The 72,089-nt window shown below is 45.9% G+C and overlaps 1 protein-coding gene and 7 pseudogenes across 1 annotated transcript; 4 read left to right on the forward strand and 4 right to left on the reverse strand.

Moving 5' to 3' along the window:
* Positions 1-4,364: 4,364 nt before the first annotated feature.
* On the reverse strand, positions 4,365-6,975 carry LOC136542615 (small ribosomal subunit protein uS2-like; annotated as a pseudogene).
* Positions 6,976-7,187: 212 nt separating this feature from the next.
* Positions 7,188-9,125, forward strand: LOC136547221 (uncharacterized). Its single transcript, XM_066539185.1, has 3 exons — positions 7,188-7,432; positions 8,083-8,339; positions 8,476-9,125. The coding sequence occupies exons 2-3, from the start codon at positions 8,090-8,092 to the stop codon at positions 8,508-8,510; spliced, it is 285 nt and encodes a 94-aa protein (XP_066395282.1). The 5' UTR covers positions 7,188-7,432; positions 8,083-8,089; the 3' UTR covers positions 8,511-9,125.
* Positions 9,126-14,015: 4,890 nt separating this feature from the next.
* LOC136542616 (uncharacterized) lies at positions 14,016-16,640 on the forward strand (annotated as a pseudogene).
* A 1,290-nt stretch (positions 16,641-17,930) lies between these two features.
* On the reverse strand, positions 17,931-19,833 carry LOC136547222 (ethylene-responsive transcription factor 1-like; annotated as a pseudogene).
* Positions 19,834-23,196: 3,363 nt separating this feature from the next.
* Positions 23,197-27,970, reverse strand: LOC136542617 (uncharacterized; annotated as a pseudogene).
* A 1,381-nt stretch (positions 27,971-29,351) lies between these two features.
* Positions 29,352-31,175, forward strand: LOC136544555 (uncharacterized; annotated as a pseudogene).
* Positions 31,176-31,353: 178 nt separating this feature from the next.
* Positions 31,354-32,166, forward strand: LOC136544556 (uncharacterized; annotated as a pseudogene).
* Positions 32,167-40,380: 8,214 nt separating this feature from the next.
* On the reverse strand, positions 40,381-63,621 carry LOC136544557 (exocyst complex component EXO70I-like; annotated as a pseudogene).
* Between the last annotated feature and the right edge of the window lie 8,468 nt (positions 63,622-72,089).

The following is a 72,089-nucleotide window of genomic DNA, read 5'->3' on the forward strand; positions in this document are numbered from 1 at the left end:
TAACGATTAAATCGATAGATAGGAATAAAGAAACAACTTGGGTTTATATAACTAAACTAATTGTTGGGAAATAACGTCTTATCCGACAACGTGTATATATAGCCTAAGTATGGTCGTCCTTAGAACTAGCCCATTAGCTCGAGAGGCGTACGTCGTATGTTACGAGTCACGATTGCAGTCAATTGATCATACCCTTGCAATTCATTACATTGCATATCATGATAGTCAATGGATCACAGAGTCATCGGGAGTTACTGGAGAAATGGTGCTTTTGGAGATCATGTCGCCATGATGAAAAGCTAACTTCTGATTATATTTTACCTAGGCAAGCCCCAGTGCATAACCTCTACTTTCTACAGTTTAAATTATATTTGTGCATTAAGTTTTAATGAGTTGAATAAAACCCACTTGCATATATATATCTTTATCCTATGAGTTACTAGTATGACAGGATTGTGTAGATTGCTATGCTGCAGGACTCCGTTAGAAGTCGAGTGATTGCCTGTCACTCGCGAGATATAGGAAATATGTTAATATATGATTATCACTTGGAATATATAAAATGGTGGAAAGGAAAATGGTGACCGGGCAGGGATATGGTTTGGGTATTGATGGGTGTAAGAGGTTGTGTCGCCGTGGACGCGGGGCATAGCTTGGTTACACTGCTTTTCTTGTCTGGTCGGTTAATGACCGATCGTTGCATAAGATTCTAGGCAAGTCACAGACTTATTATTCCGAGCACATACTTGTGTATGGGCACTTGGAAGACTTGTTGCTTTCTTGTCGTAGATCCGGTTCTTTCCGGACCGACTGTTAGGGTTTTATTTTGGTGGAGGAGGTCCTTGCACCGCACTGAGTCCGGGACTCAGGGGCGGGGGCTTGGAGTCCTAGTTTGGACGGGGACCTAGACACCCGAGACAGGAGAGTGATGGGTTGGTCCTGCTTGTACCTGGGGTACAAGCGGGGCGTGTGTTTGTGGGGTACCCAGCTGGGGGCATTGATTCGCGAATCGTCGGGCGATCCGGTACGGCTTGTCTACGATTTAGCATCGTAGTAAGAACTGAAAGATAAAAGATGGACAAAGAAAATCTGATTGCTTACCACCTGCTTGAAAGTAGCACATGTGCTTACATAGAATGGTTAGTTAATAAACCAATGCGGCTATTAATAAAAACCAAATATAAGGACGCACGCTTAGTAATGCTTCCTGTAAATGCAACACACAAGCCAGATAGCCTTGCATATTCTTGGAGTCTTTTTTTTCTCCTGTCGGGTAAGTCTTGCTGAGTACAATTGAGTACTCAGGGTTTTATTCCCCCTGTTACAGGTGACAGGTGGATGCTAGAGCTGACCCTTGTGTGTGGACTCCTCCTGGTGGGCTCAACGAGGATTCCTTTACGCTGCGATCGTAGTTGTTATTTATAACTCTCATCAAATACTTTTATAAATGAAAGTTTAATAATCTGTTGTCATAGTTTATATATCAATACTTCATCATGTCGTTAATAGATGTTTATTTTCGCTGTAACTCTGATCACATGCTTATATTTTGCTGTTTAATTAAATTGTTTATAACTCTGATAATATGATTACATTCCGCTATTATAATAATAAATGTTATACTCTGATGCACATGTAAAGTGATGTAAGAACTGGTTAAGAATGATGTAAGCTTTATTCTCTCATTTGTGATCCTGAGGGAAAAATGTGGATTTTCGGGTTTTCCCCTGGGGTGTGTCCGACGGAACCGAGTAATTTAGTGTTCTCCTTCGAGTGCTTAGTGTCTAATGGAGGACGGGCACTCCTATGAGGCATTAGATTAGGCGGTTCTGCCACATATCTTTTCTCACATAGTTTCTTTTCAGAGCAAGGTGGTGAACAATGAGAGCTTGTAGCATATGGTTTCGCGCAGACCTAGCATAACATACCCTATGGTATGTGTGAAAATTAAGTTTTCAAATTTAATAATTGGCAAATCACATGAATTTGATAAATTTGGACGTATAAGTCCCAATGGACTTCATATTCTGAATCCAAATATAAATCGCAATATACATTGTGTATACTTAAGCATGATTGTATATATTGATTATTTTAATATCATCATGATACAAAAATAATTAAGCAATCATTTTAGATACAATTTCCATCATGTGGAATTGACCTTCGAGATGGAGGATTTGGATAAGACCCAACCTATATCCAGAAAATATTGGAGAAATTCAATATAGACAAATCATATCCTAACTAAACCTTGATGGTTGTTCGTTCTTTAGAAATAGAGAAAGATCCATTTAGACTATGGGATATTAGAGAAAAGATATTTGGACCATTGGTTTCATATCTTAATGTCATTGGAACACTTATGTATCTTGCAAATTGCACCCGGCTAGATATCGCATTTGCAATAAACTTACTAGCTAGACATAGTGTAGATCCAACTCACCGTCATTGGACGGGAGAGAAGCATATCCTCAGATATCTTAATGGCACAAAGGATCTTGGTTTATTCTTTAAGAAAAAATCATGATCCCAATATGATTGGATACACGGATGTTGGTTACTTATCTGGTCCCCATAATGGCCAATCCCAAGCAGAATTTGTATCCTGACATGGAGGTATAACTATCTCATAGAAGACTTCTAAACAAATTCTGATGGCAACCTCTACTAATCATTTTAAAATTATTGCTCTATACAATGTATCATATGAATGTGTATGGCTTTGCAGAATGATTAACCACATACAATAGTCATATAGTATTGGTTCAATTGAATCACATACAATTACCTTTGAAGATAATTTCTCTTATGTTACATAGATACAAACAGGTTACATAAAGAGTAATGTCACTAAGCACATTGCCCCTAAGCTGTTTTATCCCCATAAATTACAAAAAAATGGGGGAATAAACATCTTGCAAATCAAGTCATGTGATAATTGTGCTGACCTATTTACTGAGTCCTTACCAAATTCTACGTTTCAAAAATTTGTACATGAAATTGGTATGCGACGACTTCGTAATTTACACGAATTATGGGGAGACATCTCCTAGATGCTGACCTGTATCAGTATCATATTATACTCTTATCTTTCACAATTTGTACTAACAAGATTTCTTGTTAAAGTTTTTAACGAAGTAATATTAATATAACCACGTGTCATATTTTCTATTTTTCCCATAGGAATTTTTTTAGAAAATATAAAAAGCACATATTGCCCTCACAACTCATCCATGGTTTTTCCCTAAAAAAATTTTTCATGTGAGTTATCCAAGAGGCAATACCAATAATATAGTCACATTTTCTCCTAGTTTTCTCACTGGCTTTTCATAGGAGTTTTAGCGACATATCACTTTATATTGCTCCTCATATTTTTTCGAAAGGTTTTTGGGGAGTTATTTTTAGGTCGTATCTCCAATATTTTTTCCTACCGAGTTTTTTAATGGGATACGATGACATATTGGTTTATTTAAATCACAAATAATTATGATATTTTCTCCTTATTTTTTAATAAGATTTAAAAGAGTTTTTATGGCATATCCATATATTCCTCAGATTTTTTTATAGGGTTTCCGAGGAATCTCAGTTTACAGTTGCATTGATCTCAATGAAGATTCGATCAAGGGGGAGTGTTGATCTCAATGAAAATTCGATCAAGGGGGAGTGTCGTGAAACGACACCATAAACAAACACCTGTTCACGGAGTGATCTCATCGATCAAATACAAGATTAGTGGATATGATTTGACAGTTAGTTTTACTCCCAAAGAGCATGTCCTTTAGGAGCAGTCGTGTCCTTTCGTAGATCAATTCTTCCAAATCTTTCATTTACATTCGCTTCTAACAATTATCTATGGTCACTGACTGAACTCTGACTCTGCTGTGGCGGCGTTGGACAGCCAGGAAGGCCGTGGAGGCTGGGGCGGCCGGCGTGATCGTGTCCAACCACGGCGCCCGGCAGCTGGACTACGCGCCGGCCACCATCTCGGTGCTCGAAGAGGTAACACACAGCACGTACGTTCGCAACTTCGCACATGCAACACACAGCGCATGAACGTTCGCAACGTGCGGCGATCCGTTGCGCGATGGTTCTGGTGGACGGCGGCGTCCGGCGGGGCACCGACGTGTTCAAGGCGCTGGCGCTCGGCGCTCGGCGCTCAGCGCCACCGCAGTCATGGTAAAGCGGTCACTGCCTGCTCCAGAGATGGAACCGTGGCAAATCCTTATCAGGATGAGCGCGTGCGTTTGCAGGTGGGGAGGTCGCTGTTCTTCGGGCTGGCGGCGCGCGGTGAGGCCGGGGCAAGGCACGTCATCGACAGGGGCGGATTCAAGGGGCCCCGTGGGCCAAAAATACAAGGAAGATGTCAGCCCAAAAGCCTAACAATTATTTACAAATCTTGGGTGCCACAAAAAGCAAGCAGGAGAGACAATTGCTGCAACGAAGACTACAGTTCACAAAATACGCTTAAAACAGAGCTATCTATTTGAGATGATAACAAAAAGGGGCCCGGTTCACTCGCTGTCTCAGCAGAGTCAATAACACAATTGATTCTCATCTAGTAGCACGTAAAAACTTCTAAGCTACTACTCAAGCAGTGTCTACCAACAAGTTCTGATGATGACTAGTATAAGCCATCAGCCATGCTGATTTACTCTTTACTACCAGTTAGGGGTAGGTGCCGCGACAGGGGCAGCGCCTTGTTCCCATCCGGTGGCTGCTGGAGGAGCCGCAGCTGCATCCCAGACACCATCGGCTGGAGGAGCTGAAATTCACATGCGTAATTGTAAGCGCCACAGGTGTACGAAACTAAACAAGCAGATAACCAGGTAATAGTAAAAATAAAAGAAACAAGCACATGTGATCAAACATTATTATGAGAAGAGTAAATCTATAAAGATTTAAAGTTTCAACACAGTTACACATTAAAACCTATAGGTCAAAGGGCTACTTGTGATAAAAAAAATCGTTTGCATTTTAAGCCACGCTAGAAAAACATATCAAAGATTCAGCTCAAATCACCATCTAGCTTAAAACACACAGCAAGCTACTTCTAGGCACACAAAAAGGTATAATAGAGCATCAACTATCAATCATTTAAACAGTGTACTCTAGACAAACTAAGCATGTGTAAACAGATTACTACTACAAAGATTAGAATGTCTTGTTTTTAAATGCAAATCATACTACTATGAGAAGAGAAACTGGACCTGGAGCAGCAGCCCAGTCTGCACCAGCAGCTGGGATGCCAGCAGGTGGAGCTGCAGCTTCACCAGCACCCCAATCAGCGCCCCAGTTGTCAGCCCCTGGAGCAGCATATTCTGCAACTGCGCCATAGTCAGGAGCAACCAGAGCCTCTTCTTCCTCCTGCTCCTTTGCTTCCTCTGGGTCTCTGTAGAAGAAAAGATCAACCTGCAAAAGAAAAACAACAAACAAGCATATGATTCGAAGCAACAAAAAGTTAAATGCTTTGTTTATACAGGTCAGAAATTGGTAGGAATGAAACTAGTTCAGATTATATCAGTTTACCATGATGTCCCACTTGTGTCCTGGAAGAATTGTACCACGCATCTGGAGGACCATTCTGGCAAGCAGCCAGAACAGACAACCAATGCTCTGTTTCCCCTTGTTATTGGCAGGAATGCCAATATCAACATAGCGCATAGGGGAGTCAGTGTCGCAGAAGGCAATGGTGGGAATGTTTCCAAGTGCAGACTCCTTAATGGGCTGTACAAAGTTTGATAAAGAAGATTTGTAAGTGCTCTGAATCAACAAAGTTTTTCCTTCAACAGATATAAGTTTTTTTACCTGATGATCAGTCCTGGGGTCAGTAAGGATAAGAAGGCGCGGCTCACTGAATGAGGTTTGCAACTGGTTGGTGAATGTACCAGGAGTGTGCCTGCCAGCAATGGCATGAGCACCAGTGTACTGCGCAAACTTGAGGACAGCCCTCTGGCCATAGGGCCTAGCAGACTGTACTATAATATCTTGAGGATTTTCAATTGCAACGATGACCCTCGCAGCCAACTGTAGCTTCTCCCAGGTCTTCCCAAGGTTAATAATGTAGATACCTGAAGGATAATATACAACAGCACTATTGTTAATTCACAGTTCACCATGGTCAAATGACAAAGGGGATTGATCGGCATAAGCAACTTGAGTTAACACTGAAGTACTAGACGTTCTCCACATTGATTTCAGTGAACAAACACAGCAACATAGACATAAGATATTCGATATAAGTCAATTGATCCTTTAATTTTGATAGAATCTAGTCTGAATCAATCCCACAGCTCATGTTTATGGTATGATATTGAGACGAATAGCACTTGTAATGTCGCAGCTAGACCTTACACGTATGTGTATCACACCCATTCCAGAAACCCTCCAAATCTTCATGCTAGACAAATCATCAAGACCACGCTGGAGAAATAATGCTAAAAGCAGACAACGCACATGTGTATCACACTGATAGCCAACAACTAGAAATTACATACATATATGGGTATCACGCTGATACCAGAAAACCTTAAATAGAAATTACATACGTATGAATCAATATCTGTCGACTGAAACTACGCGCCAATATTTCTCAATTGAACTACAGTCGCAGCCTAATATCTGCATGCGCATAGAAAGATCCCAACAGATCTATAACTAGATATCCAATACAAGACGCATTCGATGTAAACATTTGGTTGGTCTAGAGAGAATTGGACTTAATACCATCAGTGCGGCGCTTGTATACGTAGCGCTCCATCTGGAAGTCGCAGTTCTTGGTGCCGAGGTGGACGTCGGCGGCGAGCATCATCTGGATGTCCTGCTCCCACTGGGACAGCGCCCGCGCGCCGCCTCCTGCCGGTGCCGCCGCCATCGTCGCCGCAGAAGTTTAGGGTTTCTGACGGCTGCGCCGTGCGCTAGAGAGCTGGAACAGGGAGGTGGCGGCGCGAGAGGTCGCAAGGTGGCTGGTGCTCTGAGGTTTTATATGGGCTGGCTCGTCACGGATGAAAAACCTAGGTCGTAATGTCCTGCGGTTTTGCTTTACAGGCCTTCTGTCTGGGCCGTTTGGGGTGGGCGATGGACCTTGTAGAATGTAGGCCCACCACTCTTCTGGCCCATGTACGCGTGACACTCTCATCTCCGGTCTCCGTTCTGTACATCTCTGGTCGATTCCACAATCCCCCGTCGCTCAGCTGCCCGTCAGACGCCAAACCAATCGCACCGGAGGGAGGAGCACTCGCCGTCGGCCGTCGGCAGTCACCGACACCGGGCTATCAAGCCCAAGGCGACTCCGGACGAACCGCTTGCCGTACGATCAGCCCATCCGCCCGCCGTGCGGACTCGCGAGTTGCGGCCCTAATAGTTGACTGATTCTAGGCGTCATTTCAGTGCTCACCAACGCCGCCGCCGCCGCCGTCATCCAGTTCACCAGGTCAGGGGATTCACCGCACCTCTAATCCACAGCCAACCGCGCCACCTAATTGGCCTGGCCTCGCTTCTTCTCATAGTCGTGTAATCAGATGCGTGGACCTGCTTGTTCCAGCCGGATCAGGAATTGGTTTCTGTAGATCGGGTGTGTCACGGTCGACTAGTTTCGAGCTCCTCGTTTTTCACTTTTTGAAGAAAATTACAAAGGATTGGACCAACAGTGTGTTGTGTTGCCTCTGTATGCGCCTTCCTTTAACCTGGAATCGTGCCATTGTGATCTTCTTAAGATTGTCGATTTACTAACCTACCTAGTCATGCACTCTGAGTTGTGGAAACTGACAGGTTGTCAATTCCAGTTACGAACTTACAAATTTGTAGGTGATCAGTGAATGAATGCTTGAGGATTATGAAATGAGTTGTTTCTGAAGATGTTGTATCTGACATCATTGTTCCTATATCAGTATATCCTAGATCTATTATCTCTATCTGTCTGGTGGTAGCAAATCTGCAAATGTGCTATTAGTTGCAACAATATGCTCTGCTGACTGTCCCAATTATTCTAGGATATTATTAGATTGTAGTAGGATCCAATTTTGAGACAGATGATGTGTCCTTGCTGTCTTGCTGACTGTCATAACCTTTGTGCATACACAGCTTCCAAATGGCTAGTGTGGACTCAAAAGATATGCTGAAGAATGTGGACTGGAAGACTGTGGGCGGTGCAGTGACTACTGAATCTAGCCAACCAGTTGTCAAGAAGCGCCTTCCAAAGAAGATCAGACAAGTCCCTGAGTATTATTTTCTGCCTCGGCGATCTTTGCCTTCCGCACTGGCAATCTATGGTGCCGTGTGTGCTGCTGGAGTTGGTGCAGGAATGCTGATTGAGGTGTGGATAAACAAAAAGATCAAAGGTACATGCCAGGAGAAATCATCAAATCACTCACTCTATTTTCTTAATGATTTACATTACCATTGTGTCTGGAAAACTCGCATTGCATGTGTATTTTGCATAGACTCTAATTCTTAATAGCTACTTAATTCATGCAGAGGATAGTGCTATTATCTGGGAGATGGATAAATGATGTGCAGTTGTGCACCACACTTTGATATGGTGGAACCATTTTTGGCCCTACGATATTTGCTAGCTCTGAAGCTAAGAATTTCGTTTGTAGGATTCCTTCGTCCGTTTGTTTTATTTTGAGTGAGGTATTGCAAGGATGGATTCGAGAATGGTGTTCAGAACTATGCTTGTCCGCCTGCTTTTGAGTCTGTTCTGCCACAATTCCATGTTGAAACAAGGGCAGGGCAGGGCAGACCCAGTGCCGGAGGCTCCCACATGAGTAGGGTCTAGGGAAGGGATAAACCGAGACAAGCCTTTTCTCTGTAAAATCTGCGGAGAGGCTGCTTCGAACCCACGACCTAGTGACTCAGTGAGACAGCTCTCACCACTGCACCAGTCCTGGTGACTCCATGTTGAAACAAGAATGTATAGAAATAATATAGTTCTCTTTTCCGATTTAAATTGGCACATCCATGCCTGTGTATCCCTGGTTTCGTTGTGCACGTATAAATTATATGATGCTTGAAATCTAGAGTGGCCATTTTGTAGGCATAGTCACTACAGCACTTGTAAGAATCAATTCGAGTGTTTGCTTGGTGGTTGAGGTGGATGCATTCTTGCCATGAAATCTGATTGATGCATGAAAAAACATTTGCTGTCTTGATTAGCTACTCGTCTGTTGGATTTCAGTGTCTTATGTGTCGTACATTCGGTGCCTTTACTCATAACAGGAGTACAGGACCCCAATGAGCGGCATGTTCGTTTCGGCTGAAACAATCGTGGATTATTTACTGTTGGCTAGTTTGAAATGATCGTGGATTATTTATTATTGGCTAGTTTGGCTGGTTTGGTGTGAGAAAAAAATATTATTCCAGCTTATAATCCACGATCGTATAAGTCCAGCCTGTTCGGCTGGAGATTGCATCGGATGAGCCAGATCGCTGCTTCAATATCAAGCAGCATACGCTTTCCTTTGTAGTATTTGAGAACATCACTTGCTGCCATCCACCGTGGACTGTTTGTATCACCGGTCCTTTTAACATACCTTGAGTAAACACCGTTGACTGGCTGGTTTTGGCTGGCTAAAATCAACAAGCGAACAGGCTGAAAAGCTTTCCCTACTGGAAATGTAGCTCCACACAGCTCTATTCCTCCTGCTGAATCAAATACTGTACATTCCAGTCCTCAGATGACTTCCTCGGTCCCTCAGAATGGCAACATAAGTATAGCACTGGCTTGTTTCAAGAGTCTAAGACCCTTTGATTTTTTATTCTTTTGGTCTGGTCTTATAGCTCTTAGTGCCCTTTCTGATTGGTAATTTCCACATGTATGGTCCGTCGCATTTCTTCACACAGGACACAGCCGATGCCAATTGCCAAGTGTTTTTGTGTTGCAAATGGGAGGTACGACGAGTACGACTTTTCACCTATTTCGTGATGGATATGTGACCGTGCAGGCGTGAGTGGTTTGGGTTTTTTTTTTAACAGTCGTTTTTAGTGAAAGAATATTGTTTTTCTGTCACAACAAATCAGCATCAACAGTAGTAGCCAAATTCCAATTAAACCGAACAAGGCCAGTATATTGGAAAAGGGAGAGACTAGCGCTCGGACGTCTCGACGTGGCATTCATTCGGACACCCGCGCTTGCTGCCCACCTGTTTTCGATAATGATACACTCAAGGCATCCATAGATGTAGCTTCGTGCTCTGCTTCGTCTCATGCTCCGCGGTTGCTACCCGCCTATGGATGTAGCTTTGTGCATCACTTCGCCTCGTGCTCCACGCCTGCTACCCACCTATGGATGCACCTTCATGCTCCACGCATGGTGCCACACCCATGGATACAGCTTTGTGCTCCGCACCTGCTGTCGCCCGCGCCGCTTCCCGCGCGCACGCGGGGGCCACTGTGCCTGAGGGTTCCACCTCCGCCTGCGCCCCTTGCCGCGTCTGCTCATGGAACATTTGCAACATAAAAGCATTTGCTGCAACATATGTCTGCAACAGATGAAACATTTACAACATACGCTTGTAACATATGTGTATAGGCACTGCAACATATGCAACATCCAGATAAAACACTTGCAACGTATGTTTGAAACATTTGAAAGATACACTTGCAACATACGTGTATAGCCAGTGCAACATATGCAACATTCAGATAAACACACTAGCAACATATGCGTGAAAACATGTGCAACATCTAGATAAACACACTTGCAACATATGTCAGGAAAAAAGATGAAACATTGAGAACAGAAGCTTGCAACATACATGTACAACCATTGCAACATCCCGATCTACTTTTGCAACAGTCATCTAAAACAGTTACAACATACCTTTGAAACACTTAAAATGTACCCTTGCACATGCGTTTTTCGCCCTTCTTCCGTGCGACGCGGAACAGAACGGGGAACGGCCGGTTCTAGCCACCTATGGACGAGGATGGTGCGCGGCGGAGGACCGAGCACGGCATGGGTGGTGGGGACGAAAGCGCCGTTGTAGTCACCGAGCACGCGCATGGAGCTTGGAGGCTTGGAGGGCAAGGCGTCGACGACAGGGTTGAGCAACAGCTGCGGTCGGTGGGGAGGTTAGCAGCATACCTTGCGGAGGATTCCTCCTCTCTGCGAGGGATGGCGGCAGCAGTACGCCAGAGTGGGGTGGTGGATGGACGGACGGCGCGAGGCGGAATGGGGAATTTTGTTTTTTTATAAGAGAGACGGGCGGAGCGGAGTAGAATGCCGTGACGGACGTCCGCTTCTAAGCGTTTTCTGATTGGAAAATCCGTTCCCTTATTATAGGACGTTTAGCTGCCCAAATCTTCAAATATGGCAGCACGTACTCGAGGCCAATCACGTGCCACCGCGTCAGCGTCTGAGGTGGGCCCACCATAACTCGTCAGGGCTGAGGCCTGAGGCCGCGCGAGACGCCAGCTCGGACCCCTTTCTCGTTCCTCTCACGGTGGGAAAGGAAAACCCAAAGCCCCTGATAACTTATCCCCAAATTAACCGGTAGCGGAAAGCCGGTCGATAGCGTCCTCCGAATCCATCTTCTGCTTTCTTGTATTCTATCTTCCCCGCTGCCGTTGCCGGCGGAAGAAGCCAATCGACGCGATCCCCGCCTCCGACGCCGAGCCCAACCCCGCCACCCGGAGCTGCGTCCTCTCCTGTCCTTCCGGTACCACGACGAGACGATCTCATCGGCGCCCGCGCGGCCCCTCCGATCCAAGCACGCGTAAGCCTCGCTGCTCGTCTCTTGCGCTTCTCCTGTGTGAAGGGGCCCTAGCTAGCTCCCCGCTCCGTCCGATCGCTGATTCGCCGTCTCGGCGCCGCGCTGCGCTTGAATCGATCGCTGTTCTGTTGGCTCGGTTGTTTCGCCTAGCCGGGTGATCGGCCGGTCTGCTTGCTTGCCAATCTAGGGTTCCGCAGTTGCTGTCGCCTCAATTGCGTGCCTGTGTCTCGAGGTTAGGGTCCGCTGTCGACGCACGTTGGGGGAGCACGTCCGCACTCATCTGTTTGGGTAGCTATCTGGGTCATCGTTGATGCTGCTCGGTCGTGTCGTGCATCTGGGATTAGTATCAGCTGGTGTGGATGCTTTTGTTTTCCATGGCACATACATGTAGCGTTGGTAGTTCATGGGTTGGTTCTGATGCTTAGTTTGGACTCGAAATACTGTTGCACTTGTCAAAAGCGATTATTCTTGAATTGTGCACAATATACAATGTGACGGGGTAGGAGAAAAAAAGATTTGCAACTGTTAGTATATGTTCGCTGAAAAAAAATAGTTCATAGGCGCATGCATTCTTGGAAGCAAACGATCAAGCACTCAACAACAACAACAACAACAACGTAGCCTTTCAGTCCCAAGCAAGTTAGGGTAGGCTAGAGTTGAAACCCACCAAGAGCTCCAAGTCACGGTGCAGACACTTCAATAGCTACTTTTCAAGCACTCCTATTCAAACATAGATCTCTAGGTATATCCTAATCTTTCAAATCTCTTTTTATTGTCTCCCCCATCTCAATTTCGGTCTTTCTCTACCTCTCATATTATTAGCTTGGGTTAGGACTCCACAATGCACTAGTGCCTCTGGAGGTCTCCTTTGGACATGGCCAAACCACCTCAACCGATGTTGGACAAGCTTTTCTTCAATTGGTGCTACCCCTAGGCGATCACGTATATCATCGTTCTGAACTCGGTCTATTCTTGTGTGACCACAAATCCATCGCAACATACGCATTTCTGCAACACTCAGTTGTTGAACATGTCGAATCTTTGTAGGCCAACATTCTGCTCTATACAACATAGCCGGTCTAATCGCCGTTTTATAAAACTTACCTTTTAGCTTTTGTGGTACCCTCTTGTCACAGAGAATGCCAGAAGCTTGTCGCCACTTGATCCACCCCTGCTTTGATTCTATGGCTAACGTCTGCATCAATATCTCCATCCCTCTGTAGCATCGATCCCAGATACTGAAAGGTATCCTTCTTAGGCACTACTTGACCTTCCAAACTCACATCTCCCTCCTGTGCAGCTCCGCCTAAAGTCGCATCTCATGTGTTCGGTTTTAGTTCTGCTCAATCTAGAACCTTTAGACTCAAGGGTTTGCCGCCATAACTCTAGTTTCCTATGTACTCCCGCCTGGCTTTCGTCCACTAACACTACATCATCAACGAACAACATACACCAAGTTCTTGGTAACCTCATCCATTGCCAAGGCAAAGAGATACGTGCTTAAGGTTGACCTTTGATGAAGTCCAATTTTAATCGGGAAGTAACTTGTGTTACCATAGTTTGTTCGAACACTAGTCACAACATTGTTGTACATGTCCTGGATGAGGGTCACGTACTTTGATGGAACTTTATGTTTGTCCAAAGCTCACCGCATAACATTTCTTGGTATCTTGTCATAAGTCTTCTCTAAGTCAATGAAAACCATGTGGAGGTCCTTCTTCTTGTCTCTAAACCGCTCCATAACTTGTCGTATTAAGAAGATTGCTTCTGTAGTTGACCTTCCGGGCATGAAACCAAATTGGTTTGTTGATATCTGCCTCGTTCCTCGCAGGCGCTGCTCAATGACTCTCTCCCATAACTTCATAGTATGGCTCATCAACTTAATTCCCCGATAATTAGTACAACTTTGAATATCTCCCTTGTTCTTGTAGATTGGTACCAATATGCTTCTTCTCCACTCCTCAGGTATCTTGTTCGATCGAAAGATATTTTTGAACATCTTGGTTAGCCATACTATAGCTATATCCCCGAGACATCTCCACACCTAATTGATTAAAATATTCTAGAAGTAGGGTCCATGGTTTCAGCAAGCATATACTAACAGTTGCGCTTCTGCAAATCTTTTCTCTCCCCATCACATTATATTGTGCATAATTCAATAATAATCGTTTTTGGATAGTTCATAGGGTTGCGCTGCTGCAAATCTTTTTTTCTCTCCCCACTTTGCATCTCGTTCTAACAACTTACCTGCAATTACTTGCAGGTAGTCCCTTGTTCCTACTATAACCTCTAGATGATTCCATGGGAATTCCAAATGAAATGACGGCGTACTCTTCCCTGTCCAAAATGGACACCGGTCCAGAAGGGAGCTGCTCTGTCCAATGTAGTTGCTGGAAGCAACTATCCGGTTCAGGATTATCTTTATGAGCCAGCATTTGAACCAGACTTCCCAGAGTATGATTCAAGGGATGACCCGTTCGCTCCAACACGAGCTAGTCCAAAAGTCAATCTGAAGACTGTTCTAGGTGGGCTGGTTTCGATTGTTACGGGTGTAAACAAGAGCGAGGATGATGCAACACAGCAGGAAAGTTTCAGCACAGACATATCATTCCTGGGATCTGACAAGAATGGTGATGTTAATGTGCACCCTTCTGTCTGTGTTCCAAGTGCCCCACCACTACTTGAAGCGAATGCTTTACAATATAGTGCATACAGGGAGGTGTTGCTAGCAGATCCGCCAGAGTGGTTGCCAGATAGCTCTGCTAATGTGTGCCTGCAGTGCAACTTGCCTTTCACGGCTCTGACTCGTGGAAGGCACCATTGTCGGTTCTGTGGAGGTATATTCTGCAAAAACTGTTCCAAGGGAAGATGTTTGATGCCCATGAAATTCAGGATTCGTGATCCCCAGAGAGTTTGTGATGCTTGCTATGAGAGGCTCGATCCACTTCAGGGCTTATTGATCAACTACAATAGTAACTGCATGCAGCAAGCAAAACACGATGTCATGGATTGGACAAGCACTAGAAGCTGGTTGAACATGCCTGTAGGTGTCTCAATGGAGTACGAGATATATAAGGCTACAAACACAATGAAGAAATATTGTCAGGTGTGTATGACGTTTTACCCATCAAAGATATGTAACATTATCGTCCAGAGCTAAGAATTGTTCTCTTTTGGAATGTGTAGGTTGCTAGATTAAACCCTGAGAAGTCCATCCCATCATCTATTCTCAAGGGAGTGAAGGGACTTGCAGTTCTAACAGTTGCTAAGGCAGGTGCAGTTCTTACATACAAAGTTGGCACTGGTCTTGTGGTTGCTCGCAGATCAGATGGATCATGGTCTGCTCCCTCTGCAATTTTATCTGTTGGCCTGGGATGGGGAGTGCAGGTATTTATCCACTAATCTCGTTATCTTAATATATACTCAACAGACACATGATTTGTTCTTCATGAGAATATACAAGAACTTTTGCGCTACTCAATAAAAGATACGCTGATAACATTAGGTTGGTAGTACAGAAAACATAATCTAGTTGATAGACGCACCAGGTGACTGGGTAATGAGAAAGACCTACCTCTCCTTTGCCTTTTCTGTAGTTATGCAAAAACATCTATATAATTTCTATGGGATCTAACTATTTACGTATTTTTCTATAAAGAAAACTAGCATACCCATCCTGAACACCTTGTGTGAAAAAAAAATACATTTGAGCATTATGGCTTGTTACTTGGTTGTTGCAAGTTGTAGATGATAGTAGATATTGGAGCAATGTAAACATGTAGATGCTTAAGTACAAGTCAGTAGGGTCCTTCCATTTGATGGTGGCCTTTCTTTGTATATTCCAGATTGGAGGAGAACTGACAGACTTTATCATTGTGCTTCATGACCGTAAAGCTGTCAAGGCTTTCAGCAGTCGCATTCATCTTTCACTTGGGGCAGGATTGAGTGCTGCAGCAGGACCCATTGGCAGAGCATTTGAGGCAGACGTTCGGGCCAGTGAAAAAGGTTCTGGGATATGCTACACTTACAGCTGCAGCAAAGGTAGAAATTTGAACATGCTCTTAGCAGCACTCCCCTTCTAGATTCTTTTAAGATAGAAATTATAAGTGATAGTTTGATCATAAAAGGTACTCCCTCCGTTCCAAATTATAAGTTGCTTTGACTTTTTTTGATACATCCATTTTGCCATGCATCTAGATATAATATATGTCTAGATACATAGCAAATTTTATGTACAAAAAAAATCAAAGTGGCTTATAATTTGGAACAGAGGGAGTATAACAGGTGGGTTCTTTTAAGAGTGTGACTTAGGTTTCTATTTATCTTCTGGTAATAATAAAAAAAGTAATATGTTCGTGCATTTACCCATGAAAAAGAGACCCAAACAGACTGAATTACCAGTTCATATACTACTCACGTTGAGATATTACAAGATCTTTTTAACTTGCGCTTGGTTCTAGATATCCTCACTTAATGAATGTCATGGAAACTTGTAAACAGGTGCCTTCGTTGGGATTTCACTGGAAGGGAATGTGGTGACAACCAGAATGGAGACCAATCTACGCTTCTATGGCGATGCATACCTGACGGCAACCGATATCCTGTTTGGGAGGGTGGAGCGGCCTCGAGCTGCCCAGCCCTTGTACTTCAGCTCTAGATGATCTGTTCTCCAAAATGGTTTGCTAGCCCATTTAGAGTGGTGTGATACTATGCTGCATTGGTGGTATGCAGTCATGTATATAAACATAAAGTAGCAGCAAAAATTCTAAAAAAAAATATGGCAGGGAAAAAATGTACAGCTTTTGTTGGATGGTTTCACTACTGATATCAGTCCACACATGTAAATATTGGCAGAATATTTAGTACGCTGCAGTGTGCCTCTGTGGACTCGTTCATGCAATGGAAGATTCGATACATTTGTTGGTTTGTTTGTGGCTAGATTATTTGATTTGATGGGGCCATTGGGCTGCAATCACGTGGTATTTCGCTGCAATCGCGTGCCGGCCGCTGCTTATTTACTAGTGAGTGGAAGACTGATAAATTTTGTTTCTAGCCGGCCGCTGCTTATACTAGTGAGTGGAAGACTGATAAATTTTGTTTCTAGCCGTACTGTCCTTGGCAGTCTATCTATTACACAACCATGTGTTTTATACATCACGGATTTTTTTTGCACCACATGATTAAAATCCAACAGCCTCCACCCTTCTATCTTCAGTTTTTTTTTACCTCCAGATAATCATAAATTATAAGACCACAGATCATAAAAAATAATTTTTTTTTCTATGAAAGAACAAATCACAGATTGCAGAGGAGGAGGAGGAGAGACCTACCTGAAGCCGGATCCGCCGCCGCGCCACTGCCATGGCCGGCGTGGGCGTGGGGAGGCACGCCGGCGAGAAAGAGAGAGGGAGAGAAGGAGTCAGGTGAGGGAAAGAGTCGGGTGAGAGAGAAACCGGTGAGGGAGAGGGTGTTTATGTGTTCGTTATGATATGTGGACCCCAGACGTTATAGATAAAAAAAATCCATGTGCTTTTTAGTGCTAAAACACATATGTGTTGTATAGCATTTTCGTTCGGGAAATGAGTTTCCAGCTGTATTATCCTTTCAGGCTTAGGGAAAGGAAATGGTTTCTGACTGTACTGTACACCTTAGCAACCCGGGCCGATGCCGCCGAGCTACAACTACAGGAGGGATGAGCTCAAAGCGGCGTCGCCCACCGTCTTCCACGTTCCACCCCAGCTTCCCTGTCTGCGGGACTGCGGCCTCTAAACACGACCACGGCCAGGTTTGCAGCGGCCCTGCCGCCCACGAGCGCACCCGTCCGTCTCATTGCCTCGTGGCCTCGTGGGCAGCGGCAGCCGGCAGAAGCATCACAGCAACCGAAATACTGTCACGTTCAATCTAGCAAAGATTCCTTTGCTTTTCGTGTGGTTAACCGGAGTAAACGATTCCTCGGTCTCACTTTCCAAGGCGCAATTTGGCAGATAAACAAATAAGATTATTGGTCCTGTCGTCAATTAGGTTAACAGCTTCGCCTTTGCTTCTGCAGCGCTTCCTCGACACAAAAGATGACGTGACATCACGTCTTCTTCATCCACAAAGTTAGTACGGTGCCGTCAGCATGCGAACACTCAAATTTCACGCCAGGGTTTCTCCAGGAACTCCTTTTGAGCCCCAAGAACTCCTTTTGAGAGGTTGAACATTGAGACATTCATGTACAAGTTGAATAGGTTCAGTTGGATTGAATTTAACCACCAATACTGGTGCTTCCATCAGGCCAACAGTAGCAAGATACAACATCACCTGAGCGGTGATCATAGAACAACAATTAATTCGGCGAAAAGAGCATGATAACAGGGAAAATCCATAATTACATTACACAGCAGTTAAACATGTTTCTATTCTCGCAAATCTATCTTCAGCATCCATCACGCTCGGGAACCCCAACAAGAATTACGAAGTAATCTTGGAATAGCACCACACTTCCACAGGAATGTCACTGTAATCATCGTCTGAAAATATAAGCCCGGGCCTTCCCTCGCCCCCTGTATCAATGCAATGCAAGAGAACAATAACTCTTAGAAAAAGAGCTCCTCTTCGCAAAAACAAAAAGGAATAACTCAATTGCTTAATAAGGGCACTTACAACCTGAAACTATGATCCTTGAGCTGTTGCGTCTCAGTAAGCACCGTGGTCCATTGGCACGTCATCGAAACTCCAGAGACAACCAATGTTGACGCCCTCCTGAACGGCGTCACCGTTGAAAAGGGCGTCGATGTTTTCATATGAGTTACCTTCGATGTAAGGTAACTGCATGAAGTTCGGGAAAGGCTCATAATACCCAAAATCATCGGCAGTCCTCGCTTCACCATTGCCAAAAACCATATCTGTCACCCCAACAATTTCTTCAGCTACGCGTTTCCCTTCAGCTTCAAGGTAGCTCAACTCGTTGACCTGATTCAGCTCAAATGCATCAAGCCATGCGCTGGACATGGGTGGCAGAGAAGCTGAGTCTGGCAACTCAAGCTTGATGACGGTGGCATCATCAGTGCTGCTGCCAGCTGAGATGACATGATCGACAGAGGTGCCGTCAAGTTTCAGCACCTCCTGTGATGTAATCTTCTTTCCTGGTTGAGTCACACGCCCCCGGTGGCGTTTCTCGGGATGTGTGATGGCGTCGGGGAAGTTCACCTTGGCTTTCTTGCCACGTATGCGCCAGGGCTGCCATGTCATAGGCTCTTGCAGCCTCTTCAGCAGTGCTGTAGGTGCCAAGCCAGACTCGGACGCCCTTGCATGGGTCTCTGATCTCAGCTGCCCATTTGCCCCAAGGGCGCCGCCGGATCCCACGATACTGTGTCCTTCTCTTCCTGCTGGCCACTTTGGCAGTATGAACATTGAACCCCACCACGAGATTCGAACTGTTCATTTGAAACTCTGCATGAGAAAATAAAACAGGTTAACGAAACAGAAATCCCAATTCTATCCCTTCTGTATCGTAGAATCAAAAGGATCCAAATATATATATGCTGGATCTACTGTTGCGTTGACAACCATATGTAAGGATAAGAAATGATGGTAACCATGATACAACAGAACCTCTTTGAAGCGCACTATAAAAATGAAAACAAAAGGATATAATAACATAACAATACAAGAGCAACATAATCAACAACTTAAGAGCAGAATAAAGAAGCAGCAAAAACTAAAGGATCAGAAAACAAAGCCATGCAGTTTTCACCATCTTCCTCGCTATCACCATCCTCAAACCCCTCGAAATCAGCCTCAAAGTCATCGTTGTCGTCTTCACCAAACTCCCAAGAACTCTTCCTTTTCCAGTTCTTCCCACTCTTACTGCTGCCACTCTCTGTCCATAGGTCATCGGCAGTAACCTTCCGCCTAACTGGCGAGTAGAGATCACTGAGAATGGCCCCGCCGCACATGGCAAGAATTCTAGCCAAGAACCTAACAATGGAGATGGGGGATACAGGGGTGGGCTAATGACTTAATGCAGTTAAGTTTGTGCTTGCATATTTGTACTACACTTGGGTTGTTCTAGGTGAGCTAATTTATTACAATGACAAATTACTATAGTGCAAGTGGAGTTGGTGAGTGGACAAGTTGGATGCAAATGATGTTCTGCATTGGAATATATGTGGGTGCACGAACCAAATGGAGTACCTGGACAACACAACAAGACATAATAATATTCTGTGCACGAGTTGGCAACTTGTGATGAGTGCAATGTGAAATCCACAAGGTATAAAATATGTTTTCATTTGGCATTACTTTGGCAATTACACACAAAGAAAAGGTCGAGTTTTTGCTTTTCAGCAATTTGCATAATCGTGATGGGTTACTTTGTACTGTGAGCTATTGTATCACATAATAGGTAGAATTATTTACTTTTTAAGTATTAAACATATAGAGTGTGCTGCTAGAAGGCAACTAATAGGTAAAATAATATGAACAGTTTTTATTTGAGTCAAATGAGGTTATTAAATTTGTTATGGACTGTAATCCAGGTCTATAAACTTTGAAACTGCACTTGGGGGTCTTAAAAATTTTAAAACATGGATTTGGTCCAAAGTACCCAAAATGCCTCTAGGATTTCTAATGTGGCATTGACAAGATGGAGATGTGTTCAGTTAAAATTTCTTATAAATAGAAGCTTTTCGGATTTGTCTTTTGAGTTTTTTCTTGGATAAATTCTTTTCCTACCATTATGATTTTGCATTTTTTTCCCACTGCTAGTGACAGAGGTGTGAGACATTGATGGAAAATAACAAATGGTAAAAGTTTGCAGTGGCAAATAAGACACTTTATTCTTCTTTAGTCTGCTTCATGAGTGTTTGGGGGATACTTTTCCTTTTATTTTCTTCTTTCACTTTGATTTGTCAAAAAAAAATGTCCACACTTGCATACCGCATCAATAACAGTAGGGGTATTTTGGAAAGTTTGGACATGGATCAAACATTTAACAAGTCAATCCTGAAGTTTCAAAGTTTATGGGCCACAATGATACACCATGATAAGTTGAAGGGCCACTCGTGCATTTTACTCTTTTTTCTTATTTTTCTTCCTTTGGTCATCAGTTCATCACAAATGTCTTATAGTTCTTTGCAGGCCTATCTTTTATTCTTCGCTGTAGTACCTTTTATTAAGTACAAGAATGCACTACCGAATTGTCCTTGAATGCTACATGTACATGACCCTTCCATGCAGATTGAAAGATTATGTCCTTGAATTGTTGTTCATGAACCTCACGTTGTGAAGTTCTAGAGACTCAAACAGAAAAAATGGACCATCCAAACACAAAAAGTATAGATTATGTCAACACGTGATTTAATACCTCAAGACCACTGCTCAACTAGATCTGATTGCTTCTACATCTATGTCCAAGATGTCACACTTGGCAGAGAGGATACAGTCAATGTAACATAACGAATAGGATTGGCCTTACAAAACTATAACCAAACATACACCAGAAATGTACAGGCTAAGCAGACCAACATGCAACAAGATATTCAATCAATTGGGCATAAAACACAAGTCTCCTTGACCAAGCAGATACGAGAGAGTACCTTTTTATTTCCATCAGCAATATCCAGAATTACACCTGGTCTGGTCAGAGTCCGATTCCACGAGCTCTGTAAACCAAACCATAACAGCAGTGGTCTCCGGACTCCGGTCATCGTCGACTATCCTTCTCAGAAGCTGTCAAACAATAATCCACCACACAAATTTGTAGAACGCACGAATGAGAGGGAAAACATATGCGAAGAAGTAATCGCCATATACAAAGTAAAATCACGGGCCCTCTTTTGACGCAACAACAGGGCACCGTGAGCAATTTCAGACATAGCTCGTTGTACTGAAAACAGGTGGCAAAACTAAATATAAGGAGGTACCAATCGAGCAGAGGAGTCCGCAGCCCACCGGAAAGCCACCATCCTGCTGGGCTCGGCCTGCCACCTTCCTGGCTTCCGGCCAAGCTCCGCGCCTCTCTTCCTCCGTGACTAAACCCTGGCAGGTGGCCAGGCCAGGTGGGGGCAAGGAGGCAACAACAACTTCGCCACTTCGCGAGTCCTAGCAAGGAAGGTGTCTGGAGGCGGCCCATGTGGAAGTGGTCGAATAGGCGTCAGGCCGACCGCCCATGTAGAGGCGGCGTCAGCGGTGGCGGAACACCGGCTGTGGGAAGAGAGCCGGCCACTGGTTGTTAGGAGACGAGTTGGACGGGTACGTCATAATCAGTAGTTCAAGGGCCGTTTCTGCAAGAAATCCCACGTTGTTAAGTTCATTGAAGGGCCTTTTATGAATTTTCTTCGGGTACATTATGCCTTTCTCCGGACTCCGGCACGGAGGCGATCAGCGCCGCGGCCGCTCACCGTCGATGAGCGTATGGAACTGGTTAGACTTCCAGCGACGAGAGCAGGCGAGCAGCTGCCGGACGCGGGCCCTTTTTCAGTTTTCACGTTGAAGGATGAGCCCGTTGCGTCGTCGTCATTCTCATTCAGCGCTCCAACTCCAACGGGCGGTGCGGGGTGGCTCGACGGACGAGATGCCGTTCTCGTCCTCCACCCGCCGCTCGTGCATGCTCAGAGCCTGTCAGTCCGTGCTGACATGAACCAGGTACCGTGGTTTCTAACCCCGTATTCTCGCATTCATGATCACGCGTTTCTGTAAGTTATCTTCGCTTGGTCCCTGTGCTGCATCTGAGCTGTTTGATGTATTTCCTCGCTGGGTCGTGCCGCGCATTCAGTGACCGACATGGATTGACAGGCACAAAATGTGGTGAGGTGCTTTGTTGTAGTAGGTTCTATTAGGGGAATGCTGCGATTTTTTTCCAGGGTGTACCTGTTGTGCTTATTGTTCACAGCGATTTCTCTGTCAATACCGCAATAGTACTTTTTTTCACGCACTTCTGTTTCATGTGCGAATTTCTTAGATTCACTGCAAATTGGTTACGCAATGGCAATGATTGAGGGGTTTTGTTTGAGCTTAAGCTATTGCAGATGTATGTAAACCTTATATGCATCTTAGCATGTGCGCAGCATGCCCGATGTTTAGCATTGACGTGCTAGAGTTTGAACCAGATCGAGTTCTGTATATTGAACTGCACCTGAAGTAATGCTGGTTAACAATGTTATGCTCTCATTAGGAGCCCCAGTTAAGTAGACGGCTACAAAGGCATGGTTGAATGTAGGATAATTCCATAGGCAAAGTACACCTACAATTACTAAAATAGTAAAATAGATAGCAAGGAAGTGAAATCTACATTTACATTCCAACTATTTGTTTCATAACAGCACACCAGCCAACTAATCTAATATACATTTTCCTTGTGCAAAAGCCCTAGTACAGATACCAACACACACAGACACAGTACATATTGAAGAACATTGAATGTAAAGGTATGCTGAAGCTGAAGTACTGAACAATATTAATATACATACAGGTGATGTCTGCACCATGGACTTAAAATGATACATAGATAGCGGTCCTCATGGAAGTTAGATTAGTGGCCTGCTCTGGTTGGCTTCTAGCATTGAGCGGAGGTGGCTCACTACTTCCTTGAAGGATGGTCTTTTGTCAGGCTCATTTGACCAGCACTGCTCCATCAGTTCCCTCCATTGTGGATCACATGATGCTGGCACCGGTGGCCTCAATGTGTTGCTCAAAATTCCTCCTGCAAATTTTCAGTCAGTATTTGGGACCCCAGGTAAAGTTAGAGCATAGGATACAGTTCATGTTAACTTCATAGCACACCTATAACTCCTCCATGGTGCATGCCAGCATATGGTTCCTGGCCCGTGAGTATTTCCCACATTATGATTCCAAAAGAATACACATCAACCTGTTGCAGTATCAGATATATTGGTATAAATGTAGGCAGTACAAATAATTGAATAGCTAAGTGAGAAGCATATATTTGTTCTTCATTTCAGCAACTTGAGTCTTCAGAAATAGCTTTTGAACATTATATAGTTTCCATACAAGCTACGACCCTCCCGAATAACAGAAATAAGCAACTCGGTTATCTTAGTATAAGAAATCACTTGATTCAATGGTTGGCTTTCAGATTATTGATTGCCATATGAGAAACACACTAGGGCCCGTTTGGAGGGCTCCAGCTCTGGTTTCGGTTCCTACACTGTAACATCATTGTAGCAGTATTATAGCGTCCGGCTGGAGCCCCAAAACTCCAGCTCCTCTGTTTCTCGGTTCATTTTTGAAGGAGCTGGAGCTGTTTTTTCATGTGCAGTAAGCTACAGCACCAAACAGTATGTACAGTGATTTTGGAGCCGGAGCCGGAGCCGGAGCACCCAGAAGCCGCACCAAACGGGGTCATAATACCATAACACCTTTTCTTGCAATATCACTGCTTTCCTAGATCATAAAGAGAGCTTGTGAGTCCTACCTTGGTTGATACCATATTGCTGCTCATTTCAAGCATTTCAGGAGCCATCCATGGAAGAGTGCCCCTCATCCCACCTGAGACCATTGTAGTTTGTTTCACCTTGGACAAACCAAAATCAGATACCTGCAGAAATTTATCAGTTTCTCCATTTCAGCTCTTTGGAAAAGAAGAGGCCATTTATACTGTTAGCAGACAGATGCCTTGGAGAAGAGAAGGACAGAAGCAGAGGATAGGGTGGAGGAACTCTGTATGACTAAAGTTCAGGTGTCTTTTTACATATCCGCTACCCTTCTCTTCCCTCACCACTGTACTTATACTCATTACTATGTTAAGCCACGGCTCTGCTCACTCGCATATTGGACTAGCAGTCTCTCTTGGGCCTGCTAGTCTCCTCCCTTAACTCTACTTCTTCACCCATGTGCCCTGCATGTGCTGGTGGACAGCTGCTTGACGGGGAACAGGGCTGACATTCCCCCCATCTTATATACATATACATCTCATCATTCATTTTAGATCAACACAAATGATAAAATGATGAAAAGGTGGCACACCTTGCATATCGGACGAGATGGATCATTGAGATTCACCAGTAAGTTATCACATTTCAAATCGAAATGAATTATATCCTTAGAATGCAAGTACTCCATTCCAATAGCCACATCCATAGCAAGAGTAATCCGTTTGCGCCGGTCAAGTAATTTTTGTTTGTGCAGAAGGACTTTCTTGAGAGATCCACTTGCCATGAATTCTGTCACAGTTGCTAATGTCCCCCCAGGTCCATTATTCACAATCCCGTAGAATGCCAGCACATTAGGGTGGTGAAGTTTCGAGAGGATTGCTGCTTCTCTCCAAAACTCCACAATCTGCATGATAAAATTGGTTACTGTTTTCTGATGAGCAAAACCTAGGTCACTATGTCCTGGGAGACTTCTACTAACTACTAAGTCTACGATCGTGATTGTAACTTCAATTCATCATGTGAACTAACCAGTTTATCTGTCTCAGGTGATGAATACATGAAGCAGCTGTTCTTTATCCGTTTGATGGCAACATCTGTTCCTCTCCATCTTCCATGGAAGACAGTTCCAAATGCACCAGAGCCCATCTCCTGCAGATCTTCGAGGTCCTCATTGCTTATTACCTGTGATGTAAGTAAAACGAATAATCAATGGTACATTTTGGAAAATCGTGTGCAGTGATGGTTCCTTGTGCAATATTTCTTGTACTAAAGTTTCTTTGTTCTTCATTTCTTTTAGTTCCTTCCATCCATATCTTTTAGTTCCTTGCGCAATATTATACATATTCCTTTTTTCTTAGTGAAACTCGCATATTGTGGATCCCCTACAAAATATTATACAGATTCTCACAAACATATGTAGTTGTAATCTTATACTCTTATAAAGCAAAACCCCACTAGCTATTTATCTCAACATGCAACATGCACTATGTCAGCAAGACACGTAAGCATTTTGTTGAACACATCATCATATCATGCAATCCCTAATCCGCAATTCCCGCAGCAACGCGCGGGGTTTGCTTCTAGTTGAACTTATGTCTTGGGACTGAAGATTCTACCTTAATTTACAAACAAGCTACACACCTGTACGTTGCTTATAATGTCTCTGTCCAATGTTGCATTTGCAGGAAGGGCTTGTTTATTTTCCCTGGTTTCGTGTACCTGCCATAAGAGGAAATGCAATCATGTCTTGGAAATTGCTTCCAAAGTTAGCTCTCATGAGTACATATGTGGAGGTGATGAGGTGTACCTCAAGCTCTGAGATTGATGATGGAAAATTTTCTGTAACTTCTTCTGATAAAGATCCAATCTGCATATGGTTGCCTTCACCTCCCAGTGAAGTAGACCTAGCAATCTGTATGTCCTGCTGTCTGCTATCGGGATAAGCTTGCTGTTTTTCTCCAGAAGCATGCACATGCCTATTTTTTTGCAGCTCAGCTGCCTTGTTGTCTGAAGATGTAAAAGGACGTGGGGAACATGCCATTTCACTGTCATAGACCATTGGCATAGAAAGATTATCTTTCTTGGCCACATCAGTGTGCATGACATCAGGAAGAATATGCTCTATACAACCGGTAGTATTCACTGAAAATACCTGCTCATGGGTGTATGGATTCGTCACATTGATGTGTGTGTCATCCCACAAAATGTGAGTTCCTGCTTCATTTGACCCAGATATCTGGGTAGGAGCAAGCCACTCTGTCCTGTTTTGTAACTTAGTGCTTCTAATTTTGTTGAGCTGATCTGTATCAGAATAAGGGATGATGTCTTCTTGGGAGCTATATCTTGTGTTTATCATGCTTTCATCAGAACTCGGCCATTTGTGCACTGGTTTTTGATAATCTCCTGAAGGAGATGCAAGCATTTCATATACAGATCTTCCAACAGGCTCTTCTGTCACCAATTTTTGAAAGTCGATTGAATTGTTGGATTGGATAAATTGGACGATTGTCTCAGTCTGTTCTCTCAGCAACTTGTTGACAGGACTTGTATGTTGTGTCATGCTGCTGAAGTTTGTACTCAGTGATGGCATCCTCAAGTTGTTCTCGTCTGATGGTATCATCAATTCTGTTCTTGATGATGCACTTTCCTTATCTCTTTCTGCATTATGACCTATCTTGGATATGTCGGTTGCTGTCCTATGCAGTTCAGGAATCTGCCTTGAGGTGCTATTACTACCATTTTGCTCCCACTTAGACGGATATGTGAATTCCAATGGCATGGATGAAGCAAGGTTAACATTTCTTGACTGCTTTCTGGTAGGATAGGAGCTCGCCTCGCCTTTATTACTCTGTATAGCACAGTCTTGATTGGTCATTTGTTCCATGATAATGGGAGGAAACTTATGTAGAGGAATCCTGGATTCTTTTGATGTTTCTGTAACAATATTTTGTGAATGCTTGCTTCTAAGGCATGCTGAAGCTTCTTCTGTCCTGCCTGTGCCTGTCAGTGATCCTGCGTCATCAATATCAAACATCAGCTGATCCAGATCACTGGCTGATGCACTCCCAGGTCCTCGTGCACTTAATTTCTCTTCTGGTCCAGTGTATCTGTATCCATTTATCAGAGCAATGTATTGTGCTTCAGTATCTTCATCTGATGAGCTTCCTACCACAAAATGTACATGGTGCTCATCATCTTCATCAGTAAATAGGTACATAGTTGGCCGTTCTTTGCTTTCTTCTAGGACAATGCACTCATCAATCATATGTAAACATCATCATCGGAGGCAACAGAGATGAGCACATTCACTTGCTCTCCTGGCAAATGGTACTTGACTATGTGAGCTTGCCTGATGAGCTTGGTTGTCTTGCTGATCAGTTCTTGCCATGACAATCCTTGACTTATCTGAATCAGATGCTTTTCACCACCAACATACCGGAGCTTTCCATCTACTGGCCTTGGTAGGAATCTGCCACCAAAGTTGCAAAGGAACTTCATTCTAGTTGATCCAGAGTTATATATCTCTTGTTGGTACCTCTTATTTGTTTGTTGATGAGTTTCACTGATTGAAGGAAATGTCAGCAGCTTCTTTGATGGTTTATCTCCAGAAATATTAGCTTCTTCCCCCCAAGGAGTGTAGCTGGTTTTGATGTTCATGTCATCAGAGGTGATTGAAACCAAAGGCTTCCTTGTGTTTGCCCTGTCTTGCATGAATTCAAGAGCAAACTCTTCTCCAGTTCGGAATGAGTAATTCAATAACTGTGTCTTCCCAGTCGTAACAAAAAACACTGGCTTAGGGCTGATATTGGGGACACCTGGTGGCAAAGCTTCTGAAGGGCTGATATGTCCAGCGTCAGGACCTCCAGTTCCAATTGTTTGTAAATTACATGGAGAATACACAGCGTACTTTGACATTACCTCGGTCAGCGTTTGATCTGACCTGTATTTCTCATTCCATTTTCAGTATCCAAGTGAACTGTGATATTAGTTAACATGAACATTATCAGTTTATCACATAGCATCACTATGCATCCTTACTCAGATAGTTGTAGTTTTGTTCCCCCGTGGGCTGAGTTATGGACTCGAGATATACAATTAGAGATTTAAAATAAGAATATATATAGTTTGTATATCATAAGATTTTTTTTCTTGAAATTGTAAAACCATAAGAGAAGGCAGAAAGTCAAAACTTGAAGGCTTAGCCATGATTCTTACTACAAGAAGGTGAAGTGTTCGATTCATCTCAAACTGCCCATAATTGTTCGCAGTGTGGGCTACCAGTGATTATGCAGAGTTTGTCAATATTTACAAAATCAAATAATAATTTCAATCATGTATAAACTTTACTTCAGCAGGTTGATATATATATAAGGACATTAGTAATCACTTCTACCAAAGGTAACTGTACATGAACATAGTTTGTAAAAAATCATGTTCTTTTGAAGGTACAAATCGCACAAATTGTTGCAAAAGAAAATAAAAGTTAAAAGGCCAAAGAAGATAGCTGCTAACCTTCATGATCTCCAGCTGAAGTCTGAGTAGCTGACCCTGCCCTTGAAAGCTTGTGAGCTGGTATGTATCGTCTACCTTACATTTGTGATGCTAGAGAGATTTGTATATGTAGATGGGTGAGCTCAATTAGAATAATATACTAGTAGACTTCAAGATAGCTGGATTGGAGTTGGGGCAATGGGGTCTAAACTAAGTCGTCTATGAAGCAGTTAATTGGCTCTGTCCAGACTTCTAATTGGATGACAGCAATGGGCTATATTATTAGAAGCAGGGATGGAACCGGTTGAACAATTTTTTCTTGGTATTATTAGATCATACACCTCATAGGCAGCCTAGGAGGTCAATTATTCATACAGAACTGGAGTTAAGTGAACTGTATTGTGATACATCGATCAACTTTGAACATATGTCATCAATATGCATTAGGTAGTGTTTGGATGTAGATATTGGGACCCTGGATTTGGCTTTGGCATTGGCTACCCTGTAATCCCATTGTTTGGATGGTTCTGTAATTGGTCGGAGGAATTGGCACCCAATATCGCGCACCTCTCCCGCACGAAGGAAAGAGCCCGCCCACGATTCCGAGGTCCCCCGCTCTGTATTCGCCCGAAATCACTTCCCTTCCCCTTCCCCGACCCCCGTGCGTACCCCTTCGCGACCCGACTCAGAAAAAAAGAAGCGCGAGCGAGCGACTCCAGAGAGAGGCGGCGGCGACGGCGGAGGTGACGGGAGGTTGATCCCACCGCAGATGCGCTATCTGTCGGCGAGCTCTCCCTCGCGCCCTCGTTCTCGTACATCTCCGACCAACCTCCGTTGTTATCCCTCCCTGCAGGTCCGTCTTCTTCCTAGTCTCATCTAATTCCCCCTTCCTGCTCAAATCCTCCTCCTTCGATCTGCGCCTACCCTTGCCGATTCATCCTTGCTCCTTTTCCCAATTCCCTTTCGGCATCTAGATCGATCGAGGCCTTCTTTCCTTCTCCCTTCATCGATTCACTCTTTCGAAACCCTAACCCCTTTTCTCTGTATTTTACAGGTTACTTCTGTCAAGTGTTCGTTGTTCTTCAGTTCTATTGAAGGTATGTGCCGCCTAGATTGATGTGCTGTTGGTGTTTCTGAATGATTTTTTTGTTTCATCTCTTGCTCTTTAAAAATCATGTGTGCCTATGTGCATTGTAGCTGCACTATGTCAGATCTTGAGTTGGTTTCCTTCATTAATGAAGAAAATAAAAGGAGAAAGAGGAGGATTATTATTTTCACAGAACTATACTTTGAGGCAGTTGTTCTTGGGCTTGCATATCTTAGTTCGCAGCAGGGGCCAAGGGATTTAGGGTGCTTTAATGATGATGATCGCAGACATACTCTTAGGAAGTATTTGTTGAAGGAAATGTATGATGGTTCTGAAGTTATATGCTACGATGAGCTAAGTTTAACTAAAAGAAACTTTCATGACTCGTGCATCATGTTGCGTGAAAGGTGTGGTCTTTGTGAGAGTGTTTATGTCGCTGTGGAAGAAAATGTTGCTATGTTCTTTCTGGTAGTTGGGCATGGTATAAAAATGAGGTTGTTGCGTGGCACTTATAAGCACTCTTTAGAGACTATCAGTAGGCACTTTTTTGATGTGTTATCAGCTATTCTATCTTTAAGTGGAAAGTTTATTAAGCTTCCTGATCCTTCAAATCAACCTCCCGATGATTACAAATGGAAGTGGTTTGGCAATGCTCTTGGTGCATCAGATGAGTGTCATGTTGATGTGTGTGTTGATGTAGCTGACCAAGGGAGGCACAGAAACAGAAAGCAACAAATCACCACTAACACGATAGGTGTGGTTGACTGGAACATGATTTTTTTTGTATGTTTTGCCTGCTTGGGAGGGTTCAGCTTCTGATTCGAGAGTTCTGCGTGATGTAATGAGTCGCCAAGATGCATTTGTTGTACCTCAGGGTATGACCTTTTCACTTGGCATTTTATTTCTTTGTTTTGGTAGATATCTAATTTAGTTTTTTCGTAATAGGAAAATATTATTTAGTTGATGCTGGTTATACCAATGGACCTGGATTCCTAGGTCCATTCATATCCACTAGGTACCACTTAAAAGAGTGGGTTTCAAGTCAACAACAGCCTAAAACTCCGAAAGAGTTATATAACTTGCGTCATTCTCGTGCTAGAAATGCTATGGAAAGAACTTTTGGTTTGTGGAAGAAACAATGGGCAATTCCGTGTTCTCAAAGTTTCTTTGATATAAAGCACCAGGTAACAAATGTGTACATATGGTGAAAAAATTAAATCTCAATTGCAAGTGCTAACTGCCATCAAATGAATGTTGCAGATCCGAATTACTAATGCTTGTTGTGTGTTACACAACTTTACAAGAGATAGACAGCATCAAATGGATGATTTATTACTACCCGAAGTGGATGATGAACTAGCAGGTATGGCCAATGAGTCTATAGATGATGCTATCTTAATTACAAGTGTTCAAGTTACTACTGAATGGAACAGCTTTAGGAAGCAGCTAGCTAATGACATGTTTGTTGAATACCTTGTTAGGCATGGTGAACTAGAGATGGAGTAGGTTGTGTGGGTTAGCATATAGCAGGGCCTTTTATGATAGCTAGCTGATCGTACCTCTTGTGATAGCTAGTTGATGGTGCCTTTTGTGATATTTTGTAAATGCATCATCCTAACACATGAATTTTGTTATCCTTTACTTATAGAACATGGCTGCAGCAAAGGCAAAGAGAGTTTATCTCACATGGACAGATGAGATGGACATTGCATTGTTGGTTGTACTTGTTGAGGATTACAACAATGGTGATCGCTCCCAAAATGGATGGAAGCCACATGTCTACAATGCTGCTATCAAGAATGTACGCGAGCAATGCAATGTGGACACCACAAAATAAAACATATCATCCAGGTGCAAAACTTTTGACAAGCACTATGAGGTCATTAGTAAGATACTGTCACAGAGTGGTTTTGGTTGGGATTGGGAAAATAATAAGCTATCAATTGATAGTGAGGATGTCTGGTCTAGATATGTGGCGGTAAGTACATGGATATTTAGTTTCTCACTGTTTTAATTTTATAATAAGACAAGTCACTTGTAATGTGTCTATGTTTTGTGCAGAATAATAAGGCTACAACTTGTTATAAGAACAAGGTGGTGAAGAATTGGGATGCAATCATCACTATTTATTCTACAGATCATGCCAATGGTGATGGTGCCAAGACAGCTGCTGAGAGTGCACAAGATTCACCTGAAGAATGTAATCAAGCATCCCCAGATTTACCACAAAAAGCAGCGAACTGGTGAAGCAATTCTTTGCATGCTTGGAGATATGAAGACTTTGTTTCGAGATGCTCTAAAATCCACCGAGCCATTACCATTGCCTCAGGTCACTCCTCCTGCTGAAATACTTGCTGCACTTGAACAAATATCAGATTTAGCTAGATGTGACCTTTTGCGGGCTTATGGGAAGTTGATCCTTAATGAACGTTTATTCCAAGCGCTTATGGAACTGCCTATGGACTTCAGGAAAGAATGGCTCCTTATGTTGAATTAGAGCAATGGTGGCTGATTAAGGGATGTAATGTACGCTTGCTATTATGTAATATGGAACTGCTTATGTACGCTTGCTGTTATGGCCCCTTTTAAATTAGGTGTTGTGAAATATCGTGGTACTTGTAAGAGAGTTGGAATATTGATCATCAAGTATTGACTCTATAATAGATGCTTGTGATCAACATTTATGTGCTGCTGTCATCGATTATTTTCGACGTTTTTAATGATATTATTTCAGTTTCTACTATTTTTCTGAATATTTTCATGTTTTTTTTGTGTGTAAAGTGATAACATAATCATCCAATAAATGTGCAAGTTGTGAAATATATATTACAATGCATTTACATCATTGTAGACAACCCAAACTATAATTCAACGTTTGTACATCTAAACAGAAATTGGAATTGGTTTATTCCAGCAGTAAACTACTTGCACATCCAAACAATGGCATTGGTATTTGAGGTCATTTCCAATTCTCCTTAGCTTTGGTATTCTGGGCTCCTCAGCCTCAATATCTGCATCAAACAGAGCCTTAGGCATTTCTCTTTTCGTCAAATGAAATGGCATAATTGTAATTGTGTATCTCCTGCAACTAAAAAGAACAAAGTGTGGATATTTTTTGGTGTGACATTTGTTTTGGTTCATCCGTCTGCCCACGCCTGCGATCCCGCGGCATCTTAATTACTGATTGATCGTGCCATTCTCCTTGATTGAATATTGCCTGTCATGTGATAGAGGAATCACGGTAAAATAGAAAGTAGAAAATTATTGTGCTATTCATATACACATTACATGTTTGCATGCACCAGCATACATGGCAACGAGCAAAAGGAAAGAGAATTAACACAGAAGAAAAGAGAATTAAGACAAAAGAAACCTCTTTGCATTTCTGAGAACCTTGCCAAATCTACCTACATTTAATTACTTCCCCTCTTTGCATTTGTAAAAGGGACAGCTTTTTCCTCCTTTCATTGGTTTCACGCTCACGTGTTCCATCGCCCTCACTTGTTGTTTCTTGCGTGAATCATAGTTGATGTCATCTGTCTTCCATGGCTCAGCCTCCTAATCCCAAGAGAAGGTCCCTACCTCTCCCTGACTGGAGATCCAGCCTACCAGAGGATCTCCTCGAGTCCATTGGGCAGTGTCTCACGTCAGGCCATGACGCGACGTCCTTCCGATCCGCTTGATCCCCATGGCACGTCGCCGTCCCGTTCGAGACCTTCAAGCCGCTCCTGCTGCTCCCGTTCGACCCCGACTCGGACCGCGTCGGCTTCTACTACGTCCCAGAGAAGGTCTTGTCCAAGATGCTGCCCGACGTGCGCGACAAGGTGGCGTGCGGCTCCTCATGTGGGTGGCTGGTGCTCATGGATGAGGCAGCATCCATGATGCTGCTGAATCCATTCGTCGGTGCTCGTGCCCCCCCTGTGTTGAGCTCTCGCCAGCAAGCGAACACGTCATGGCGGCGTCCTCATCGGAACACGTGTCTAGGGTCCACGGCCGGTGGGTCCTCCATCCCACCAACGACTACGGGGATGCGGATGCCACAGGCAGAACCATCAAGCTAGAAGACATGAGGGATGTGTTCTTCTGTGAGATCGTGCTCTCGGCGCCGCCTGACGCCACCGACCACGAGTGCGTGGCCATGACCATGCTTGGGTGCTCCACGGAGGTCGCGTTCTACCAGGTTAGAGTCGACAGCGTATGGACGCTGCTCGACACCAAACTAGAGTTCTTCGTGGGGTCCATCGTCCACTGCTAAGATAAGTTCTTGACGATCGACTGCACTGGAGAAATCTCTGTCTACAGCAGCAATGACGCCGACGTTACTCCAACTGCGATGCTACTGCCATCGCTGTCGCCACCTGCGGGGCTCTGCCACCGTAGCTACCTAGAATCAAACGGTGAGCTGCACATTGTGGGTGCCATGGTGAGCACGTTCCACGAGACATAGAGCTTCACCTACAGCAGCATGATCTATAAGTGCAACCTCCACGACCGTACACCGGAGTGGTCTAGGGTGAGGGACATTGGTGATCAGACACTATTTATGTCTAAACATTTCAATGAAAGCTTCAGTGGAACAAGTGTATCCAAGTACAAGGAGAACAAAATCTACATGTCTGAGCCATTGTATGGGGATCCATACGACTTGGTCCATCGACTGGAGATCGTTGATATTGCTACCGATGCATCCGAAGTGAAGCACGTCCAGGAAAAGATGCAGGGTTCCGCGGCTCTAGGTTGGATTCGACCAAATCTCTAGAAGCTCTAGAGTTTGTGAGCCTGCGACGCCGCGCACTCCGTGACTGTGTTAAATTCATAAACTTTATTTTTTGGATTAAATGTCACTTTAACGTTGGTATTTAATTTAACAGTATTATTATCTTATCGTGTGATCCATGTGTTTTTAGTATAAATTGTTAGTTATCCTGTAGCAACGTACGGGCACGCTACCTAGTCTAATGAAGAAAGGAACTGAGTTGCCAGATCTTTATATAGGAATCCTGCTTCCAAAAGACGGGCAACGGATTAGGCCACGTCACCCATTAGCCCGTTATCTGTCAGATCGAGCTAGGACACAAGGTGAACCGTTCGATCCGGGTCATAGTGGATCAGTCACCCGTTAAGCCAAAACCATCACGAAACGTCGTGAATGTGCCTGTCCCCTGGTCTCTCCACCGCTGCTCCTATCTCTGCGTCGCCTTTCACCTAGCGCTGGCCTGCTCATGCGCCGACAGTTCCTGACCGCTTACTCCCCTATGGCGCCTCCTCGGCGGTGGCACACAGTGGCCCTACGCCCCTGTGCACCAGACCCAGCACGGGTGGCCCCGGCGACAGGACGACACACCAGCACGGGCGTCCCCCGGTGCTGTAGCCCCGGCACGGGCGGGCTGATGTGCGATGGCCTGGGCACAAGCGGCCACCTGCATGGCTACAGCGGCCAAGGAATCGAACGAATCGGCGACGAGGCTGCGCCGACGGCGGTGGCCATGGCCAGGACTCCAGGAGCTCATGCGGGGACCGACTACCTCCGTCACTGATGCCCGTCTACCTCCCTGGTGACAGCCTTCAACTGTACGGTTGCACCAAGCAAGCAACAACCATGTCGCACAAAGCCTGGTACGTGAGTCAGCGACTCCGTCGATCGCATCACACGGCTCCCCATTGCATCCATCTCGCCTACAGCACCATAGACGGCCACCAGACCAAGATAAACGTGGGCTGTTGCACACTCGCACTGCTGAACAACGCTGCACACCGAGTGCTTGATGGATTGTTCATGAGAACTGAGAAGTGTAGATGGTTCAAGAGTGTGAAAGGGAACTGCCAGCCTGTGCCATCCTTGTTTCCAAGCACCATGCAGTATGATTGTTGAGTCACATGTCTCGACATATTTGTATGGATCATCATAATCATAGCATTTCCATTTTTTCTCAATCTTTGTTGATATATTCGTTGCAGACTGTTGAGAGCTATCACAAATACAATAACTACAATCGAGGCAGGTACCGGCATAATTCTATCACTATTATAATATTACATTTCATCTAAGACACTGCTTCTGAATTACTTAAAAGGTCATTTTTAACGCGAATGACTTCATATAAATTGCTGAGTTAATAATGATTTAAATTATTTTTAACACAAATACATTTTCATAATTGTTTCTCTACGTATGTGTACAGTTGAAGAACCTTCACATATACACCAGCATGATTGTTGTCTTCTAATATACTTAAGCAACTACTCCATCTACCCAACACATCCTGCATACTTGGCAAGGTAAAAGAAAAGAACAATTCTTTCGTCAATATTCAAGAATGACATATCTCAAAAGTAAATAATATTTAATGTATCTATAATGTAATTTTACTTGTATCCCCTTTTTACAGCAAGCCATAAACAGCAGCTCAAGGACTACTATTGTCTCTGAAGCCCAAACTCAACATCAGTAGAGAGAGCAATGCAAATCTAAAACTCGTTGCCCACCCAGTTATAGCTGAGAAGAGAGCCGACCTTATCTTCTCATTTCTTCCACCAACAAAATAGTGTCAGCTTCAAATATGATTCCTAATCGATTATCCTAAACAATCTAGATGCATGCAACTTTTTTTATTGGCAGCTCAAGTACATGTTATAACAAGAATAGTGGAGCACTACATAAATGCACATGAACATCATTACTCCAATATCTGTACTGCCCATGTAAGTGTCACCAAGGCGGAGAGGGCGAGTACATGGAGGCAAATTGGTATAGCATAGACATTACCCATGTGTTAAAACAGATATATCAACTGAAGCTATTCTAGGTTCTAGAAATAGTCTGTTATTAGGTTGTGTCAATCTATTATAGGATAAGGGACATGCGAAATGGTCCTAAAATTCTTTTTGCATAGTTTAAGTAGCAGCCTGGGACCAACACCAATACTAAGTTTACACCCTAATGCCACACATATACAATTCTACTTTCATCATAGTTCCTTTGCTCTAATTTATAACTATTTCTGTAACAGGATAATCTTAAAATAGTAGTATTCCTGGCATAACTCCGCCTATGGTGGGGCACCTTTGGTGTCCCAGCATAGCAGGTCCCAAGCCCTGGTAAAGGAGGAGGGTTGTGTTAGGCGTGGCGAGCCAATGTAAAAACTTAGCCACTTAAATGGAGATGAAACCTGAAAGAAAATCGTTGGGGCGTAACCCTCTTAGCGACGCGCCATATCGGAACCCGGGTATGGTGTTAAATGGGCAAGGGCTGGGTCGTCACCCCCGTGACGCGCCATGTCGTGATCTGGGCATGGTGTCAAGTAACCAAGGATCGGGTCATCGCTTCCTTAGTGGCGCACTACATCGGCGCCCGGGTGTAGTGAAAAATGAGCAAGGGTCTTCGCATCAGAGTCGACGGGTGCGAAGGGTAAGGAAGCTAGTCGAACCAACTAGGATCCGTTTAGGTAATTGGAATGTAGGGTCACTTACAGGTAAGTTAAGAGAATTAGTTGATACCGCGACTAGGAGGCGTGTAAATATATTATGCGTTCAAGAGACTAAATGGAAGGGTTAGAAGGCGAAGGAGGTGGACAATACAGGTTTCAAGCTTTGGTACACAGGGACAGTCGTGAATAGAAATGGAGTAGGAGTTTTGATTGATAAGAGCCTCAAGAATGGTGTGGTGGGAGTGAGAAGGCAAGGAGATAGGATTATCTTAGTCAAGCTTGTCGTTGGTGATATGGTCTTGAACGTAATTAGTGCGTATGCCCCCCAAGTAGGCCTCGACGAGAGTGCTAAGAGACAGTTCTAGGAAGACTTAGATAGCCTGGTTAGAGCTATACCTAGTAGTGAGAAGCTTTTTATAGGAGGAGATCTTAATGGGCATGTAGGTACTACAAGCGTAGGTTTCGAGGCAGTTCATGGAGGTTTTGGGTATGGTAGTAGGAATTAGGAGGGGAGGAAGTTTTGGACTTCGCGGTAGCTTTTGACCTGATGATAGCCAACACTTTCTTTAGAAAGAGAGAATCTCATCTAGTGACCTTCAGTAGCGGACAACACTGTAGCCAGATTGACTTTGTCCTCGCAAGAAGAAAGGACAAACGAGCATGCTTGGATTGCAAGGTGATACCAGGGGAGTGTGTTGTTTCTCAACATAAGCTTTTGGTGGCAGATTTTCATTTTCAGGTGCGTGCCCATAGGGATAAACAAGCAAAGATTGAAAGAACAAAATGGTGGAAACTGAAAGGGGAGACGTCAGAGGTATTTAGGGAAAGGGTTATCAAAGAGGGCTCTTGGAAGGAAGAAGACGACATAAACAATATGTGGGACAAGATGGCAACCAACATTCGGAAGGTAGCCTCAGAGGTGTGTGGAGTAACCAAAGGAAGGGGACGCGAGGCTAAAGATACTTGGTGGTGGAACGAGGAAGTCCAAAGGGCTATTAAGGAGAAGAAAGAATGCTATAGACGCTTGTACCATGACAGGAGTGTGGACAACATAGAGAAGTATAAGGTGGCAAAGAAGACTACAAAGCGAGCTATAAGTGTGGCAAAGGGTAGAGCGTACGAGGATCTTTACCAACATTTGAGTATGAAGGAAGGAGAGAAGGACATTTATAGGATGGCTAGGGTTCGTGAGAGAAAGACACAGGACTTCAACCAAGTTAAGTGCATTAAGGATGAAAGAGAGCATCTCTTGGTAAAGGAGGATGAGATCCGACATCGATGGCAAGAGTATTTTGACAAATTGTTCAATGGTGAGAGTATGGACACAACCTTTCAGTTAGATGACTCTTTTGATGACACCAATAGGCGCTTTGTGCGGAGAATCCAAGAATCTGAGGTTAGAGAGGCGTTGAAAAGGATGAAAGGAGGTAAGGCGATGGGACCGGATGGTATCCCAATCGAGGTGTGGAGATGCCTCAGGGACATAGCTATAGTATGGTTAACCAAGCTGTTCAACCATATTTTTTGATCAAACAAGATGCCTGATGAGTGGAGGAGAAGTATATTGGTACCGATCTACAAGAATAAAGGGGATATTCAAAGTTGTACAAATTACCGTGCAATTAAGTTGATGAGCCATACTATGAAGCTATGGGAGAGAGTTATCGAGCATCGCTTGAGAGCAATAACGCGGGTCTCTATGAACCAATTTGGTTTCATGCCCGGAAGGTCAACCATGGAAGCCATTTTCTTAATAAGACAAGTTATGGAGCGATATAGGGAGAAGAAGAAGGACCTACACATGATTTTTATTGACTTGGAGAAGGCTTATGATAAAATACCAAGGAATGTTATGTGGTGGGCTTTGGATAAACATAAAGTCCCAACGAAGTACGTTGGGCTCATTAAGGACATGTACAACAATGTTGTGACTAGAGTTCGAACAAGTGATGGAGACACGGATGACTTCCCGATTAGGATAGGACTATATCAAGGGTCAGCTTTGAGCCCTTATTTGTTTGCTTTAGTGATGGATGAGGTCACAAGGGACATACAAGGGGACTTCCCTTGGTGTATGCTTTTCGCGGACGATGTAGTGCTAGTTGATGAAAGCCGGATAGGAGTGAATCAGAAACTAGAGTTATGGCGGGAGACTTTGGAGTCCAAAGGTTTTAGACTTAGTAGAACTAAAACTGAGTATATGAGATGTGACTTCGGCACTACTACTCGGGAGGAGGAAGATGTTAGTTTGGAAGGTCAAGTAGTGCCTAGAAAGGATACCTTTCGATATTTAGGATCAATGCTACAGAGGGACAGGGATATTGATGAAGATGTTAGCCATAGAATCAAAGCAGGGTGGATGAAGTGGCGGCAAGCGTCTGGTGTCCTATGTGACAAAAGGGTACCACAGAAGCTAAAAGGCAAGTTTTATAGGACGGCGATTAGACCTGCTATATTGTATGGTGCAGAATGTTGGCCTACGAAAAGATGACATATTCAACAGCTAAGTGTCGCGGAAATGCATATGTTGCGTTGGATTTGCAGTCATACAAGAAGGGATCGAGTTCGGAACGATGATATACGTGAGAGATTAGGGGTAGCGCCAATTGAAGAAAAGCTTGTCCAATACCGGTTGAGATGGTTTGGACATATCCAACGGAGACCTCCAGATGCACCGGTGCGTAGTGGAATCCTAAGTCAGGATAGTAACGTGAAGAGAGGTAGAGGAAGACCGAAGTTGACTTGGGTAGAGGCAATAAAAGGAGACTTGAAAGGATGGAATATACCCAAAGACTTAGCCTTAGATAGGAGTGCTTGGAAAATAGCTATTCACGTGCCTGAACCTTGATTGCTTCTGTTGGGTTTCAACTCTAGCCTACCCCAACTTGTTTGGGACTTAAAGGCTTTGTTGTTGTTGTTGTAGTAGTATTCCTGGCATCATCACTAATGAAAACTGTCAATTCACAACATTTGCATACCTCATTTTTTATAGGAAAAAGTCTATTTTTGGCCCTCCAACTATGGCTGCAGTTTATTTCTAGCTCTTTGACTTGAAAACCAGACACGCGTAGTCTTTTAACTCTCAAAACCAGTTAAAATTGGCTCTCGCGCCCATTCGACCGCGGTTTCGGCCCAGTCAACCCGCCACGACCGCGGTTTCGGCCTAGTCTCCATGTCTGACGAGCTAGATCAGCGGGTCTGCACCGCGTCCTAGTACTCCCACGCTGCCTTCTCGGCCGCCACCTTGTACCGGCGCCGCATGGTGTCCTCACCCACCAGCTTCCCTAGCTCTGAGCCCAGGCGCACATGTAAATGTACCAGTACGTGTTCATGGCCATGACGTGCGACGCCACCGTTTTCGGGCACACCCGGCGCGCCGCCTCGACGTGCTGGTGCAGCGCCTCCAGCACGCTCGCCGTTGCCTCGAGCATGTCGAGCTGCTTGAACAGACTCTATGGCTCGCGTGTCACGATGGCCACGCCGTCCGTGAAGCGGAAGAACGCCGCGATGTTGTGGGCGGCGATCTTGGCGAAGCACTCAGGCCAGACCGGTCGTGGTAGGGGCTCAAGCACGCGTGCGTAGAGCCGGCACTCTACGGCGAGCACAGAGGCGATAGCCACGTGGAAATGCGGGCTCCATAGCACCATGGCCGACTCCAGTGACTCCCACTCCATGGCGTCGATCTCCTCCGGGGTGTACGACTTGAGGTACGCCGGGTTGAGTCACATCATCGTCTTGGCCGCTCTCCTGTACCTCATCTGAGTGACGTCACCCACCGTTATTTCACTTACTCGCATCGCAACTGTCACTGCAAGGCTGTAGAGGTTAGAGAAAATGATTCACCGTGACGTAGATGTTGAGGCAGATCGATGTCCAAGCAGTCGTTGCCGGCGAGCGTCCTGACCATCCTTGCGGCGGCCTCCACCTCGTCGTCAGTGCCTAGCTCGTACCCAGCCGTGCCTCCCTTGGCACCGGCGACGTCGTTGTCCATGGGCACCGGGTGTTTTAGCCTAAGGAGCAGCGCCTCGAAGAGCTCCTGGAGGTCGAGGAGAGCATCATCGAGCGGGCCCTTGAAGCGCATCTCCTCGGCTTCCGTCTCGTACACCGCACGGTGGCCTCGGTCAGCCTCTAGACGTGGCCTCGGCCGGCCGCCATGGTCTGGCCCAGGAAACCGATCGCCTCTCCACCCTCCGGACGGCCTCTTCGCTACGCGCCACCACTTCCTCGATGGCGTCCCATGGCTGGTCCACACGGTCGACAAACATGACCACACTCTCGGCGTCGCCCGGGTTCACGGGTGGCGTGGCCTCCTCGGTGAGTGCGGACATGCGGCAGAACGCCACGAGGAGGGGCTCGGCCGGTGCGATGGCGCGGTCGATGCGCGTGCTCAGCGCACGTGCCACCATGGCTTGGTACTAGGGTTGGTGGGAGGACGATGGTGAGGCACTGGATAGGAGCTCGTCGAGGCGGTCACCGATGGCGTCGATTTCGACCTCAGCCTCGGCTGCGGCTGAAAGCAGCGAGAGGATGGAAGCTCGCGATGTGGACCCGGCTCGTCAGACATGGAGACTGGGCCAAAACCGTGATCGTGGCGAGTTGACTAGGCCGAAATCAGGGTCGAATGGGCGCGAAGGCTAATTTTAACTGGTTTTTGAGAGTTAAGAGACTGTGCGTGTCTGGTTTTTGAGTTAGAGGGCTAGAAACAAACTGCAGCCATAGTTGGAGGGCCAAAAATAAACTTTTTCCTTTTTGATATCTTATATCTTATGTGCTAATGATAGCAGGGTTTATCCTTATTCCTAACAACTAAAAATATCTGGTATATCCAATTATTAAAGAAACAGGAGGTTTCTAACTTGGTACAGATTATAGCTCAATTTGAATTAGCAATGGATGAATATGTTGACAAAGTTGTCCGTTCCTAGACCTGTAAACAATTATACTTGTAACAGAACCAACCAATTATACAAAATTAAGTAAGAAAATCATCCACCAGAGCAGACAATTTAGCAAACTTAAGCCCGTATAACCCGGTAGTTCGTGAAATCACGAAGGATTTCAAACCAACTTACATCCCAGCCAAGATCGTAATAAGTTTAGTGGTCACCATCACATATTACATAAAAGTTCGCATCTCAGATACATCAGAGTTTAAACATAGTTATTACAAAACGAGTTCGAATAAAAGTAGCGGAAGCCATTATGCAAAACCACACACACTCACACGGAGTTCAAATACAGTGCCAGCTAATGATCATCTCCAACAAAAGCATCAGACAAGACATAAGGAATGACCATGCCCATGGTCCTAAGCATCACCCATCGTAGGATAAAGGCAGTTGATACAGTAGCCGTAATACATCTATCCATCTGCAACAAGTGGGAATAAAACCCTGAGTACAAGAAGGTACTCAGCTAGACTTACCCGACATAACCGAAAATAAGTGACACCAAGGATTATGAAAGGCTTTATAGTAGGGTAGCTGACTCATTTGCGAAAAGAAGCATTTTTAGAAATTCAATAACCTTTCCAAAAGCATTATTGTCAAGTTAATTGTTATTAACCTGTCGACTAGATTTGCACCTATACTAGAGCAAACATGTGATTAAGCCAATAAGGATAACCAATGATCATTAAACAACTTCCATAATGTCATATTCATTATAACTGTCCAAGTGTTCCATCAACATTACTACGATGAAGTCACTTAAGTCAAGTACTCACTATCCAGGAGCGATGGCGATTCGAATCGATTCCTAACCAGCTGGTGATTTATTCCTTACACAAACCTCACTCACCCGCTAAAGTGAGGTATTGATCACCGAGTCAACTATCTAGGTATCTCGAGTTTGCCAGGAACCACATGTACCCGGGGACCGACCGACTGCACTTTGGTCTTATCATCTTGCCCCCGTGTCCTACCACACCTGCTCCGGCACAGTGCGCTGCGGGCAATCTACTCGGCCCGAATAATCTCCCAGCTTCATGGTTGGAAGGTACTTTATCCGGCTAGCTAAATGTAAGGCATGCGTTCAACATGACTCGAGGCCCAACAACGGTCGGTCCTTAATCGACACAAATGGAAAGCACTACAGTTCAAAACTCTGTAAGTCTCCGTCCGATCTCAACTTCATTTAACACTTAGTTATACCATGACTTCATAGTCATCCAAGCAGATCTAGGTAACCACCTATAGCTCGCAGGTGTCAGGAAATCACCCGACTTCTACCGGTCTAAGCCAGCTAAGCATTGACTCGACTGCGGATACCAAGGTAACAAGGATATAGTATAACAAAGGTAGACAAGGTATAATGCAGCAACGGTTGCAAACAACTTCTGAACGTGATGCATCAATTAAGTAAAGCATTTAATTAATAATTGCAAACCGGGAGAAGATGCTCTGGGGCTTGCCTCTCTCGAAGGAGCTCGGGCGGTGATCGGGGCACTCTAGAAGTTCCTCAACGTCCTCCTCGTCGTCTTCGGGCACTTCCTGCGGCTACACCTCGAGCTGCTCCTCGGGCTCCTTGGGTATGACGACTGGGTTCTCGGTTTGCAATCCTGTATGATGCAATGTGCGTAAGTGCTTATGCCATCGGTGCATCGGATGAGATGAATACAATGGATATGCTTGAATGCAAGGTAGTCAACATCATCCAAGAACATATACTACAAGCACATGTCATCTACTGCATTTTTTTCTACTACTAATATGCTAAGTCAACACATCTTATTAAATGCTTCAAAGATACACCAAAACTTCACTAATTTCTTAATCACACATAAAGCAACACTTGATTAAACCCTAATTAATAATAGGTTTGAATAGTAACATCTATTTTTATTGCTTAGAAAAATCTTAGAAAATTACCATAGCACAGTACTACCCTAAGTAGTCTACCATCAGATTTTCATGGTATTTGAATGAGTGGATTAGCCTACACAAAAATAACAAGCTATGGCATGATTATGAACATGAAAATACTTTGTACTGTGAAAAATGTCAAACAATAGAGGAAATATTTTTCCTATGTTCTACACAGCAAATAATCACTGTACAAAAATTATCACATGCATGTTTTATACAAATTTTGCTCTCTAGCAAAAATAACAAAAATCAGCCATTAAAGGCACTTGAACTACACCTCATACTTTTTCTACAGCACATGCATGACACATATTTTTCCTAGGAAGTACATTACATAATAAGATTAACAAACTTGGAATCATATTTTTCTGAAGCCTATAGGTTTTTCTACACATTTTTCAAGTTATCAGCAATATCAAGGATTAAATAAAGCTCTATAGAAAAGTATCTCAAAACTGACATACAATATTTTTATCATGTAGATCTGGTGACAAGGAACTTAGAAAAATTTGTTTCAATAGATTTGGAGCAAATTTGAGTATACAAACATTTTCCAAATTATTTCTCTTTCCAAATAATAAAAGAAAACTGAAAAAGAAATCTTCCTATTACTACTGGGCCGGCCCGTGGAAATCAACTGGCCCATGGCCACACTCGGTCTGCTCAGTCCGAGCGAAGGGGAGGGTGGCGGCTTGGCTCGGGGCTTCGGCCCAAGCCAGCCTGGCCTAGCTCGACCGAGGCAAGGAGCCATGCCGGCGTCGAGATGCCATGGCGGCGCGGCTCTGCTAGCGGGTTGGCGGTCGTTGCCGGCCGGGTTAGGGCAAGCGGGCGAGCACACGGGGTTCGCAAGGAGGTGGCGAATGCGAGCAGGCAACTAGAAGGGTGGAGGAGGGGAAGAAGGATGCATTCCACGGTGGCCGAGCACGGCGGCGCCATGGCTGACGGCGGCAAAGCGCGAAGAAGGCTCTACCTTGGCTCAAAGGCATCACAACCGGGAGCACCAGGTGCCAGAGAGCGAGGCGGAGCTGGGTACACTTGATTGCTGGCCGTGGTGGAGCACCGGTGGTGAATTCGACCGGCGGGGCTGCGGTGGCGCTCGCTGGTGAGAGAGCAGAGCGCGTGTGGGCGGAGCAGAGAGGCGGCGCGGGAGAATGGAGTGGCGAGCGCAGCGGCTTCGGCAGATGAAGGCGGGCGCGTGGGAGCGGGCGCAGGCCGTGGTTGTCGCACGGCGAGTGTCGCCGGTGCATGGCCGCCATGCGGCGGTCGCGCCCTGGCGTGGTCGGGACGCGACGCACGGGAACGGGCGCGGCGCAGCGCTGGGCAGGTCGGACGTGGCGCTGGGCTGGGCCAAACGCGAGGCGCACGGGAGGCGGGCGCTGCTGCAGGCTGGGCCAGCTTCGGTCGTGGGCCGAGAAGCGAGGCGGCGGCCCGTGAAGGGGAAAGCAATTTTTTTAATTTATATTTTCAAGAAATTTTCAAATACCAGTTTTCAAATATCATTTTGAGCAAGAAAATGACATCTTTTGAAAATGTCCCAAAAAGGAAAGTTGCTTAGAATTCAATCCTCTACAACTTTGCTTTTATGACCAAAGTCCAATTCTAGCTAGATTTTGAATTATAAAATTAAAGTCAATTTAACTCAAAACCTTAATTTTTGGAGAATTATTTTTAAAGCAAAATTTGGCAATAATTTAAATACAAACTTTGCTCCAAAAATTGTGCTAAATAATTCTAGATGTTTTACAATGATAGCCAAACATGTTTTACTAGTCTAGTAAGCATAATCAGGGCAAAAACAACTCTAAACAAGTGTATGCAACATTCATGTTTCACAGCATGTTTTATATGTTTCGAAGCAGGTTTTCAGTTATTATTTACATGATTAGGTATGTATGATTAGGATGCTTGATGATGCATGATATGCATGATTTGCAGTGCCTAAATGCTGGCATAACACCGGGGTGTTACAGCCCTCCCCCCTTATAAAAATCTCGTCCCGAGATTTGGGTTACGAACCATTTGTTCTAAAAATCTTCATAAGCTTTTTGTAAATATTCTCCCGTTTCCCAAGTTGCATCTCCCTCATCATGATGATTCCACTGTATCTTATATGTTTTCACCACACTATTCTGAGTAGCACGTTCTTTAGTGTCTAACACATAGACTGGTTGCTCATGATACACCAAGTCTGATTTGAGTTGGATGCCTCGAGGTTCAATTCTTTCCTCCGGGACACGCAAACACTTCTTGAGATGTGATATATGGAAAACTGGGAAGACGGTACTCATGGTCTTAGGTAACTCTAACTTATAAGCTACTAGACCTCTTTTTTCCAAGATCTTGTATGGTCCTACGAATCTAGCGGCAAGCTTTCTTCGGACTCCAAACCTTTTCTTCTTCATTGGCGTGACCTTCAGATAAACATAGTCACCAACTTCAAACACAAGGGGTCTCCTTCTTCTGTCTGCATAACTTTTCTGACGCGATTGAGCTGCCTTCATATTTTACTGAATAATATGAACTTTCTTCTCGGCTTCTTCTACAAAGTCAATGCCATAATACCTTCTATCTCTAGGCTTGACCCAATTCAATGGTGTTCTACATTTTCTGCCATACAAAGCTTCGAATGGAGCCATCTTGATGCTTTCTTGATAACTATTATTATAAAAAAACTCAGCTAATGGTAACCATGACTCCCATGATCCCTTAGAAGACAATACACATGCTCTTAACATATCCTCCAAAACAGCATTCACTCGTTCAGTCTGACCATCTGTCTGAGGATGATAAGCGGTACTACGAATCAAACTAGTTCCTAAGCCTTTGTGTAAATGTTCCCAAAAGTGAGCCGTGAACTGGGGCCCTCTATCAGATACTATAGTCCTTGGTATACCATGCAACCTCACAATTTCTGTGATATACTTCTCGGCATATTGAGGTGGTTAATAAGTTGTCTTGACAGGTAGAAAATGAGTGATCTTAGTAAGACGATCCACAATCACCCAAATCGAATCATGTCCCTTTTGAGTAGTGGGCAAACCCGAGATAAAATCCATACTTATATCATCCCACTTCCAACTAGGGACTAACAAGGGTTGCAACATACCGGCAGGTTTCATATGAATGGCTTTCACTCTACAACATGTGTCACATCTGGCAACATATGCTGTAATTTCTTTCTTCATTTTGGTCCACCAATAACGAGGTCTTAGTTCTTGATATATCTTACTACTTCCCGGATGGATAGATAGCTTAGAAAGGTGAGCTTCATCCATGAGTTTATTCCTAAGCTCTCGATCCTTGGGAACCACAAGACGGTCGTCAAACCACAACACGCCCTGTTCATCCACTTTAAAGTGTTGAGACGGCTTTTTTTTATTTTCTCTTTGATGTGGAATATTCCCTTGTCGGTTTTCTAGCCTTCTATTATCTTACTCTCCAAAGGGCAACTAATCTAAATACTATGTAACACAGTAGGATGCATCAGATCGAACCCATCTTCAAGTAATGGCTGCACATTCAAGGAATATGACTTTCTGCTCAAAGCATCTGCCACTACATTGGCTTTTCCAGGATGATATTGCACATTCAAGTTGTAATCCTTGATCAATTCCAACCATCTGCGCTGTCTCATGTTCAGCTCTGGTTGAGTAAAGATGTACTTAAGACTCTTGTGATCCGTGAAAATATTGCACACATTACCAAGTAGATAATGTCTCCAAATTTTTAGGGCATGCACAACTGCAGCAAGTTCAAGATCATGTGTTGGATAGTTGACCTCGTGCTTTCTCAATTGACGTGAGGCATAAGCAATGACTCTCCTTTCTTGCATAAGAACACAGCCCAATCCAGTTTTTGATGCGTCGCAAAACACATCAAATGGTTTCTCAATGTCTGGTTGTGCGAGAACAGGAGCAGTGGTCAACAGTTTCCGCAAAGTGTGGAAAGCTGCTTCACACTCCTCTGTCCACACAAACTTGTGATCCTTCTGTAGCAGACTTGTCATTAGTTTGACAATCTTTGAGAAGTCTAGTATAAAGCGACGGTAGTAACCGGCTAGTCCTAAGAAACTTCTAATCTCAAGAACGGTGGTCGGTGCCTTCCAATTCATAACCTCTTGCACCTTACTTTGATCGACTGAAACTCCATTTTCTGATAGAATGTGACCAAGGAAAGGAACTTTCTTCAACCAGAATTCGCATTTACTAAACTTAGCATACAGTTGATGATCTCTAAGTCTGGTCAAGACAATTCTCAGATGCTCTTCATGATCCTTCTCGTTCTCATAGTACACTAGAATATCATCGATGAACACGACCACGAACTTATCCAATTCTGGCATGAAAATTGTATTCATCAAAAACATAAAGTATGCAGGAGCATTTGTCAAGCCAAAGGACATGACAAGATACTCATACAACCCGTATCTAGTGGAAAATGCAGTTTTCGGTATATCCTGTGGCCTAATCTTGATCTGATGATAACCGGATCTCAAATCTATTTTGGAGAACACCTTAGCCTTGGCTAACTGGTCAAATAGAACATCAATGTGAGGCAAGGGGTACTTATTCTTGATGGTTACAGCGTCAAGCGGCCTGTAATCTATGCACATTCTCAACGTGCCCTCTTTCTTCTTCTTCACAAATAAGGCGGGACATCCCCATTCAGACTTGCTTGGCCGGATAAACTCCTTTTTCGATAAATCTTCTTGTTGCTTCTTCAGCTCAGCTAATTCATCTGGAGGCATCCGATAGGGTCTCCTTGAAATCGGAGCTATTTCGGGGATTAACTCAATTCTAAACTCAATATCCCTGTCTGGCGGAAGACCAGGTAGCTCATCCGGGAATACATCCGAAAATTCACACACTACCGGAATATGATGAATAGGAATGACTGCCGTAGCACATGTAACACTTATAAGGTCTGTTCTCCGAGGCAATGATACTTGGAAAGTACCCTCACCCAGGGGATCCTTAAGGGTAAGTACTCGACTTCTAGTATCTATGACTGCTCCCCAATCCTTCATCCAATTCATCCCTATAATGACATCTAAAACTAGTTTAGGCATAACTATCAAGTTTACTCGAAACTTCCTGCTACCTAATTCAAGGGTTGCCCCTCGAACCATCTGGTTGGTCAAAACATCAACCCCTGCTAAACTTATACGGTAACCATAACCCAATTCTGTGCATAGTTGTTCATATTTCTATGCAAATGCTTGACTCATAAAAGAATGCGATGATCTAGAATCAAAGAGAACAACTGCAGGGTTTTGGTTGATAGGAAACTTACCAGCGGTTATGGGCTCTCCCTCAGAAATCTCATCCACAGTCATACTATGTACCCGAGCATTATAGGTCTGCTTCTTCTTAGGCGGATAAGGATAGAATCTTGAGAAGTGGCTGGGTTGGTCACAATTGTAGCAGGGTCCCCTCACTGTCCCAGCAGATCCCACAGCTCCCTTGGAACTGCCTTGTACCGCAGTTGTGGCTGCCTAGTTGGGCTGTACTGCCATCTTGTAAGGCTTCTGGGGTCCACGGAAATTTTGACTTCTCTATTGAGGTGGCCTGAACCTAGCACCAGGTGCTGATGGGCGATAGGGAGGACGACCTCCCATAGGTGCTCTTGCTTGGGACATACCACCTTCTAGTGCTCTCTTGCGAGTCTTGGCTGTGGTGCTAGCATTGTTGTTCTTTTCCTGCTTCAGACAGTCGCTGATGAAGTCATTGAATCTGACGCGGTTGTTGGTACCCACATGCTTCATCATTTTTGGATTGAGTCCCCTCTTGAAACTGGCTATTCTCTTAGCATCAGTGTCAACCATGTTGGGAGCATAACGACACAAGTTGTTAAAGGCATGCAAATATTGTGTCACGGTCTTGGTGCCCTGATTCAACGCTAAGAACTCTCCCAACTTCATCTCGGTCAGCTCGGGTGGAATATAAACTCCACGGAAGGCCTCGGCGAACTCTCTCCATGAAATCTGAGCATTTGGAGGGAAGGTGGTGTGATGGTGCTTCCACCACATTCCCGCTGATCCTTGCAACTGATGTGCAGCATACTCTGTTTTCAATACCTCAGTCATCCTCAACACATGGAATTTATCTTTCATAGTGTTGATCCATTCCTCAGCATCGAGTGGCTCTGTTGCTTCCTTGAATATTGGCGGCCTGGTGTCCATAAAATCTTTGAAGCTGCTATATTGGTTCACCCCAAGGCCACCACCCTGATTGTTACCATGCTGGACGTTGTTGGCGATGGTACGTAGAAAATCCTCCATGTTCTTCTGGGATTGTTCCGCGTTGCGCTGACTCCCGAGCAACTGTGTGAGGAACATCTCGGGGGTAAACGGGGGAGGAGGTGGCAAATGCGGTTCATGGGGAGGCTCATTGTTGTTGCCGTGGTTTCCACCACCACCACCGGTCCCCGCACCGTTAACACCGGTCTCAGCGGCCTCATACATGGTACGACGAGTGTTTGTCATCTGCATATTTCAGCAACAAGTAATGATTGAGTGAAGCTGTAATAATTGCAAGTGAAGGAAAAATTATGTCGTACTGAATTTACTAGAGAGAATAAATTCATACAATAAAACAGAGGCACAACAATCGCATCCCAATTAAAACAACATCACTTAATCAAATTACTTCAACAGCAAACATCGTGTTCATACAACCAAATTGCCAGCATACATACACTGAACTTTTATGCGTTCAGATATCGCATTCCTAGTCAAGTTCCAATCACCTGCCAAGTCTCATAAATTCGAAACAAGATACATTAGGTTACATGCCAACAAAAGAAAGGTCATCGTGGCAGGACCTAGATACTAGCGTAAGGCAACTAGCCTACTCCTCGGGGCCATCGTCGGGATCAGAGACATCACCATCGCCCCTAGGTGAAACTACAGGCTCGTCCTCGTTGTCGTCGTCGATGTCCATGCCAGCGGTGTCTGGTGGAGCATATGGGCCAACCCCATTGTAGAGCGCGTGAAATTCCTCGTGCAGGTTGCTGTTGTACTCCTCTAGCTCATCGACCCTCTGCAGCATAAGGTCCCTCTCATCCCAGGCTTCATTCCTTTCCTGAACCAACTGTCTAATCATGCGGTCTGCATTGTTGTTGGCTTGAGTCAACGTATGCACCCGCTGCATAGCTCTATCACCTCTCTCAACCACCTGGTTCCGCTGTAAGTTCATATCAGCCAACTGCTCCTGCAAACTAGCTATAGCACGTTCCTGTCTCTTCTTCTGCTTTCTCCCCTTGAGCTTATCCTGACCACATAAGCCAGTCAAAGTCCAGTAGGCACTCTCGAGACCCTCATACGCTCTGATGGCGGCGAACATAGCACTCATAGAATGGTTGTCGCTAGCCTGTCCCTCAGCTGGACCTCTGACCAAGGCACTTCCCTGAGGCTGAACCCAAATAGCATCACGAGGATCATCCCTAGGAAAGGTACCAGCTAGAGCTGCTGCAAGCTCACTAGAAAATCTGCTCATGATGTCCCTGATGACACGGAAAGCTGCTCCCTCAGCACCCTCAGCAGGAGTGCGACCCTCAAACTCCAAGTGCCAACCATCCCAATCTGGAGCATCACCGAGAGCAAGAACCATGATCTCTACCACTACAAGTCCATCCTCTGCTAACTGGCTCTCATTCCAAGAGTACACCGGTTCTTGACCCTCTGGGTACCCCACATCATGGAGCACTCTCCAAAGCAAGGTCGGCATGCCAAACTCGCTCAAGAAGGTGTCCGTGGTGTGGTGCTCCCTCAGGGCCAACGGACGTCGAGGTGCTCTTCCTCCGGTGGACTTATGGGCGGTCTGCTTCGTGCGGGCCATCTGTAGCAAAAGTTCTTTTATTACCCCGTGGAAACATATTTTAGGTGATACAACTTTTACCAAAAGGAGATAATCAATTTATAAGGGGAGGAATGCATGACATGAATGAAATGCACAAGTAATATGATGTATGTACATGCCATACGTTCTCACAAACTTATGAAATAAATAATTTCTAGCGATGAATTTGGTGGCATACAAACGATCTCTCAAATACGCAGCTAATACGTTCTACACGATAGCGTTGTTATGTACCTGCAGAAGATTCATTTCAGCCCAATTCCCAATGAATGCATAAAAGCAGTAAATTTTATCTACATGCTCTACACAAATCCTCAGATACGTGTACAACGGTAGTAACTACCCGAACCATCATCCTATTGATGGCATCGCCTCAATAGACGGAATACCCATACATGAGATACCCTTGTAAAACATGCATAGAACATATAATTACTCCAGCATCATATAAACATTCACCCTAGATCGGCGGTGTATCCGATCATGCTCTCACAACTCACACTTACCGAGGCGTAGAGGCAAATGATCCATACATTACCACTCAAACAAGTGGCACTCATACAATAGCACGCCGTATGAGCGATGAAAGAGAAATATGATGTAAGAACCCCAAGTCAGTACTTAATTAAGCCACCTAAAGTCCTTAACTAGGCATAAAGGATATGACCACTGGCACACTTTATAGTTTGGAAATCACGTTTTTCAAATGCCTTTTTGTTTTAAATACACTTGTGAACAGTAACACGCTAAACCATGCTCTGATGCCAGCTATAACAGAACCGACCAATTATACGAAATTAAGTAAGAAAATCATCCGCCAGAGCAGACGATTTAGCAAACTTAAGCCCGTATAACCCGGTAGTCCGTGAAATGACGAAGGATTTCAAACCAACTTACATCCCAGCCAAGATCGTAATAAGTTTAGCGGTCACCATCACATATTACATAAAAGTTCGCATCTCAGATACATCAGAGTTTAAACATAGTTATTACAAAATGAGTTCGAATAAAAGTAGCGAAAGCCATTGTGCAAAACCACACACTCACACGGAGTTCAAATACGGTGCCAGCTAATGATCATCTCCAACAAAAGCATCAGACGAGACATAAGGAATGACCATGCCCATGGTCCTAAGCATCACCCATCACAGGATAAAGGCAGTTGATACAATAGCCGTAATACATCTACCCATCTGCAACAAGTGGGAATAAAACCCTAAGTATGAGAAGGTACTCAGCTAGACTTACCCGACATAACCAAAAATAAGTGACACCAAGCATTATGAAAGGCTTTATAGTAGGGTAGCTGACTCATTTGCGAAAAGAAGTATTTTTAGCAATTCAATAACCTTTCCAAAAGCATTATTGTTAAGTTAATTGTTATTAACTTGTCGACTAGATTTGCACCTATACTAGAGCAAACATGTGATTAAGCCAATAAGGATAACCAATGATCATTAAATAACTTCCATAATGTCATATTCATTATAACTGTCCAAGTGTTCCATCAACATTACTACGATGAAGTCACTCAAGTCAAGTGCTCACTATCCAGGAGCGATGGCGATTCGAATCGATTCCTAACCAGCTGGTGATTTATTCCTTATACAAACCTCACTCACCCGCTAAAGTGAGGTATTGATCACCAAGTCCCCATGTCCTACCACACCTGCTCCGGCACAGTGCGCTGCGGGCAATCTACTCGGCATGAATAATCTCCCAGCTTTGCGGTCGGAAGGTACTTTATCCGGCCAGCTGAATGTAAGGCATGCATTCAACATGACTCGAGGCCCAACAACGATCGGTCCTTAATCGACACAGATGGAAAGCACTACAGTCAAAAAACTCTGTAAGTCTCTGTCCGGTCTCAACTTCATTTAACACTTAGTTATACCATGACTTCATAGTCATCCAAGCAGATCCAGGTAACCACCTATAGCTCGCAGATGACAGAAAATCACCCGACTTCTACCGGTCTAAGCCAACTAAGCATTGACTCGACTGCGGATACCAGGGTAACAAGGATATAGTATAACAAAGGTAGACAAGGTATAATGCAGCAACGGTTGCAAACAACTCCTAAACGTGATGCATCAATTAAGTAAAGCATTTAATTAATAATTGCAAACCGGGAGAAGATGCTCCGGGGCTTACCTCTCTCGAAGGAGCTCGGGCGGTGATCGGGGCACTCCAGAAGTTCCTCAACGTCCTCCTCGTTGGCTTCGAGCACTTCCTGCGGCTGCACCTCGAGCTGCTCCTCGGGCTCCTCGGGTATGACGACTGGGTTCTCAGTTTGCGATCCTATATGATGCAATGTGCGTAAGTGCTTATGCCATCGGTGCATCGGATGAGATGAATACAATGGATATGCTTGAATGCAAGGTAGTCAACATCATCCAAGAACATATACTACAAGCACATGTCATCTACTGCATTCTTTTCTACTACTAATATGCTAAGTCAACACATCTTATTAAATGCTTCAAAGATACACCAAAGCTTCACTAATTTCTTAATCACACATAAAGCAACACTTGATTAAACCCTAATTAATAATAGGTTTGAATAGGAACATCTATTTTTATTGCTTAGAAAAATCTTAGAAAATTACCATAGCACAGTACTACCCTAAGTAGTCTACCATCAGATTTTCATGGTATTTGAATGAGTGGATTAGCCTACACAAAAATAACAAGCTATGGCATGATTATGAACATGAAAATACTTTGTACTATGAAAAATGTCAAACAATAGAGGAAATATTTTTTCTATGTTCTACACAGCAAATAATCACTGTATAAAAATTATCACATGCATGTTTTATACAAATTTTGCTCTCTAGCAAAAATAACAAAAATCAGCCATTAAAGGCACTTGAACTACACCTCATACTTTTTCTATAGCACATGCATGACACATATTTTTCCTAGGAAGTACATTACATAAGAAGATTAACAAACTTGGAATCATATTTTTCTGAAGCCTATAGATTTTTCTACACATTTTTCAAGTTATCAGCAATATCAAAGATTAAATAAAGCTCTATAGAAAAGTATCTCAAAACTGACATGCAATATTTTTATCATGTAGATCTGGTGACAAGGAACCTAGAAAAATTTGTTTCAACAGATTTGGAGCAAATTTGAGTATACAAACATTTTCCAAATCATTTCTCTTTCCAAATAATAAAAGAGAACAAAAAAAGAAATCTTCCTATTACTACTGGGCCGGCCCGTGGAAATCAACTGGCCCACGGCCACACTCGGCCTGCTCAGTCCGAGCGAAGGGGAGGGTGGTGGCCTGGCTCGGGGCTTCGGCCCAAGCTAGCCTGGCCCAGCTCGGCCGAGGCAAGGAGCCATGCCGGCGTCGAGACGCCACGACGGCGCGGCTCTGCCAGCGGGTTGGCGGTCGTTGCTGGCCGGGTTAGGGCAAGCGGGCGAGCGCACGGGGTTCACAAGGAGGTGGCGAATGCGAGCAGGTAACTAGGAAGGGTGGAGGAGGGGAAGAAGGATGCATTCCACGGCGGCCGAGCACGGCGGCGCCATGGCTGACGGCGGCGAAGCGCGAAGAAGGCTCTACCTTGGCTCAAAGGCGTCACAACCGTGAGCACCAGGTGCCGGAAAGCGAGGCGGAGCTGGGTACGCTTGATTGCTGGCCGTGGTGGAGCACCGGCGGTGAATTCGACCGGCGGGGCTGCGGTGGCGCTCGCTGGCGAGAGAGCAGAGCGCGTGCGGGCGGAGCAGAGAGGCAGCGCGGGAGAATGGAGTGGCGAGCGCAGTGGCTTCGGCAGATGAAGGCGGGCACGTGGGAGCGGACGCAGGCCGTGGCTGCCGCGCGGCGAGCGTCGCCGGCGCATGGCTGCCACGCGGCGGTCGCGCCCTGGCGTGGTCGGGACGCGACGTGCGGGAACGGATGTGGCGCAGCGCTGGGCAGGCCGGACGCGGCGCTGGGCTGGGTCGAACACGGGGCGCGCAGGAGGCGGGCGCTGCTGCAGGCCGGGTCGGCTTCGGCCGTGGGCCGAGAAGCGAGGCGACGGCCCGTGAAAGGAGAAAGCAATTTTTTTAATTTATATTTTCAAGAAATTTTCAAATACAAGTTTTCAAATATCATTTTGAGAAAGAAAATTATATCTTTTGGAAATGTCCCAAAAAGGAAAGTTGCTTAGAATTTAATCCTCTACAACTTTGCTTTTATGACGAAAGTCCAATTCTAGCTAGATTTTGAATTATAAAATTAAAGTCAATTTAACTCAAAACCTTAATTTTTGGAGAATTATTTTTAAAGCAAAATTTGTCAATAATTTAAATACAAACTTTGCTCCAAAAATTATGCTAAATAATTCTAGATGTTTTACAATGATAGCCAAATATGTTTTACTAGCCTAGCAAGCATAATCAGGGCAAAAACAACTCTAAACAAGTGTATGCAACATTCATGTTTCATAGCATGTTTCATATGTTTCGAAGCAGGGTTTCAGTTATTATTTACATGATTAGGCATGTATGATTAGGATGCTTGATGATGCATGATATGCATGATTTGCAGTGCCTAAATGCTGGCATAACACCGGGGTGTTACAATACTTCCCAAAGCTGTCATATAATCATGTAATGCATTTTTGGTGTACCTTATTTGGATTAAATAAGCATGAAAAATATAATTATCTTTGAATCAAATGTAATCAGATATGGGTCCCATTCATATTCTTACTAATTAAATTGATTGATGCTTATCAAAACAAATAGAATTTCTATTAAGTAAAAAGCTGGTGAGCTATGAGAAAAAATTATGCAATCCTACAATGCATTTTTTCTCCCTTTTATTCTTTTGATTGATCCAAAAAATTTAATTGTTCTCACTAACTTCTATTCTATACCATTGTATAAAATAATTGGATCAGTGATTAATTCTTTGGCATTCTCATTCAGTTATTCAACATAGTCCAATTATCAGGGTGCAAATGTTGTGGAGCAAAACCAAAAATACACTTGGCACATCTAGGAAGGGCGCGGCTTTGTCGCACCGTATTTTCTAGTTATCTATCAATTTTGTATCTAAATATAACTGTCAGTGAAACATTTATGTGAAGTATGGTTGTAATATTTGTCATGCATTGCATTACTTGGGGCGGGGGGCTACGTGTAACACCCCTGGTGTAACGAGCTTGCTTAGCACCGAGATTTAGGTCCAAGAGGGATTAGCCTAATAAGTTTTCGGGTTTTAAAAATTTATAACGCACGTAAAATGATAAGCGAATCCTATGTGACTCACTTTTATGGACTCAAATAAATATCCAAGTTAACTTACTTGGTGCATAAAGTGCTAATGAAAATTCTAACCAGAAAAATAGGATAAGTCATTTTAATTGTTTGGCCTAAAAAACAATTTATATAAACAAAAATAAAATATAACTTGTGTGTAATACTTAAGTAAAGATGACAAGCAAGTGGTGTAGTTGAAGATGCAACTTTAAATTGTAAAAATAAATATTGTTAACTAGTGTTCTTGGGAGCTCAAAAGTCAAATTTGAAGTTAAGATAAGCTCTTTTCGTTAAGTCAACAAACACTTGAACTATTGTTTAAAATGCTATTTTTGATGAATTATATTGAGCAAAATAGTTAAATAGTGCTTAAGTATTTCGTTCCTATGGTCTAGTATAAAGTATGGGCTATCACATGTAGTATTTCTTGGTTGAAGTTACTAAGGTATGGACCTCTTAAAAATTATGGCAACCAGTGTTCATGGATGTTATGTCCAAATTGGACCCTTGTCTTTTCTAAGTCGGAAAAGAGTGTTGGACAATGCTATTTTGGTGTTTAAGTTCTAACTAAAATGCTTAAACACTAGCTTCATGATTTTGTAGTGTTAGTTGTCTCTAAGTGAGTACTTTAGCATGGTGAAGTCCATAGATGAGTTAGAGTTGTCGTGGGGTCGTAGAAATTGCCCTAACTTTGTTAGAACGCGCTGTCAATCTTGTTTCGGGCTTCGATCGTGAACTGTAGCGCCATGGAAAACACTATAGCACCATGGAAAGCACTGTTCAGCCGCGGCATCACGTCGTGCGCAGCAACGTTTTATTACCTTTAAGCAAGCTAGTTAGCCGCTAACCTTACGACGCGTCGCTGTCGCACCTTCGCGTCTCCTGCCTTTAAAAAGGATACGCCGAGTAGCTGAGTCTCTGCTCTCCATAGCTCTAGCTCTCTTCTCACTCTCTCAACTTCCTTGCTCTGTCTGCAAACTGCATGCGGGTCGGAGTTGCCTTTTACTCGTCGAGCGAGGTGAGCAGCTCATGAGCATCCCCTCGCTCTCCTCTCTTCCCCCGTGACCTTCTCCTTGCTCCTCTCCTTCCAACCCGAGTTGCCCACAAGCTCCACGAGCTCGGCCATGGCGTTCATGCTTAAAGCAAGAAGAACGCTCATAGCTTTCTCTCTCTCCCATCCCATGCATGTGTATATGACGCGTGGGCCCTGAGCAACAACACATGCAAAAGAACCATGCCAAACACCCACGTGAAGACCAAAGAATATTCCCTAATCACGCATTAGTCCTTTTCTGCGTGATTAAATTGCGGCCACCTCGCACAACCAAATGCCAAATCCGATTCCATCGATTCTTCTTCTTAAATTCATCTAAAATTGAACTCTACCTATCCATAAAGTTTCATAATTTTTGGAACACAGTTGAATTTATGTGAATATTTATTTGTGTCTATTTGCCGAGTACCACGAGTTCGACGCCGACGGAGGGACGTCGATGGATCGCGGAGTCATCGGGAGTTGCTGGAGAAATGGTACTTTTGGAAGCATGATTGGATTTCTAAGAATTTTGGCTGTTGTTGATTATTTACATCTATGCATTTGCATCAATACATATCATAATAGGAACGATGGTGGATCGATGGTATCAACTGGAGTAGCTGAAAAGATGGTGCTAGGAATCATATCACGAAGATGGAATGCTAACTTTTGGTTATATTTTACCCAGGCAAGCCCCGGTGCATAACCTCTACTTTTCTGCAGTTTAAATTATATTTGTGCATTAAGTTTTAAGGAGTTGAATGAAACCCACTTGCATATATATCTTTATCCAACGAGTCTTACTAGTATGACAGGATCGTGTAGATTGCTATGCTATAGGACACCGATAGAAGTCGAGTGATTGCCTGTCACTCGCGAGATATAGTAAATATGTTACTATATTATTATCACTTGAAAAATATAAATGGTGGAAAGGAAAAATGGTGACTAGGCAGGGATATGGTTTGGGTATTGGTGGGTGTAAGAGGTTGTGTCGCCGCGGATGCGGAGCATGGCTTGGTTACACTGCTTTCCCTGTCTGGTCGGTTAAGGACCGATCGTTGCATAAGGCTCTAGGCAGGTCACAGACTTATTATCCTGAGCACATACTTGTGTATGGGCGCTTGGAAGACTTGTTGCTCTCTTGTCATGGATCCGGCTCTTTCTGGACCGTCTGTTAGGGTTTTATTTTGGTGGAGGAGGTCCTTGCACCGTACTAAGTTCGGGACTCAGGGGCGGGGGCTTGGAGTCCCAGTTTGGACGGGGACCTGGACACCTAGGACAGGAGAGTGATGGGTTAGTCCTATTTGTGCCTGGGGTACAAGCGGGGCGTGTGTTTTCGGGGTACCCAGCTAGGGGCATTGATTCACGAAACGCCGGAAAATCTGGTACGACTTGTCTATGGTTTAGCATTGTATTAAGAACTGAAAGATGAAAGATGGAAGATGGAAAAAGGAACTCTGATTGCTCACCACCTGCTTGAAAGTGGTACAGGTGCTTACATAGAATGGTTAGTTAATTAACCCAATGCGGCTATTAATAAAAATCGAATATAAGGATGCACGCTTAGTAATGCTTCCTGCAAATGCAATGAACCCACAAGCCAGATAGCCTTGTATATCCTTGGAGTCTTTTCTTTTCTCCTGTCGGGTAAGTCTTGCTGAGTACAATTGAGTACTTAGGGTTTTATTCCCCCTGTTGAAGGTAATAGGTGGAGGCTTGAGCTGACCTTTGTGTGTGGATTCCTCCTGTGGGCTCAGAGAGGATTTCCTTTACGCTGCGATCGTAGTTTTTATTTATAACTCTCACTAAATACTTTTATAAACGAAAGTTTCATAATCTGTTGTCGTAGTCTATATATCAATATTTCATCATGTCATTAATAGATATTTATTTCCGCTGTAACTCTGTTCACATGTTTCTATTTCGCTGTTCAATTAAATTGTTTATAACTCTGATAACATGATTTCATTCTACTGTTATATTAATAAATATTATACTCTGACGTTGTATTAAAAGTGATGTAAGAAATGGTTCAGAATGATGTAAGCTTTATTCTCTCATTTGTGATCCTGATGGCAAAAATGTGGATTTTCGGGTTCTCCCCTGGGGTGTGCCCGACGGAACCGAGTAATTTAGTGTTCTCCCTTGAGTGCTTAGTGTCTAATGGAAGACGAGCACTCCTGTGAGGCATTAGATTAGGCGGTTCTACCACAATAAACTCCCGTCGATGACTCTGGTATTTTTACCGAGGTATCGAGAAGCGCGCAAGCTTTCCCCTAGTCCTCGTTGGAGCCCCTCACAAGAAATCCCTCGCAAGGGCCAAGCTCCTGGTCGGGTAACTCCGTGGATAGCCTCAGGCCTTCCCCACGCGCAAGTGGGTCTCCGACGTGCCTTTCGGCAAGCCTCTCCCGGATTCTCCCCGCCGTCTTCACTATCAAGCTTCCGGCCGAAACGCCGCGGGCCTTGTTCCCTCCGGTACACGGTGGCGACCACACCACAAACGTGGTTGGTGTGATCTCGCAAGACTTCAAGCCCCTCCGATGTACAGCAATGGTGCTCGCAAGCACCGAGTGGTAAGAGGTATGCAAACCTCACTAAACACTAGGCCTAAACCTAGAGCAAGCGCATGAGCGGTGGTCTAATCAACCTAAGCACTTCACAAAGCACCTACGCTAATCACCTAATGAATCACTAAGCTCTATGCAAGTGAAGATCACTAAAATGGTGTATCAACACCCTTGGTATGTTTCCTCAGCTCCACCTACGCCAAATGCCCGGTTGGGGGGTCTATTTATAAGCCCCACTGAGAAAGTAGCCGTTGGGGTCGAACTCCCGCAATTCTGCTACTGACCGGACGCTGAATCGTCCTGACTGGACGCGTCCGGTCGTCCCGACCGTTGAGCCGACAATGTGTTGATCGGACGCTGGCCAGCGTCCGGTCGCCTGCCACCGGACGCGTCCGGTCGCATATTTGCCGCTCTGGAACCTTACTGTACTTGATCAGACGCTGCTGTCCTACGTCCGGTTGATTGCCGCCAGCGTCCGGTCCAGCATCCGGTGACCATAGTGAGCTCATTTCTTCGCGATCTTGCATACGGCTTGGTTCCAATCTTCATGCTTGGACTTTGCTTGATCTCTTGGGTCTTTTCTTGTGCTCCTAAGGTCTTGCTTGAGGTATTGATCATTGGATCATCACGTCGCCTTCGTCCAAGTTACGTCTTGCACCCTATTGAACTACAAAATAAATACTTGCAAATTCATTAGTTCAATTTGGTTGTGTTAGTCATCAAACACCAAAATCTAAAGTAAATGGGCCAAGGGTCTATTTTCCTTACACACCATACTGAGACCGGGTCCTAAGTGTGGGGGTTTAGAGTTCAAGTTTGGACGAGGACCTAGACCTTGTGATAGGAGTGAAATGGGTTAGTCTTGTTTGTGCCTAGGGTACAAACGGGGCTTGTGTTTCGGGGTACTCAGCTAGGATATATTGATTCGCGAATCGCCGTTTCTATGAGACGGTACTGACTTTGGCTATGGTCTAGCATTGTAGTAAGAGCTGGAATATGAAAGATGGTAAAATAGTTCTGATTGCTTACCACCTGCTTATAAGTAGCATAGGAGCTTACATAGAATGGATAGTTAATGAACTAATGATGACTGCTAATAAAACTTGAAACATAAGGATGCACTATTAGTAATGCTTCCGCAGATGCAATAACCCACAAGCCAAATAAGCATTGCATATCCTTGGAGTATTTTATTTTCCTCCTGTCGGGTAAGTCTTGCTGAGTACAATCGAGTACTCAGTGTTTTATTTCCCCTGTTGCAGGTGATCGAAGGATACTTAGAGCTGACTCTTGTGTGTGAAAATCTCCTGGTGGGCTCAGAGATGATTTCTTTTACGCTATGACCATAGTGTTTATTTATAACCCTCACTAAAGGTTTTTATAAGAAAAGATGTAAAATCTGCTAGCATCTCTTGTATAAAAATGTCCACTATATTAATGTCCACCATGTCATTAAATTAATCTTTGCTTCCTCTGTAAATCTGATAACATTGTTATATTCCGCTGTTATAATCAATTAATATTCTACTACTGTAATAAAGTGATGTAAGAAATGGCTTAAGAATGTTGTAAGTTTTATTCTCTCATTTATGATCCTGATGGAAAAATGTGGATTTTCGAGTTCTTCCTTAGTGTGTGCTCGATGGAACTGCGTAGTTTAGTGTCCTCTCTTGAGTACTTAGTGTCTAATGGAAGACAAGTGCTCCTGAGAGACATTAGATTAGGCGGTTCGGCCACACTGTGCTTTTAAATTCTCATTTTTTCACTATCAGATACCAACTTAGCCATAGATATTGTGGCTCATTACTGCCACCATATATGATGCAACACTATGTATGCATCGTATTGAGTTCTATAATGCCATTTGTAAGTCCAACTGGACTATTTTTCTTCAAATATATAGTTTTTGGCCGTCAGATGGCGAGTGGCTTTCGTAGCTTCGTACGCAAACTGGACTCTGTAGGCCAAACTTGAATAAGTTTAGTTACACATTGGTCCCACCATTTGTTCTTTTAAGTTGACCTATGACTTCTTGAGTTCAGATATTTTGAGTCATCTGCAGACAGATCATACAGAATCTTCTTTTTCCCTTTGCATTTCTTTATTTACCTGCCTGCAAATGAGAACCATAAGTAATTTTTGCATTGATTGACAAAAGGCAAGGTTTGCTTATTCTTTGATTCTAAAGAAAGGTGTTTGGATTTTACTTTATCTAGGCGCGATCATGACGGAAGTCACATTTTTTGTTAAGGGCAGTTGACACTGGTACGTGATACTATCCCTTTGATATAACCTAGGAGGAGTTTTTTTTTTCGTACTGAGGGAGAAAGCATGCTTAATATGGCAAAATTGGGAATTGGCAGTTGTTCTGCACTGAAACAAGACTACAAGAGCAAGGGGTGAATCCAGAATCTGGTTCTGAAGCATATACTGAACATTACCACAAGTCGTCACTGCACAGGAACATCCAGAACATTACGGCTAGATGCAGCCGATTGATATGCATAAGGTTCAAGTGCATAATTCTCCCAACAAAATTATTCAGAGATTAGCACACTGCTATACGATCGACACAATGGATAAATTAAAACTGGTACCCTACCACCTGCTACCAGAGTCATGGTGATGGATGTAGCCAAGAAATTAAAAAAAAAACATTGTCTCAGGGGAACTGGGGGAAGCAATAACGCAAAGCCCCAAAATTTGTTCAGAACATTGTGTCGATGGTGCCACCGCCGTGGAGACGTCTCGACTTGTGCTTGGGCCTGCCGAATCTCGACGCACGTATTGTTGGGGAGGGAGAAGGGCATCCGCTTGGGCCTGCCGAGGCCATACATGGCGCCGACGATGCGCGTCTCGGCGTCGAAGACAAAGGCGAGCCCCGACTGGTCCGCGCAGATCACCTTGCGGTCCCCGAGCGGGAAGCAGTGCATCCCCCATTCGTCGCTCGCGTTGGAGTCCCCGGGTCGGAAGGTGAAGCTGGGCCTGGGGAGGCAAACCCTCCCCACAGACCGTGACGCCGGCGGCGGCCGAGAGATGGCGGCGTCTTGAGCTCCTCCCGCTGATCCATCTGATCCGTCTGTTGGCGGCGGTGGTGGTGCGTCGTAAAAGAATTTCTGGCGCGTCAGGTCAGGTCGATGCAGCGCAGCGTTTTGTGGCCAGGGGTGTGCTCGTTGACGATCAGACTTAGGAAGAGGGTGACCCTAAGGAGGAGAATCCCAAGGAAGGAGATCCAAAGGAAAATCCCAAAGGGGGAAACTCTAAGGAAAAAATGGATGTGGATGAAAAAATAGGAGATGCTGAGGCACCCGACAATGGCAATGGTGACCTGCCACCTATGGTAGGCCAGCACAGCGGCCCCAATGGGGCGGCACAGCTGGAGGAAATAGGGGAGTCTACCATCACCCAGAGCAAGCCTGTGAAGCCAAGTAAGAAACCAAGAGCTTTACTTTCTCAGTCTGGAGGGGATGCTTGGAAAGCTACTATGTTGCCACCTCAGATCGACTCTGGGAATCTGAACAACAAATTCAACAGTGGGACAGCTTCACCGGTGAGATCCAGCAAGAGGAATGCCTCAACTATGGATCAGGATTCCACAGAGAAGGCAACTAAGCTTAAAGCGAAGAAGAACCTGGAGTCTGCGTTTGATAAAGGTAAAATGCAGCAACCTCCTTCTTTTATTTCACGAGATGATTCCTCTTTAGTTAACTCAACAAGTTTTTTAGGGGTTGTTTTAGGTAGCAACGACCATGATATTTTTAATTCCCTAAAATGTTTAAAAGACATAGAGCACAATAGATTGTTGGAGAATGCTAAGCTGAGGAAAACTTTGTTTTAGTAGAAGATGCTTCAACTGTTTGTTCTAATGAAGATATCGTAGATCTTGAAGCGTTGAATCTTATTTGTTCGGAAATTGCAGAAGGGCTCGCTGATGGGGGTTGTGATCCTTTGATCTTACAAACCCCCGTATCACAAAAAATGAGAGGGTGACATCGTCAGAAGAAAAATCATAAAAAAAAGTAGTTCAAGATGAAAGGAATTTTCTGGAATTGTAATGGGTTTGCGGATGGTAAAAAATACAGATTTCTGTCAGACTTAACAAAGGAGAAAAGTCTAGATTTCATTGCCTTATTGGAAACTGGTAGAGCTAGTTTTCCACAAAACACTCTAAATACCATTTGTGCTGGTAGAGATTTTATCTGGCACTGTATGTGTCGGTGTTTCGGACCTGGGGGGGGGTCCTCAACCAATTAGTAAACTTGTACTGCATGTTCCCGATCCCGGATGGTGATGCAAAGAGACATAAAGCTTATACTGGTTCAGACAATCGGTGCCCTACGTCCAGTCTTAGAGGTCGATCTTGTATTCCTTACACCGAAATGCTTGTAGTAGGGGGTTACAAGCCGGGTGAGAGAGGGGGTTAGTCCCAGGTCTCGGCGTGGTGCGGTGCGGGCTGCTTGAGACGTTGCTCTCAGGCAGCGGGGAAGCGTGTGTGTTACAGAAGGTTGCTTGTGCGCACGTGTGTTCGTCCCCTAGAAATGGACCAGGTCCTTTCCTTTTATAGTTGAAGGGGGGACAAGGGTAGTACGTGTGCTAACTATACGGCGTCATGCGAATGGAGGCGGTGTGTTCGAGCCCTGTAGCATGTTCTTGTGGCGGCGTGGCCACCGGAGTGGTTCGTCCTTGAAGTACTGAGGCGACGTGCTGGTCACATTCGATCATGTGCGTCATGGAAGCTCCAGGGCTACCTCGAAGCGGGCGTGGCGGTCGGCGTGCGGGTCACTGTAGGTTGACTGTGCTCGAAGCCAAGGCTTGGTTGGTGCCTAGGCCGAACCGTCGTGGGGGGTCTCGGTAGACGTGAATCTCGAGATAGCCGAGGCCTTGACGTAGAGTGCCGAGGCTCGGAGGAAGTGGTTGATCTTGTGCGATGATCCTAAGGCGTCGATGACCCGGATGAGACTTCCCATGCCATGTTGTCTTCGGGGCAGGGATTGCGGGGCACAGTGTAGTGCAGGCGCTGATCGTGGGCACAGCGCCAGAACACAGTGGCCGGTAATCCCCGCCGCGCCCTATCCTAGCCGGTATGGCGTTGATGTGACTCCTTGTCCCGTTGGCCACTCCGTGGTGTCGAGCCGTCGTCCAGTTGAGATTGCGGGAGTGGTTGACACATTAATGGGACGTGACGCGCTGTCGGGAAGACTGGTCGAGGCGGGAACGACGGGTTATTGCGAAGCCAGCTTCGAGCGATACGGAGAATCGCTGTCTCGTTCGAGGCTGTACGCATGGGGCCTCGGGCGAGACGGAGATTACGCTCCTTGTCGAGGCCTCCTGCGAGGGGTCTCACGTGAGGCGGAGATTCATCAGGGCATCGAGACCTCCCGTGCGAGGCCTAAGGCAAGGCGGAGAGCCGGTGGGCTCGGACGGGGCCGGTGGTTAACCCACGGCTTACCTTCTGGCTTCGTTGTTGATGGGGTTTAAGTGACTCTTTTGATGTACGCTCGGGGTACCCCATTTTATGGTACCCGACAGTAGCCCCCGAGCCTTAGGGGGAGTGCGAGCACTCTCCCTGAGGGTTTGTCGAGACTTGGCTTGCAGCTGCTCCTGTAGGGATTGTATTTTCCTTTTGAGGTTTCGGTGGGTGCGCGCGAGCGCACCCGTCGGGTGTAGCCCCCGAGGCCCTGGAGGAGTGAATTTACTCCTCCAGGGGCTTTTTCGTATTGAGTGAGAAGTTTTTATCGTATTTGTCGAGCCCACACGTGTGAGTTTGGATCGCGGGGTCTTGGCAAGGTCACAGGAAGAGCCCCCAAGTCTCTGCACGGAACGAGAGGGCCGTCGGGAGTTCCCTTGGCTTTTTGTACGTCCCTCGCCCATCCTCTTCGTTCGGAAGGAGGGGTTGTTTTGCCGAGCCCCCTTGCGCGCGAGCCTGGGTCGTTGGGTCTCGACAAAATTGCAGGAGGAGCCCCCTAGCCTCTGTACGGAGCAAGAGGGCCGTTAGGGGTTTCCCTGGCTTTTCATATGACCCTCGCGCTTCCTCTTCGTTTGGAAGGAGGGGTGGAATATGCCAAGCTATCCTCGATGGGCGCGAGCGGTGGCATTTTTGGTGAGCTGTTATCGGGTGAGTCCGAGTGGAGGCCCATGCCCCATTCGCTAGGGGTTGGCTAGTGGTCTAGAGACGCACTCCAAGAGTACCAGAGGGTTTCTCTAGTGGGTGCCGAGGCCGTTCGCTGGGCCTCGATGGCTCGATGCCTCCCTACGGTGGGATCCCATTCGGATTCCGCCCTGCCAGTCTCGGACACGACTTAGGACGTCCCGAGCGATCGCTTGCTCGGGCCTTGGCCATACGTGGGCTCGCCCATAGTCATCCCTGACTCTGTTGCCCTGGGGCGGCTGTCGAAACCCTAGGGGGCCCAGCCTTCGAACCCCTAGACCGTAACAGGCTCGATGCCCTTTATCGTGTTTGTAACGAAACTTCTAGCTTGGGCTTAGGTTGCTTGTCTTTGTCTTGGGTGCAAGAGGAGCCCCTGAGCCTTCGCCCGGAGCGAGAGGGCAGTCAGGGGTCCCCTGACTTTTTTGTTCGACCCTCACACATCCTTTTCGTTTGGACGGAGGGGTTATTTGCTGAGCCCATTCGGGTGCGAGCCTGGGCCGCTGGGTCTCGGCAAGGTTGTAGGAAGAGCCCCTAGCCTCTGCACGGAGCGAGAGGGCCGTCGGGAGTTCCTCTGGCTTTTTGTACGCCCCTCGCGCATGAGGTTTTGTTTGCCGAGCCCCCCTCGGGTGCGAGCCTGGGTCGCGGGGTCTCGACATATCTGCAGGAAGAGCTCCCTAGCCGCCTCTGCATGGAGCGAGAGGGCCGTTAGGAGTTCCCCTGGCTTTTCGTACGACCCTCGCGCTTCCTTTTCGTTCGGAAGGAGGGGTGGAATATGCCATGCTACCCTCGATGGGCGCGAGCGGTGGCATTTCCGGCGAGCTATTATCGGGTGAGTCCGAGTGGAGGCCCGTGCCCCGTTTGCTAGGGGATGGCTAGTGGTCCAGAGACACACTCCAAGAGTACCAGAGGGTTTCTCTAGTGGGTGCCGAGGCCGTTCGCTGGGCCCCGGTGGCTCGGTGCCTCCCTATGGTGGGATCCCATTCGGAGTCCTCCCTGCCGGTCTCGGACATGACTTAGGGTGTCCCAAGCATTTCGCTTGCTTGGGCCTTGGCCCCGTGTGGGCTCGCCTGCGGTCGTCCCTGACTTTGTTGCCCTAGGGTGGCTGTCAAAACCCCTAGGGGCCCAGCCTTCGAACCCCTAGACCGTAATAGGCTCAGCGCCTGGTTCCTTCATCTGAAAGGAATAGGGTGGGGGGAATGTCTTCCCCATCGGCTCGACAACGACTGGCGCACCTTTTGAGGTGAATTTCTCGGGGAGGCAGAACGACACCTGCTGCTGCAGTAGTCGGGCGAGACGTGGTGTCAGTGGATCGGACGTAACTGTTCCTGCAATTAATGAGGAAAAGGTGGGCACATGGGCGGTAAGATCGGATCGGGATTAACCGCGCCGGATCTAAGGGAAACTTCCCCAATTTCGTCGCCTGTCTGTTTCGCCTTCATCCTGCATAAATACACAACGAGCCTCGCCCCTCCCCTCCTTACCTTGCCCGTAATAGCTTTTGCCGTCTTTGAGCCGTCGCTAGAGCAGAGAGCCCCAGGAGGAAGAAGGGAGGGAGGCGAGGCGGAGAGAGAGAGAGACTCACCACCGTAGTCAAACCACACTCATGGCCAGCGACATTGTTGTCATCGAGGCGGACCCTTGGGGTCCATCCGATGTCACCGTGGAGACGCTTCAGTCACTCGTCGACGGCGGGCTCCTTCATCAGGTTACTGACCCCAACAGGCCAGAGTGGATCGCTCCATCGGATGAGCCGGAGCCGAGGCCTCGCGATGGTTACGTCATGAGCTTCGTGTCTTTTCACGAGCGTGGCCTCGGCCTTTCGATGGACCAGTTCATGCGGGCGCTCCCGCATTACTACAGCATGGAGCTCCATAACTTCAACCCCAATTCCATCATGCATGCGGCCATCTTTGTCGCTGTCTGTGAGGGGTATCTGGGGATTGCTCCCCATTAGGAGTTGTGGCTTCTCCTCTTCCGGGCGGGGCATACCACCAAGCCATCGGGTACGTCGGGCATGAGGAAGGCGGTGAGGGCTGGCGGCTGCACTCTCCAAGTGCGCCAAGATCATCAGCACCTCTACATCCCGGCCCAGCTTTCGTCATCCAATCGCTGATGGTACACGAGCTGGTTCTATCTTCATAACGACGATGGTGGACTTCCCCCCTACACTGGGCGGATCGTGGGGAGCTGCCCGGAGAGGTGGAAGTATGGCGTCCCGAGGGAGGATTAGCCCAAGCTGTAGCCGCTCCTGGAGGGGTTGGAGAGGCTACGGGGCCGTGGCCTTACTGCGGCTGTGGTCGTGGCCACCTTCCACCGTCGGAGGGTGCTGCCACTGATGGCTCGGCGGCGGCGCCTGTTCGAGATGAGGCCGGATGAGCCAAACGAGGGCATCCAGATGTCCTCCTCTGCCCTTTCTAACGAGGAAATCCTTCGTCGGGTAGGGGAGACGGTGGAGGCAAAGCTGAGGGGCAGTAACCTGACCCCCTTTGTGATGCGCCCATCGCAGGGGTTCCTGTCGCTGGTAAGTCACGTACCACTATAACCCCCAGGGCGTCCACGTTTCTCATTGCTTCTTTTTTCCTTATCCGTGTTCACCGTACCTACAGGGGATGAGGGACGTGTGAGCCTCCCCGCCGCCCATTGCTGAGGATGTGAGGTGGCGGGCGGCTAACCAGGTGCACGTCGAGGCGTAGAAAAGGCAGAAGGACGCCAAGGCGGCGAAGCGCACGAAGAAGATCCTTGCGCACGAGGAACTAGATAAGCGCCGCCGGCAGTAAAGGAAGGACGGCCTCCCGTTGGAGGAGTCCCCATCGCCGTCGCTATCGACGGATGCCTCGGACGGGGATGACGAGGGTGAGATGGGGCAGGGTCCCCTGGACCATCTCCCTAACGTAGGGGAGACGGTGCCCAGGGCGTCGGCAAGCAGCTCGGCGCTCCTAGGAGGAGGAGGAGGAGCCGCCCCGGGGCCAAGGCTGACACGCCCAAGGAGTGGGCGTTGGGCAAGCGTGCCGTCAGCCCGGTGGGCTCAGCGGCAGCGGTGGAGCAGGTGGCGGCAGGGGCGACGTAACTGCCCCCGCAGAGGACCGAGGGGGCGCCTAGGTCCATCGAGGACCAACCGGCTCCGATGAACATGGAGGCTGTGCCTTTACCGCCGCCACCGCCTTTGCAGACAAGGGTCACCGTGCCGAAGCGGTTGCAGCCCCGCTCGAGGTAGGTGTATTTTTGGTGGAGCCACAGTGCTTTTCCGTTCGTTCTTTTGTCTTGTGCTGACCCTATAAACGTTTTGTCCTTAGCTAGAAGCGACCTGCGGAGGTGCCTACCTTGGCGCCCCTAAAAGCGCTCAAGGTTAACCCTGGCTCCTCCGCCCACTAGTGGCGGAGGCGCAAGCCGCCCTACAACGTGACGCAGCATCGGTGAGAGCTAACCCGAAGGAGCCGGCCACCCAAGGAGGGGCTACCGAGGCGGCCCCGACACAGGCGAGGGAGGGAGCGCCTCCGCCCCACGATGGCGAGGCCTGTGGGTCGGATGGGGCCAAGGTTCCCTTGCCTGCCGAGGCCATCGGGATCGAGGTCCCTGGGGTTTCACAGGCTGGGGCGACGGAGGCCGCGGTGCCCAGGACCATCGAGGTCGCTGCGGCGGGCACCGGAGCCCCCGTGACCACCGAGGCCACGGTGGTGGAGGCTAGAGCCCCCAAGACCACCGAGGCCACGATGGCAGAGGCTGGAGCCCTCGGGACCACCAAGGCCATGATGGCGGAGGTCAGAGCCCCCGGGGCCACCAAGGTCGACGTGATCGCGTCAAGGCCGTCGGTCCAGGAAGTGGAGATGAAGGCCACGGAGGCCTCGGTGGCACCCTTGGTTCAAGGGCCGCCATTGTTGCAGGAGAGCGCCTGGGAGGTGGAGGTTCTTCCGATCTCCTCCGACGATACTTCTCGGTCGCAGGAGATGGCCGACGCCGAGGTGGCCGGTGCCGTGGAACAGCTAGTTCCAACCCCGGGCAAGGGAAGCTCGGCCCTCGCGTGGGTACGACCCGAGTCCCGCGGGTGGGATCACCCGCATGTCCTATGGCAGAGCCAGGAAGATCCTGAGGTGGAGCCTCTGTTTGCCCTCGAGGACACGGCCAAGGAAGGGTGCAGGGACACGTTTGAGCAGTACTGCCAGCTGGCGGAGCGGTCACTATGGACGGCGCTATCCGTGGTGGCTGACGATCTGCTTGGAGTCGCCTAGGTTCATGCTTTCTTTTCTCATGCGGTGGTCTTTTCCTGAGTTTTCTTTGTAGGGATTGACCCCTGTTCTGTTTCCCCCCAGGAGCTCGAGACCCGGTCCCTTGGGAAGTCGGTCTTTCTTCGGCGGGAGAGGGACGTCTGGGACCAGCTTCAGCGGCAGAAGGGCCTTCTTGTCGGCGCCAATGAGCTCCTGTCGGCGCAGAGCGCAGAGGTGGAGGACCTCCGCCTTCGTTGTGCCGATGCGAAGGTCGAGGCGGCCATGGCCCAGGAGTAGGTCACCCCTCTGGCGGTGCGGGTCAAGGAGTTGGAGGAGGAGCTCACCCGCGTGGCCGGTGATTGGGATGCCTTCAGGTCTCGAGCCAAAGAAGCCATGGCCTCAGGCAAGGCTCTTGCTGGGCAGCTAGGAGCAGAACAGAGTGCACACCAGCTGACAAAAGACACTTTGGATGAGGCCCTTACGGTGGTTGAGGCCTCCCGGACCGAGGCTATGGTCTGGAGGGGAAAGGCTGAGGGTGAGTCCTATTCCCCTCATTTTATTCGCTTTTCTTGTATTCGCCCCCTCATTCTCTGGTGTGATGCAGAGCTGGGGAGAGAGGCTTCCAGGGCGGCCGAGGCCTCTCGGGTTGAGGCCCAGTGCCTGAAGGAGAAAGCCGAGGCCTCTCAGGTCGAGGCCCGACGCTGGGAGCAGAAGGCCAAGGGTGAGTCCTGTAGGCTTTCATCCCTATTTGGCTTATTTTCCTTTGCGCTCAACCCCATTCCATTTCCTATGGCGCAAAGTCGGAGGCGGAGGTTACCCGGGTAGCTGAGGCTTTCGTCGTGGTGCAGGTGGTGCTCGAGACCAAGATCGGGGAGCATGAGGCGCTGAAGAGTGCCGCCCGCACCGCCTGCGAGGCCTTGGAGGTCGAGGGGGTTCAATCAGGTAGCTCCCTTAGGAGCCGTCTGATTGCATTAAGCGGTCAAGTGCGCGAGCACTGGCCGTCATCGCCTCGCACTACATAGGCGTTGACCTCCAAGCCATCAGCGATGGC

The sequence above is a fragment of the Miscanthus floridulus genome, chromosome 3, assembly GCF_019320115.1.
Source record: "Miscanthus floridulus cultivar M001 chromosome 3, ASM1932011v1, whole genome shotgun sequence".
NCBI lineage: Eukaryota > Viridiplantae > Streptophyta > Magnoliopsida > Poales > Poaceae > Miscanthus > Miscanthus floridulus.

Bases quoted from the DNA above. Each gene is read 5' to 3' on its own strand.
- LOC136547221 (XM_066539185.1), top strand. From the start codon at position 8,090: ATGGCTAGTGTGGACTCAAAAGATATGCTGAAGAATGTGGACTGGAAG. The intron at 8,340-8,475 runs GTACATGCCAGG...TAATTCATGCAG, and splicing joins GATAAACAAAAAGATCAAAG to AGGATAGTGCTATTATCTGG.